We start from the raw sequence: 68,627 nt of genomic DNA on the forward strand, positions 1-68,627 counted from the left end.
CAAACAACTATTGCTTTCTCCGTGTCCAACTGCAAGACAATATGTTATGTCCAAATCGCATACGGAAATCGGTAGCGAGGAAATTAGGAAAATTCCTTCGGAGAAGAAAACATATCTTCCATAAATTCCTCTGCAAACGTTCCCTTTTACCCAAAAGCGATTTCGGGGTGGTTTTGGATTTCCCCTACCCTTCCTCACCGCATTTTCATTTAACCCAATTTTGAAAGAAGGTCTTCCAATGAGCGACATACAGCTTCATGCGGTACCTTCACATACCGGGAAGGGCGAAAGCGGGAGAACACGGCTTCTCTTTCGTACCTGTGTCCCATCGTACAGCACCAGCACACACACACACACACACACACACACAAACGCAAACAATGCTGCACAGGCGGCAGCCTTCCAGTCGTTTCCACTGCTGCGTGGGACTTTAACCCTGTCACTCGCAACCAAAAAAACATCATATTTCATTAAACCGGTCTACCCGGGTAGCCAGCGACTTGGACTTGGAAATTGAATAAATCCAATTTTTAAAACTATGCGAAGATTGGTTCAACTCGCTATCTTTTTTTATTTTATGGCATTTCATTTGAAAGAATTTTCTTGGAAAAATAAATACAAAACGTAAAAAAACGTTTTTTTACTACTTTACACAATTTTCACCACAAAATGGCAGTAATGGTTTTGAGAACTGAGTATTACACGTCTTGCATACACTTTTCAGATTTTTTCACACTTTTCCACGAGTAAATAATTATCTTTTTATTATTAGTAAGTTCCATTTGAATTAAAACCGTTACATTTTGACCCTTGCTGGGAGAAAGAGACCAGCATCAAATAAATTTCACTCACAATATTTTAATTCAGTCTCTTTACAATATATATTCAAAGTAACTTATCGATTGAGACCGTGTCTTGAAGTTTTTTTGCAATTGTAGCAAATGAGCATTTTATTAAATTATGATGACGGGTCCCAAATAGCCAGAATTGCTTAAGCAGCTCATTTTGGCACGCTAAAGATCGCTGCTCTAATTCGCCTTTTGCAGTAGATAAACAGCATCAAAGTTCTATGTGGGTCTTTCAAACAGCGCCTAAGCAGCTTCCTTATGCCACGACGCCAGGGATTATTTTTCTTTGTGTTTTATTTTCAAGCAAGCGTCATCGATGAAATAAACAACAAGATTTCTTTCGTTTAAACACATTTGTATATTTTTAAATCCTTTGTATTGATGAATTACACAAAATTTTACACAATCTACTGATAATTCACAATCACTTCACTCAATATTCAATCTTCAATTAACGAATCTAACTTGTGCAGCAGCAATGAAATTATTGCCGGCGTCCGTCTTTGACACTTTGACAAGAGCCACCTTGTACCGATGTCATGCATTAAAAAGCTATAAAGTTCCACCAAGTTCAGTACCCTTTCTTAACAAGCCTTCAAGTTCCATCATGAACCCTACACATAGTGCTAATCAGCCGCAAGGTTCCAAAGAGTACCATGTGCCTGTTAAAAAGCTCCATAGTTCCGCAAAGTACCGTGTATCTGTTAATCAGCCACAAAGTACGACATCGGAACGATTTTTCGTTAAACAGCCCTAAATCAGCTATAAAGTACGAGCTGGCTATTTCCCAACGGGACAAAAGTAGAAAGCTTGGAGCAAAATAATCGTTTGTCTCCCTCTATCCTCTATACCGCGCTTGCTTGCACTCATGCGCGAGCGCAAGAGTATATTCTTTCAGAACTGAGTATTCGCAGTTCAACCCGTGCAGTGAGAATGTATGTGTTAATGTGCAGCGAAATTTGTCTCTGTATCTCATTCCCCCACCCCCAAAAACCACATTCACTCTCCGCGCACTCTTAAAATTTTGGCGCGCACGCTACATACAACACAATACAAAAGGTTGTTTTAACCGCGCGCACTGATCAAAGTCGCGATGGTTCAATCGGAACGCCGACGCTCCAAGTCAGAGATATTTGGTTTGAAGAAAAAAGTTTTTCTGATCAAATCGACAACACACACGCGACGACACACATCGTCACATCGACCGCCGTCGATGGAAGTGAGTGATGATCTAAAAATAGATCTGTGGGGCGAGTGAGAAGGGGGAGGGGCGTAGAACAAGAACGTAAGCGTGAGTGAGTCCGTCGCGTGTGCGTGTGTGTACACTCAACAACTCATTTTTTGCTCTTTCCTGGAAACCACATGTTTCTACATTCTTCTGATTTTAAGCAACAAAAGTAGAAGGGGAAGTAGAAGGCTACTTCATTTCTACTTTCCTTGCTACTTTCGAGCGTGTTGACTCGCTTGGGTTGGGGTGTGTTGTAACGGTTTTTATTCAAATCGAAACTCCTTAATCTTTTTTCTGACTCAGAGCGTTTCTACATACACCGCGACTGCTGGTGAGTGTCGGCTGTGAGATAATTGAAATCCGGTTTCTCACGCCAGTCCCAAGTGCCACAAATCCACTAAATGACTACAAAAAGAGTTCTAAACGGCTCAAGCTCTCAACCTCAAGCTAAAGCTGTCGGAGTCGACCGGAACCGTTGTAACAATATTTACTGTAGTGATATTTTTTCAGCAATACAGGGTTTCATACTTTATCTATAGACCATGGAACACCTTCCCGATTCTTTGTTAAACAATACGAAGACTACGGCATGATGCTTGAAAACGACAATTGAATTTATTGCAGGCAATACTGAATCTTCGGCACATTTATCGAACACAGTGTTCCACGCCCAGAACATGCGGTCTACCAAATTGTTTAGATGTGTAACCCGTGAGTCTTCAGTAGGCTGAAAATGCATATTTTTTCATATTTGTATCAAATAGAACATCTTAAACATAGATTGAATGCATATTTTTACAAATTAAATTAAAAAAAGTATAAGAATTTTTTTTTTATCGCATCAACTTATAATTTCCACTCTCGATTTTATCACTTATACCAGCGATTTAAAGCGCTTCAGAATACTTTCGACTGTTACAACGATTCGGGATGGCTCCAACGGCTCCGACGACTCCAGACGGTTCCAATGGCTCCAGACGGCTCCGACGGCTCCGGACGGCTCCGGCTGTCGACTAGCGGCTCCGGACGGCTCCGGCTGCTGAATAGCGGCTCCAGGCGGCTCCGGGCAGCTCCGGATGGATATTTGATTTTACAGTCGTACAAGCTTAATCTGTGACGCTTCCGAAATCTATTTCATCTGCTTTAACTAAATAAAGGATGTATTTTCTCTTCCCCTTTACACACCTCACCCTCCTTATTCAACAATTCATTTTAACTGAGTTAATAATTTCAAAACCTACCAAAAACTACCGATAAAATTTAGATGTTCCTACGAAATCCGCTTAAAACTAATCTGGCCACACTGGACGGGAATCGTGTCGTGTAGCAAACAGTGCTGCATAGGCAACAGCCTTCCAGTCGTTTCCACTGCTGCATGGGACGGTTAAATGCGTGTGAGGGTTTTTATCAAGCAGAAAAAATTAATAAAAATGATTTGGATCGTGAAAGGAAAACTGAAACAAGCGCTTAGAAACTGTAGAATGATAGATTTCGTAGTTACTCATTGATGTTTTGACAAAAAAATAAACAAGCAAATCAGTGCAATCCTAAAATCGCCCTGCAGCATTTTTGCTGCATTGACGATGATTCAAGAAACAAAAAATGTCAAAATATACAAAGCAAAAAATACACAAGCTGCTAAAAAACTGGACCCATCATGAATGTGAGCTATTGTTTTCACCGCCGAATATAGTTTTTTCATTCAACTTTATTGGGTTTTTTTTTTATTGCTCCATAATATTCCACTGCAAACAGCGTACACCATCGTGCTGCTGCATGGGCAGGCGGCCGCGTGTCACGTAGGCAAAATGCGCTGCTGTCAGCGCTGTCAAAGCTGCTTGCTCATGCTGTCACGCGCGCGCACCACATACACACGCACACAAGCACACGCACTGACACCTTCGAGCTGTCAATGTACGGTGCTTTGTTCGCTGGTAGGCAAGAATCGCCCTTTCATTATCGCTTCACCGTAGAAGTCAGTCGTAATGGCGACCGTATCAGGTAAATAAAGTGAGCAAAAGCGTAACCCACGGCGTCCCGAAAGTGCGAATCGTGCGTGACACGGTTCCCCCGCTCCTGTACCGTTTTTGAGCAATTCTGGCCTGTGGCTGTGGCAGGAAGGCTTCCTCGCTCGAGAGAAAAACCCCATCGCGATGGTTGGTCATGCTGACGAAGGGGGGAAGGAAGGGAGAGGGTGATAATGTAGCAGCCACAAACCACTCCATCCGAGCGAGCGAGCATCGGACGGGCACTTTTAGGTGAACTGAACGTGGCGTACAGCGATGCGCGCGCGTGTGCATGTGTATATGTGTACGTGACTACGTGTGTGTGTGTGCGCAAGTGGGAGCAAAATGGTGGCGCGCGAAACGGGCGCTACCGCTGGGGTGAAAGCGGCTGCTCCCGGCCCTGGAGCTTTCATGCGTCCCTTGTGAGGTTAAGTGCATTTTACGGGTTGGTCGGTATGTAAGGGAAAACGGGGGTGAGAGTAGTTGGGTGCAGATGAGGAACATTCCCGTTCGCTTGACTGTGTGTGTGTTTGTCCGTGGGGAGTGTGGCTGGGGGGCGGGACAGTAGGAGGAGCGTAAAAACTCGTTCACCTTACCGCGTGGCTAAAATTGACAAATCTCCTGTCGAACTTTCTGTACTGTGCGTGTGTGTTAGTAAATGTGTTTGTTTGGGAGTGTGTGTGCGTGTGTGTATCATTATTTTTTTGTTGCGCGTGTACGGAGTTAAGGGAAAAAAAATGGTTGGCCTGCTGCTGCTGCTCCGTTGGTCCATTTCCGTGTTCGTGTCATCTGGCAGACCCCGAAATTGTCTGCGCGGAGAAACGTCGAACCACCTGTGCACGATAATGGGGGTTTCATCTTCAATTAACCAGCCAGCGGGAGAGCACAAAAAAAATCCTCCTCAACCCCCAAACACACACGCACGCACAAACACGCACAATATGATGGCAAGGACGGTTGGTGGAACAAGTTGTGTGCCATAAGGTGGGCCAACAAAACAAGAAAAAGGGAATGGGATGATGGTACAAGAGACGAAGAAATGGTGGTCCACTTTTCCACGTCAAGAGTGTGTGTGTGCGTGCGCGCTCGCTTTCTGGAACACAATTTATATAATTGCAAATGCTGTCCAGCGGACAAAATCCGTTCCGTTCGCCACCGATTGGCAGAGCGAAGGAGGCAGAGAAAGGGGAGGGGATAAAAGGAAAGAAGAAACGCAAACTGCGCCGCCGTTTCCGGGTCGCGGGACACCATTCCACGACACACAATTGTCACAACAATCAACGAAAGCCCCCCTCTCCGCCCCGCGCTCACACACACACACACACACACACACACACACACACAGACATGCGCGCGAATGTGTGCCAACTATCTTGCAATGATCCAACGCGCACACCAACTCGGAATGTGAGCGCCCACACACACATCCACACACACCCCCAAGCACGTGCGAGCACACACACCAACGCACAGTTCGCTGGAAATCCGTCCGGAATCATGGCATCTGTTTCACTCGGGGGAAATATTACAATCATTTGGAGTGGCAGTTGAAGAAGAAAGTTGCACACATTTCGAGATGATTACGAACCAACGGTTCATTTGAATTTCAAACAACCATGGTCAGAGGAAACATGATGAAATATGCACTTTTCCACGGCATTTAAATCATTGCTTTCCGTATTTCAAGTAGGAAAATTTGCGACAATTGGATAAAAATGAAAAAGGGACAAAGCTGGATCTTTGCATTTGATGAACTTAATGTAAGGCGGCGCTCTGGTACCAATCGAACAAGGCCAACAATCACGACTCGGTTCGAAAAGCATGATTTGTCATGATCAGTGCTGCAAAATGTCACTAGCAATGTCATAAAAAATCTGACTGAAACATAATCCTTGTCAGTGTCACGTACTCAATTGTGATACTCAAAACGATTGGTGGGACCAATCCATGCTTCGTGACATTTTTGCGACTAACGCTTGGTTAGTGATGTATCATATCATGACTTTTTTTTTACTGTCATCAATTGTGCAACAATTAGTCATGACAAATTCCGGCTGAAACAAAATAGTGTCAGCGTCTGTGATGATCAGTGTTGAGACTCACGCAGTTGATGAGGTCACTTTTTTTTTGCAGCCATGTTTTGGCCAGTCATTTGGTCGCGACATATTCGGTCGGTGATCATCGCGTTGGACTCAAGCATTCGCATGTCGTGTTCGGCATGTCATGACGCACTTGCATTGAGTATCAGCCAATGAGCAACAAGCTACCACGGATATGTTCATTGTTTTCTTTGGTGAACATCACGTGATGCTCATGTCATTTTGCATTTTGCAGAACCTGTGTCAAATGATGTTAAAAACTCGGTCATTAACACATGAAACAGCACAGTTTTTGAATGTTTAATAATGTTAAATCATTATTTTAATCGAGTTGAAAAATTGCACAACAATTGGTGCAAGAAAAGCGGGCATGTACCAATTGTTGTGCTATCCCCATGCCTACAAGTTTTTCTGTCCGATAGATGTGTCATTTCGCATGGAAAATCGTATAAAAGTTGACAGGCTGAACCTTATCTTTAAAATATTAAATTTTATTAATTTTCAACACCATGTTTTCAAATTTTGTAATTGTACATTCCTTTAAAACATTCACCTTGGTGTTGAAAATCAATTTTGTTAGGTTTAACACATCTAGCACAGTTTTTGGAGTAGCACACCAATTTGGCCCACAGCACAACCATTGGTACATGGAAGAGGTTTTAAAAAACAATAAAAAAAATGTACGAAAATTAGCAATAATTCGTCTGAAAACCTCGATATTCGATTTAAGCTAATATTAAAGATACGCTATAACCTCCTGGTCCGCATTAATAGCATATATCGAGGAATACCTCTCCTCTAAAATGTAGAAATAACATACAGGATTTTCCAAGAGTTCTCACAGCTGTGAGACACTTCATTGACGTAAAATGAACGTAATGTAATGGGAATTGAGCTCTATAGCATCCCAATTGGACAAATCCAATCGGAATTTCCAAGGAGCTTGTCCAAAAAGGTTGCCATAGAGTCCAATTGCCATCCTATGAAGTTCACTTCCAACAGAAAAGAGTCAAGGAAGTGTCCCACAACAATGAGTACCCCTGGAAAATCCTGTAATGCGCACAAAGTACAGATAAATTACACGAGCGCTTCTTTCCATATTAGTGCCAAAAATTAATTAAATTAAATAAAGATTACAAAAATAAAGACCGTTAAAAGAAGGTCACACACCAATCGCACTGAGGGGCAAACAACAGCAGGGGCGCTGACTTTCATCCACTTTCATACTTGTATTAATGATGCATTTGCATTTTCCCATCTCTGTCGCCCATGATAAGCAGGAAAAAAGGGTAAAAAGGTGAAAAAAAACAACAAGCTGTCCCTGGGTGAGTTTCTTACCGATGGGAACACGGCGGTGCCGAACCAGGTGCAGGTGGCGGTGCCAGTGAAGCTCGACTGGGGCGATGACGTGGACGACGACGATGACTTCCGGGCGGTGCGCACGCAGGTGATCGCGCTGCCGACGGCGCCGCGCGCCAGCCGCATCCTGAACGACGACTCGATACCCACCAGCCCGCCGTTCTCGGTCTACGTCTCCAACCTGCCGTACGACATCAACGAGAACGATCTGTACGACATCTTCGAGAACGTGGAGATCGTGTCGATGACGTTGCCGCGCGACGACAGCGAAACCTGGCGGCTGCGCGGCTTCGGCTACATCGAGTTCGCGACGCGCAACGACCTGATGGAGGTGCTGGCGATGCCGGAACCGATGGCGCGCAACCGGCGCATCCGCATCGGCCTGTACAACGAGAGTGACAACAAGCGGCGAAACAATCGGTACGACAACTTCACGTCCGGCGACAGCGACCGCCCCTCGTCCGGCGGGAACTGGCGTGACCGGCCCGACTCCGGGGCATCGCGCCCGATGGGCGACCGGGACGGTGGGGGCATGCGCCGCCCGTACAGCAGTGGCGGGGGCGGCGGTGGTTACGGGCGCGACCGGGACCGGGACGATCGGGAGCGGCCGGCCGGCGACGGCGGCGGCAACTGGCGGCTGGGCGAGCGGCCGGCGCCCCAGTCGCCGCGGGCCCCCCGCAGCTACGATCGTGACCGCGAGGGCGGTGGTCGGGACGGCGGCGACCGTGGCAACGTGTTTCGCCGGGGGCCGGACAGTGGTCGCGGCCCGATCGGTGGTGGCGGCGGCGGCGGCGGCGGTATCATGAGACGCGATCCGGAAGTGCCGATGGAGCGGCCGAAGCTGGTGCTGCAGCCGCGCACCCTACCCCTGCCGGAGCTGCCGAAGCCGGCGGTCGAGTCGGACGACGAGTCGGAGCGGGGCGGGCGCGGGGGCGACGAGCAGCCGGCGGAGGCGGCGGAACCGCCGAAGCCGCGCCCGACCCCCGTCCCGGCGGCGAAGGTGTTCGGCGACGCGAAACCGGTCGACACGGCGGCCCGCGAGCGCGAGATCGAGGAGCGGTTACGGCAGCAGGAGGAGGAGCTGCGCCGCAAGCGGGAGGCCGAGGCGGCCGAGGAGCGCAGCAAGCGGGAAGCCGAAAAGGAGAACCTCCCGGAAGGGGGCGGCGAGCAGCAGCAGCCGGCCGCAAAGGATGGCCAGGGTGCGGCGGCGGTGGAGGGCGAGAAGCCGGCGGCCCGGGGTACCAGCGCTACCCGCGACCAGCAGCTGCAGCCGATTGCCAACTGGCGGGTGCGCAGTGCCGCCAGCGAGGAGGAGAAAGGTAAACCGAAGGCGGGGGAGGAGGACCGCATCCAGTCGCCCGCCCGGAAGCTGGGCCCGAGCGGAAAGTTTAACAGTAACAGACGCACCGCGGGTACGTACGGCAGGAGAAGGTTGGGCCGGGTTTCTGGCGGGGGTGGGCGTGTGTGTGCGTGTGCCAAGTTTTTGTTGCCCCCGCCTCGCTTGAAAGCAAAACCCGCCCACGTGCCGCCTGCTCGTATTTTTTTTTCTTTCTCGTTTTTCGGTTTTGTTGTTTTTGGAGCTGATGCTTGTTTTTGTTTTTGGTTTTAATTCTTATTCTGTTGTTTGTGTTGCGTGACACTTCACGCACACAACGATTTGCATTGCAATTATTGCATTGTTTTAACATGTTTTTCTTACATTTCCTGTTCCATTCTCGCTAACCACGATTCAAGCACGATTTGTTTTGGTTTGTTTGCTTATTTTTGTTTTTGTTTTCATATTTCAAATCCCTTGTTTGCTCTTTTTTATCATTTACTAATTTAATTTCCTCATTTTGACAGTTTTTTTTGCATTACTGCCATCAGCTCTCTTCCTCCACTCTCTTGCAATCGTTGCATTTCCCTCGAGCTTGTTTTAATCTGCTGTTACTGCAAATGCCGCGTTGTTGTTATTTGCCGCAGTTTTGTGTTGGCTCGTTTTTTTTGCATTTCCTGCCTTTGAAACGCTTTTCCCTTATTAATGTTGTTTTTTTGTTCTCTCTCTCTCTTCTCTATGGCCTTCCATAACGGACCATTAGACGATCGCCGAACGGACAATCGAGATCATCGGGATAACCGTGGCATGAATCGCCCATCTTACAACGGAACTGGCTACAATCGGTAAGTACTTTGCCTAGCAGTAGTAGCAGTAGTGGTTGCCGCTTATGACTTGCTTGCTTGGATTATATTCATTACACCCTCTCCCTGTCGGCTCTGCGTGTGTGTTTGTCATTCGTTCTCGCATCACGTTTAATGATTTTATTCTTTCTTTTGTCTTTCGTTCCGTTTTACAGTAGGATTTTGTACTGCCTTTAACTTTAACCGTTGAAACCATTGTAACATCTGGGTATTGTCACTCACTTTTCAACCATTGTAACACTCATGTAATTTTCCCGTGTCATTTTGTAGGACATGTGATGTAAAAGTAATTTGTGCACGTCGTAATTAACAAAAAAAACAGAAAACACAAAAAAAATACAAAAACCTAAAAAGATAACCAAAAAAAAACAACAAAATACAAAAAAAAAACATAAAAACACAAAAAAAAACAAAAAAAAAACACAAAACAGCCAAAAAACACATTTAACATGCCGCTCAAAGTACGAGAATTTCTGGCGGTTACTTCAATGTAAATGCGTTTTTTTGTTGCTGTTTTTCTTGGCTCTAGACGATTTTACGCCAACATCATCATAAATCGCACGAAAAAAAAAAAACATTTAAAAATCATACCGCCTTATATATTAACACTTCGCAGTACTTCCCGTACTCAGATTGAGCGTTAGGTAGTGTTAGGCTTTTTGCGGCTCTTTCATACGAGGAAACGTAGACAATTCCAGCAAATGCGGTAACGAACTCTCTTTCATCTTTGGCTTTTCAACCTACAACCTTATAAAATATTCTTCATGTAAAGCACACGCAAACAAACTCCTCGTTAAGAACCTCAGGACACGAATTTGCTTAAAGCGCCGGCGGCGGGTACACCCATCATTCGTAGAGTCGTGTAATCCATCCAACGCGAGAACAAACGCGGGGTTGTGTTGCGGGAACCAACGCATCTTCAATCAACAACACCGTGTGCGAAAGAACTTGTGGCACCAGTAGATTGGACCTGCGCTGGCAGCAAACGCATCTATCCACCGAAACACACCGAAGTTTCCTCCTGCCGCAAGTGAAAACCGAACCCACATCCACCCAAAGCTCAATCTTCAATCAACCGACGGCGCGAGCAGTTACACACTCTTACGAATGCATGGCGTCGTTCCCGGTTTTTTTTTTCTCGGGAGAATGATTCCATTTTTTTTTCTTTTGTGAATTCAAATTGCGTGGAAATTAACTGAACTGAAAATTTGTCCCCCTAAAGAAGGGTTTTTGCGTCACAACAAAATAAACACAGAACTATGCTGAGTAGGTTTCATGCTGAAAGTTTGCTTTTACTAAGAAATATCCCTCGTCGGTGTCGTCCAACGCCAGTGCTGCAACATGTCATGAGCATCACGAGATGTGAACAGTGCTGCCAAATGCCACTGTTTAAGTCACCCACACACGCATGACTGAAACGAATATTTAAGTCAGCTCTCGTACACAACTGAGATGATCAGGGGTGAGATCAATCACATGTTTAGTGACATTTTTGTTAGCACCCATCTCTTGGTCACTCACTTGGTCATGAAGTTTTTGTTCGGTGTTTGGGACCCTGTTGCTTGGGACCATCTGCACGCCCCGCATATCTCTCATGACTGTCATGACGATCACCGGCAGAAAATGTAGCGACCAAGCATGTGATGGTCGCATCAACTGCGTGAGTCTCACCTCTGATCATGACAGTAAAGCTCGTGAGGCTGATATGACGTGATACCACGTCAGAATTTGACTTGACTTGACAGCAACAAAAAAGTCATGACAATAGTGACTGCCCAAGCGATGGTCTCCAAAATGTCACGAATCGTGTATTGGTCACACCGATCGTTTTGAATCATCACCACTGGCCATCACAATTGAGTACGTGACGCTGGCATGGTTTTTGTTACTGTCGTAGTTATGACGTTATGACATTGACACAGTGACATTTTGCAGCACTGGTCAAACGCTTTGTTTTGCAAACACTTGTCACTGCCCTTCGTAGGTTGGCTCCTCGTGTACATCTTGCTCTTTTGTGTTAGGTGTGCATTTAGTTATTTGAACACATTATTTTTTATTATTTTGCCAAGGTAAGCGCTCATAGAAAATAACCATTATCGAGAAGAAGAAGAAAAAAATGCACGCATACTGTGCTGCTTCCATGTATTGCTTTGCTAAACTAATCCTAACGAGATAGTAGTAGTAGCTTGATAGTAACAAACAAACAGTATCCCCTTTGGTGCATGTACATTTTTTTTAAATATATTTTTAAGAAAAGAACTTTTGTAACACTTTTTTCCATTCTCTCTCTCTCTCACTCTCGCGCGTGCTTTCCTTAACACCGTCCTGCAGCGACAACGAGCGTGGTGGACGTGACCGAGCCCAGCCGCCCCGCGACACGCACCGCAACGGCGACGGCAAGGAGCGGCGCGACGCACCGAAACCGGCCGAAAAGGAGAGGGAAGGCGTACCGAAACCACTGGAGGAGCGAATGCCCAAGTTCCAAGAGCCTACTGGACCGGTAATGATACCACTCTCCCCCTCACACACACACGTTCCTCACGTTTTTGTTCTTTCTTTTTTTTTGTTTGGCAGAATCTTCAGATGAAGAACACTTTCGAAGGATTGTCAGCGGATGAAATTGATGACTGAAAAAATACCAAAACCACCACAAGCTCCATCACCAGTTGACCTCCCGAAAGGTGGAAAAAAAGAGAAACAAGTTTACAGAAGAAGAAGAAGACGACGAAGAAGAGGAAGCAGCAGGTAGAAGAAAAAGACGAAGAAGAGAAAAGGGCTACTAGTGAAGGAAAGGGAAGACAGCCAGAGAACAGCATAAGACACACTCCCACACACACACATACATATACACACACACACGTATATATAGATATGAACATTCAGCCCGGTCGGCCAGGGGGAGATTTTTTTAGGGGCTGTGAATTGCCACGCGCGCACTCGCTGACCCCCCCCCCCCCCCCCTCTACGCGCCGCTCTACTTTGCTCTGGGCTGGGCTCTAGCATATTGCTCTAATTTTTTTGTTTTTTTATAGTTTGATATTTTCGGCAACGTTTGTTTAAAAGTAAATCGTGCAGCGAAGAGAAAGCAGAATATTGAGCAGAAGCAGCAGCAGCAGCAGCAGTAGCATTTTTTTGTTTGTTTGTTTATGTTTTGTTTTTCGCCTATATTCATTTATTACGACACGGAAAGCGAAACAAAGGAAAGGAAAGGAAACAAGGACAGACACACATACACACACACAGGCGTAAGGTGTGTGTGTGTGTAGTGTAAAGAGAGAAGAGAAAACAGGAATGAAAAAACACTTTAACTTAGAAAAAATACACACACCCTTAGACACTTTAACACACACACACACATATATATAAACACTCTCGTGTGTGCATAAGATTTAATGATCATTCTGCTTTATAAGAAAAAAAAGAAACAAACAAACAATTCTAATAAATGTCTAAGACAAGACTCTTTCTCGGCAAAACTCCTCCCACGGCTGCTCCACCACTAACCCACACACACATACACACACACACACACACACACACACACACACACACACACGAAGAGGGCAAAGACTGACTGTGCGTGCGAGTGGCTGACTGTGTTTGTGTGTGTGTGTGTGCGTGTGTGCGTGCGTGCGTTTGTATGTGCATTGGCCGAGGATCGCAAGTACCGCATCGCAGGAGGAAAAGCTCAGAGAACCGCAAATGAATTCAGGCCAATAATTGTGGAGCCAATATTAAGCAAAAATAAGGGATTGACGAGCGGAGAAAGAGACAGAGAAAGAGAGATAGAGGTGAGACAAGATTAGCTAAACAAAAACAAAACAAAAAAATAGAGATACACAAGCAGTGAATAACGCAAAATAAAGGGTGCGCCTTAAAACGCTTTAGAGTAGGACAATTTAAGTACCCAAAACCGCTCAAACCCCGCTGTCTCTCTCTCTCTCTCCCTCTCTCTTTCTCTCTCTCCCGCCCCCTCTCAAAGGTGGGAAAGATCGAGAGCGCGGTAAAATCATGTGAAAATCGGTGTGACGCAAACAAAACGACTATTTTACTTCAGTTGTTTTCTCTCTCTCTCTCTCTCTTTCCCTTTGGGCGCCACAACCCCATTGTCGGTTGTCAGTGACACTTTAATTAATTACCTATCCAGCAGAGGATAATTTCAGTTCGTTCTGCATATAAGCAGGATTCGGTCCACACACACACACACACACACGGGGCTTTAACCCATGACGGGCGTGTTGTAAAATGGCGTGTGCGAGTTGACGATTGTGCCGGATAGTTTTTTTTTTAAATTATTATTTACAATACGAATGCTCCTTTGCGCGTTAAAGGTATGCTGCACACCGACACACGCACGCACACAATCACAGAACTCTTTAGTAGGTCAGTTTTTTTTTTTTGCAAAAATTAATAACAAGTCTGTCTGATGGAGGGGGGGGGGGAATGATCGCGCAGGGAAAACCCACAACGCCCCCTCCCCATCCCATTTCTACAAAACAATAAGATATGAATGGTGTGTGTTTGTGTATGTGTGCGTGCGTGTGTGTGTGTACCACTTTAAAGTTATTTATTAAAGGGCTTTTTTCTCTCTTTTTGCTGGGCGTGTTTCGTTTCATCTCTCTCTTGCCCTCCCTCGTTCCCCATCTGCTCTGTTGACTAGGTAAAAGTTTCCACAGTTTCGTCCCCTTTCCTTCCCCTTCCCCCCACCCCACCCATCATTCCTTCCAGGCATCAATCGTCGAATATTATAGGGGTGCAGTAGGATAAATGCGTGTATGGAAATTATTTCAACATATGTAACCTTCGCTTCATGTAATCAACGCCATCCCCATCCCCCTTCCAGTCTCTTTTTCGAAATAAAAAAGTAAAATGCGCACGACGCACATACACCCACACACACACACGCGCTGTGCTAGCCACAGGAGAGGTGGTGGGTGGTGGTGTGCGGTGAATCGGAGCTTATTCGTTGTTGGTCCGTGAATAAAAGCATTCCATGATGACTGTATCTGAGTGTTCTTCTTCTTCTTTTTTTCTTAGTTATAAAAAGTTTATATAATCACCCTGACAGCCGAGCGGTGGTGAAGGTGCGCGTACGGTACACGGCACACGGCACGTGGCCGTTTGCGCATTCAAACTGACCGTTGGGGCCGCTAGAGTTTGTGCGTACAATTTAAACTCGCTTTGGTAGAAGTACGACGAGCTGGCCGAACGGAGCAGGACGGGAAAATGAGTTTTTTTTAAACAAAGAAAAGCGTACTAGCTTAATCGAAAATCCTTTTTTGCAAGGTAAACAACACATGTTGGTGCGCGAACGAAATGTGCCCTTTCGTGCTGTCAGATCAGGTGCAGTACCAGCATGACACATATGTCCTCATCCCATCTGCATTTGATATGTGTCACACACACACACAACCCTACTACTGAGGGGTGGGGTGCAGGAAGCTCAATAAAACATATGTTTTAACGCTTCTAGCGCATCAACAATCGATTGCGGCTCCAGGTGTGCGCTTCCAGTCGCATCGGGCTGCGTTTTGTTCCCGCGACAGGGGCGAGAAGTACATGGTAATTGAAGAAAAAGGGTGTTATTGGCAGGCAAAACGTCTCTACAAATCTCGCCACCCTCCCTCTTACTCCCGCTAGATGCAGTACTAGAGGAGAGGCTGTCGGCAAGGCGCGCCCCAATCAGCAAAACCGAAGCTATTGCAAAGCCGAGTGTGTGCCAAAGCGAGAGAGCATGTCTTCGCTCTCTCTCTCTCTCTTTCTTTAGATTTTGGACGGCACAACGCCACTCGTGTAGTCTGGCCAAAAATGATTGACGAAAAAGGGGTGAAGGGGAAATGCATGCATTTGCATGCGGATTCCGCTGGGCCGGGTCTAGCCATCTCTTTCCATCTGCCAATATTTTTCTGCTATCGCGCTCATCCGGATGTTTGTCTCCGGAGTGTCAGTTTGACCACAACTTTCGCCGTGGAAGAAGACATTTGCAGAATGTGCTGGAGTGATGTGTGATTTCTTGTGTTCCACTTGTGTACTTCCCTTGTTTGCGTCTTTTTTTTCAACTTCAATTTCAATTTTCACGTTTTTTTAATGTCAGTTTGGAAAGGTTAAACAATACCTACACCTATAATTACCTGATCTAATATTAATTGTAAACTAGTGAGTGAAGAATTCTAAAAGTAAAGAAATAATATTCTGAGGTAGTAACAAAGCATTTAATAATGACGAGAGCTGATACGAACGCTAAGATTGATGGAGGGGAGAATAAGAATATCACGGGATGGAAGGGTAAGAGGCTTGATTAAATGCACGAATACAAGTAAGGAAGGGGTCGTTGGATCCGACCACAGTACGACGATAAACCACATTCAAAGTATTACGCACTCTCAGTTGACGTGTAGATGCATAAAAATCCAGTGATCCTAGGAGTGTCGGTGCATCAATGCTGCCATCAAGAATTTGGGAGATGAAGCGAGCGTGTGGTGCATCACGTCGATTTTCCAGAGAATCAAACTCTTTGTTTTGTGCCGTGTTCCTTTTTCATCTTCAATTGTGGAATGATTTATCCGTGTAAGTTTTTAAGGTAAGTTGGTTGTGCTCGTGCTTCAATGGGTACATTCAACTAAAGTTTGTCGTCTTAAATGTTAAGGGTCACATATTAATCGACGGCTACCTGCTGGCCTCGCGAATAACGTGCAAAATGATCGACGGAGGCAAAACGATGACCAGTCGATGATATTCTGGGGCGGTGGATAGAAGGAAGAACGAGTGCCCAAGTGCCACAAATCCACTAAACGATCACTAAACGGCTTCTAAACGACTCAAGCACACTACCTAAACGGAATATAGAAAGACTTCGTTTAGCAGATGGCAAACGACTCATGCATTCTAAAAATAGCGAAAAAGCTGGTGGCGCTCTCTGTTGGTGGGATACCTCAACTAGTTGAGCTTCATCGCTTGCAGGAGAGCTTTCTCATTTCCTCTGTACTGTTGTATGGTTTCGCATTGAAGTTATGCATCGCTAGAACTAGAACGGCGATACAATTGTTTAAATACTAAACTCCAATGGAAACCACCAGCACTGAAGCAAGTGAGATTTGAGTAATGGTCGTTGGTGTTGATACCCACATATCTGACCACACGACCATTCATATAGATTTTTGCTCGGAAAGTTAGAAGGCTATATAGGTCATGATAAGATGAAACTTGTCGAAACAGATTGCAAGAAAAGGATAGCAATATAATGATGAGTTGTAATACGCCATCTATTGATCAAACCAATGAAGCTGTGGAGCTTTCATTTTTTTTCTATGGATATTCAATTTTCCAGTCGTTTAAGCTTAATCTGTGGCGCTTGGGGTGAAAATGGGTAACGAAACGTATGCCAAAACGCATGTGGAAAGAGTAAGAAAACAGTTCAGAAAACAGTGTGCATAATGCAACCAGAAATGGTGTCACTAACGGCAACCATTAATCCGAAAATATGGGTGCGGGACAAATACATTTGTATGCGTGAGCAGGACCTGCGCCCCAAGCATTTGAATGTGTGCGTGAAGGTCGGTTTGTGCCGTGCTGAAAGTTGTTTACCTTAGCTGCTGCTAGTGTAAACACTAGAGGAAATCTTATGGGCAATGTTTTTTTACGCGAGCCGCCCTCGGCAATTGTTGGTTGGGACGCGCGGACAAATCGGGCAGCCCCGAGCTCGCCCGAGCGCGTACGGCGAAGCCGAACGCCACCAATCCGACCGGGCGATGACGTGCGCACGGCGTGCGGCCACAGCCAATCGGAACGCTCGGATGTTGCACAACGAAAATAGCTCGGCTGGGGCAATCGCGCGCGCGAAAAGGTTTTTTACGTACCTTGGAAGGGGGCCCTGGGACCTACGCTCCATGGGCCGGGCCCGTCATTACCGCTGGTGAACAGTACGTGGACGGATCGACGCGCATCGAACACTCTCGCGCTGCCCGAGAGTGTGAACCAATTTGTGGTTTCTTCTTTTTGGTTTTTGTTTTAAATTGTGGTGTTTGCTGGCTCCATTGCCCTTTTACTGTGACCTCTGCATACTGCGGTGTACTCAAGCGTGTGCGTGTGTGAATAGTTGGAGTGAAGCAAGTCCCTCCCCCCCCGGACCCGGTGGTCACCGAGGGAGCACCCAATCTACAGCATCGATCAACCTCCAGATATTATCAATTTGTGCCAACGGGGCCACCTCACTTCCGGTTGAAATAGACGACACCTAGCAACTACATTACAGAGTAAGTGGATCCGCATATGTGTGTGTGTGTGTATGAGAGTGTTTGTGACCTAAAAAACGCAACTCATGGTCGACCGATTATATGCGCCGTTACTTTCGAATGGAGCGAAAAAAGGAAACGTTACCTCCTTCCCGCCTTTGCTAGACATTTCCACCCTCAACAAAGCACTCCAGGAACGCCACAAATTCCACAAACCATCCCCGTGGATCGCACTTTGCCATTTCCAGCTTCCCCGAATGACATACCCGAACATACATGGGTGTGTGTGTGTGTGTGTGTGCGTGTTTTTTTCGAGAAGATTCGGGAAGATTCAAGCGACACTAGAAACATTTGCTCGCAGCGGTCTCCTTCCCCAGGGAGCTCCGGGAACCATTTTTTTTCAAGGACGAATTTTCCTTTCCCATTGAGGGCGTGGGAAGGGGGTGGGGCAGGGGGATTGTTCGGGGGTTGACAAAATACGCATCCTTCACTGCATGCTGAGGGGGGGGGGGGGGGTGAGAGACTTCCAAAGGGAGCGCCGCACGGGTTTCGTGACTGATTGACGTCAGCGCGCAGTCCAAGATGGCGCAGCTTGTTTTTGTGTACACGCGCGCGGTGTGTGGCGGTGTTTCTAGAAATTTCGGCGACCGCCATCTTCCATCTCGCTTTTGCCGCCTTTCAATGCCTAAAATGGGGGAATTTTGCTATGGCGATGGGGGCGTGCGGGGCAGGGGGTTGCCACTGCTCGGTTTTTATGCTGTTTGTTAACACATTCTCCCTCCCCATCCCCCCCCTTCACACCCTCCCCGACAATCCAAGGGCTATCTGTCCAAGGTCCTGACGGCAATTTGACATCTCTTTGCTCTACGATTGCGTGTGTATGTGTGTGTGTGTATGCGTGCTGATTGCACACCTAAATTAATTACCCCGCCCGCCACCATTCCAACCGGTTTTTAGCACCATGTTAGCATCCCTCCCCCCTTTGGAGCTCTTTTTTTTAAGCGAGCGTCTCTTTCGGCACGTTTTCGCCATTTTCTCACCGTGGTAGACGCGCGCCGCAAAGATCTTTCTGGAACGTTCGCACACACGCGCGCATCTGGCTGAGACCTTCGGCAGAGAGAAGGGAGGAGGGGGGGGGTGGGAAGTTCACTGATATTTGTCTCCGTTTATGTTATTTTTTGTTTTCTCTCCCTCCAATGGCGGTGGTTAGCACATTTCTGATTATCTCTTTTTTTTCTTTTTTAACTCTTGTTGTTGTTGTCGCGCCTCAGCCGTAAATTCGTGTTCGTGATCCGAAGGTTCACAACCTGTTAGACCAGTTTGGGAGCAAGCAAAAAAAAAAAAAAAAGAGGCCAAATGTCGCTGACGCAACACAGCGCGTTCTAGAACGTTTTCGTGTTGCGGGCGGCGTGTCGCACGCGCGTGGCAGTAGTTTCGGTGGGAGCTTTTTATTTTTAATCCCCTTTTCTAATGGTGGATCTGATTTATGGGACCCGCCCCATTAGACCCATTAGCAGGGGAGGGAGGGTGAGTTTTTTTAACCTGAACAGAAGCAATCCAAAAACAGCAGAAAGAAAAAGAAGTAGAGTGGTCGCTTCCGGGCGGGATGCGGTCGCTTATCTTATCTTCGGGTTGACTGGTGCGACGCGACACAAGCGCTCCTCGTAATGGTGATGCGGCTTTGCGACAAAACCTACAGCCATCATCTCTCTCTCTCTCTCTCGCACACATACACCAGAGATATTGGAAATACCACTCAGCACAGGCAACAGGCACTGCACGTTTGCGATAAGCGGTGATTCCCTCGCAGTATCTACTGAAGTGTGCACCACGCCAGTTCGTCCATTTTGTCTCGGCGCACGGCACCTGCAGCGTATAAACCCGCTGACGCAAAACAGGTACAACTGGATGTATCTGATGCGCGTTTGTGTGTGTGTTTGTGTGTTTTATTTAACCTGAAAGAAACCCCCTGCTGTTGGGATTCGCCGCCGTGAAGGTGAACACTGCAAGGTACTAAACGCCACTTTCCGCCATCTTGTTTTTCGTTTCAGGTTGAGGGCTGGCAACTCTCAACTCATCTCGGGGCGTTATCTAAAGCGTTAAAATTTCAGTGGAATTAAACGGTGAATTTATCGTAAGTATCAACTCAACCCTTCCCTTCTCCCCCCCCCCCCCCACACACTCTTTCGCGAATGTTCGCTTACGCTTCGTCTTGTTCTTCGCCCCTTCCCCGCAACCAGTCACTATCCCGATGGCACAAGCAACTGAGTTCGTCAACGACTGCCGCTCATGGCGAGAAATCCTGTCGGCGAAGTCGTGCGTCGGCCGCGGTGCCGACGGCGCCCGACCAGCGCCTGGAAGAGACGATCTTCTTTTACGGAGGCCTAGTCAACCGGAGCGATCGGAATGCGTACTCGCCGCTGGACGAGCCACTGCTGCTGCTGCACGCCGCCGCACCGCCGGAGGACGAGGCGGCCGGCTGGCTGAACACCACGACCACGATGCTGTGCTCGCCGGGGGCGTCGGCTGGCGCGGCCGACGCCAGCACCGACGCGGCCTGGTGGTCGCCGGGAAAGGGCCGGATGGACGTGGGGCGCACCAGCGCTACAACAGGTGAACGGTCGCCGGGCGACGGGCCACGGACGGCAGCACCCGGCTGCCGGAATGAGTTTGACAAAGCAACCAGCGCGAGCTTCAGTGGTGCTGAGGCGAGCATAACTGTACACGACGTATGTAATAAGAGCGGCGGCAGCGGCAGCAGCAACGGCGGCAGCGGCCGCCACCACGACAGTAGCGGCGGCTGCGGCGGCCAGTTTTCTAGCGGAGCACGGAGCCATGTGGCCCCGGGCAGCTGCAGCGGTGGTGGGACCGCTGCAGCCGCCACTCCCGCCGGTGCGCCCGCAGCAGTGCGGCAGCACCAGCCCACCAGCATCATCTCCCCCAAGAAACCGTGCGACTACAGTAGCATCATTAGCGTTAGAAGCAGTAGCAGTAATAGCAATAGAGGAGGCGGCGGCGGCGGCGGCGGCGGCCGGCCGTACGGGCCACAGTCGTACGGTGGCGGTCCGGGGTCCACCACCCCCACCACCACCACCAACACCGCCGCCCTAGCCACAGCCCTGTCACCACCAACACCACCACCATCACTACTACTACCGGACATCGACTGGACGAACGAGACGTGCCTGGGCGGTGCCGGGACCGATCACGACTTTACCAACACGATCGTCGACGGTCCCGCCGGCCACCATCTCTGGTTGCGTTCGCCGACCGCCAGCAGCAGCAGCAGCAACATCACCGACACCGAGCTCGAGCGCAGCCTGGACGAGTACCAGCATGTCCGGGGCATGGGGCCGGCCCGCACCGCGCTCGAGACGAGCATCGACTGCGCGAACCTGCTCGACGAGCTGCAGGTCGAGCTGGCGCAGCCGGCCCTCGCCCTCAGCTCGCCCGTGTCGCTGCACGAGGAGATCGAGCAGCTGTCGAGCGCGTTCGACTGCGACGCCTCCAACCATCTGGTGTCGACGGTCACGGCCGAGCCGGTGGCCGCCGCCGCCGCCGGCGCCCTCCCATTTCTCGGGCTGGCCGCCGACGACACTGAACCGATCTCGCTCAACATACTCAAGTGGCTGCAGGAGGACATCTCGACCGGGCTGCTGCCGGAGCAGCAACCGCCGCACCAACCATCGCCCGCCCCGGACCTGTTCGAGCAGAGCCTCGACCAAATACACAACATCACCGGGCTTGCCCGGCTCGGCAACAAGGCGGCGGCGGCGGCGAGTCGACGTATCGGTGCTACCAACGCTACTACTGCTGCTGTAACGAACACAACGACGACCACAACGACGACGACGCACAGTGCGGATCCGCAGCGCGACCACAACTACTTCGCCATGAAGCGACGCCTCCAGCAGGAGGAAGAGGAGGAGGTGGAGGCGCAGGAGGAGGAGGAGGAGCAGGAGGAGATTCGCATCAGCAAGACCAGCAGCAGCAAGATGCCCCGGCTCGCCAGCGACGAAGGCCGGTGGGCGACGGCCGGCGAGAGCACGATCTTCTCAGCGCCACCCGCCACCAATACGATCTGCAAACAGCTGCATCAACAACAACAACAACAACAACAGACGACGAACGCAATGGGCAGGAAGCTGTCCTCCCTTGCCAGCCGCAAGGCGGCCACACTCGCCATCAACGTGAGCCACAAGACGAGCGAAGCGGCCCCGGCACACTCCACCATCAATGGGCAGGCGCTGGCAGCACTGCTGCAGACGACGACGACGACGACTACTACGACGACGCCCAGTACCTACGAGCCGTCGCTACGCGTGCCGCCGCTAGCAGCGGCCGCCACACTCAACACGCCCGACCTCACCAACGACATACTAGATTTGGAAGATGAAAAGTTTGATCTGCTGTCGTTCATCGACACCAATGACGTAAGTGTCGTGGTAGTAGTAATAATAGTAGAAGAAGTAGCAACGTGACAGTGTGCCTAACATTCGCTCTCTCTCTCTCTCTCTCTCTCTCTCTCTCTCTCTCTCTCTTTCTTTCTTTCTAAAAAAAACAGGAATCGTTAGAATTTAACCCCTACCACGCGACCGTCGAGGAGAAGCCGACGCTAGAGCTGCTGGCGTCGCCGGCCGCCATTACGCCGGCGGGACGGACGCGCACCATCCTCGCGCCGAAGCAGCCACCGCAGAAGAAGGAGGGAGGCAGCGATGCCGAGCGGCAGATCTGCCAGCTGCTGACGCTGGACAGCCTGCGGCAGCTGACGAGCGCCGCCGAGGATGTGGCGAACCGGGCGGCCGCCGGCAGTACCAGCGCGTCCCCTACCGGCGGCAGCAACCAACACCACGGCGGCAGCATCGGGCGGCGTACCAATGCGAGCAGCAGCGCGTGCAGCATCGGGTCCCGCTCGTCCGCGTCGTCCGTGTGCGGCGACTCGGGCTCGGACGTGTCGTCCAGCACCACCAACACCACCGCCAAGACGCCGAAGCGGCGGGGCCGCCCGCCCAAGCAGGCCGGCACCGTGCGGGACCGGTCGCAGTACCAGCATCTGAGCGAGGCCGACTGGCGCTACCGGGAGCAGCGGGACAAGAACAACGAGGCGTCCCGGAAGTCGCGCATCAACCGGAAGGACCGCGAGCTGAAGCTGGAGCTGGAGGCGGACCGGCTGAGCGCCCAGCACCAGAAGCTGTCGTACGAGGAGCGCCGCCTGCAGCAGGACTGCCAGCGGTGGCGCAAGGCGGTCATGAAGCTGGCCCTGCTGTAAACCCGCTGGCTGTTGTTTTTTTGTTGCTGTGAGGTTAGGTCGCGAGGGAGGGGTTTTTGTTTTGCTCCCTGCTTTTATATATACATATTGTTTAGTACTAATCTTAAGGCCACTAACATATATAGGCCACCTACCGTTATCAACGCGGCGCCATTTTGCTGCGAACACGTGGTTGTTTCGTGCGCCATTGTTTCTCTGCGGGGCGTGTGAGATAACCACCGACAACAAGTGGGCGATTATCGATTTTCTGTACGTCAGTACCTTGTTTTTTTCTTTCTCTCTTCTCAATTGCGCCCACGTGCAATCCTAACCCCCTAATGTTTCCCAAGCCCCGCAGTGAGCGTGGTTTTAACCTAAAATGGCGGCGACGCGCAGTGCCGTTTATCTCGTTGTTGCCCCGGTTTCTCTGTTTTCTGTCGAATAACGCACGAATACACGTTTCGGTACGGCAGTTTTGTTTGGTAGGAATAATCTCTTATTCTTTTCTTATTGTGGGGCTTGTATTTTGTTTTGTTTTCATTTCTTCTACTATGCCCCACGTCTGCTTGGTGGGTTAGTTGTACCCGGTGGTGGTTTTAACACTATGTACTCTGCACAGATTTTAAAGTAAAGAACGTTTTACGTCCTGTAATCAACTAACCGTAGTAATTAGCTGTTTAAAAGAAACAGAGAAAAAACACACATATAAGATGATAATTGCTTGTGACGGCCGCGGAAGCCTCCAACAGGCTTGTTTGCATCGTTGTGCATTGCTATTTTAAACATCTTCTTGTATCAATAAAGGCAGAATTGCCACAAAAAAAAAAACATCCCACATGTTTTGTTATTTTTTATTCCGCTGTTCGTATATTACCACTGCACACGTGTCAATCTTTCGAGGCAACTGTCTCGGAGGGATGAGGAAAAAAAACAGCACTTCAAGGTTTTCTATCTCTCCGAACCCGAAAAAAAATCCTCCGTGTGCGTGTCAGAAAATGTTAACCTCGAGCCCGGTAAAGCCCTTGGTAAAGGGCCGCCCAGGGGAGGATGGAGGCAAAGACAACCCTTCCCCCCCAAAAAACAAAAACCGCAGACAACAACCGCCCTTGAACCTGCGCGCTGCGGACGTGGTGCGTGACAAACAACATCTTCTCGTTCTCTATTGCGTATTGCGCGGCTCGAAAAGGGCAGCTGAAGGTCGTGACCAAAACAAACGCCCCGAAAAAAAACGTCTGCGCCATAACATACGACAGTGGCTCACAGTCAAAGTAGTGGGGATGTATGTTTTTTTTTATTCTTCCATATTCGTTTAAAGCAATAATAGGGAAGGTAAAGGTTTGATGTGTGAATTTTTAATTTGATACATGAATATTTAAACCCAACCTTTGTTTACCACGTGCGCTCTTGTGGAAGGGTTTCATCCAAACGTTTTTGGACTGATGATAAATTAGACGCAGATGAGGTGCTGCCGTCCCTACCGTCTCTGGAGGCGCTCACTGATTTTGATACTGATAGTGTTATTGGCTCTGCTATCTTGGAAGGGACAATCGTACCTACAGACAATGTCTGTGAAAACGCGGAAGTAAATTGTTGAGGTAATTAGTACCTTTTACAGTTGACACAGCCTCCTGAAGACCTGAAGACCAGAAGAGCACACCGGCTCGATGAGGCTCTAAATAATGCTGGCAATATCTACTCTTAGTTTTTTACTTTTATTCGACTTTGACTGTCTAATTTCGAATTCGATTGTTGTTTTTTTTTCGGAAAACTTCCTGTGTGCGTCTTTTAGAACTCTTCCGAGCTATGCTCATGCAAAAAATCAAATCGATATCAGATCGAAAACCCTCGGAAAGCCATGCACAAATGAGAAGAAAAGGTATTGAACTTGCCAATGATGACCAATATGGATCTCAAATCGTTTAATATCAGTTATTAGCAGTCAACTGTGTTGGGAGGTCATCTGCGTATTACATAACCTAGACCAGGCGCTATACGACCTAATTTTTGGTCTAATTCTGAAAAGAGTGTTACTGTTATTCATAATTTCAAATTTATTACATCTTTTAGGAGTATCACAAATGAAGCAGTAGAAAAAAAAATATTACCATTAAAGACCAATTTGTCCCAAGTGTTATTCATCATTAGTTGGATAGAACAAATAACTGCTTCGAATTGTTTCAAAAGTTTTCATCCAGGCTTGGTTACAAAGCATGTTTAGACATGTGATAACGTAAATCGTATCCTCAGACAGTTCTTAATGGATAAGCACTCTCCATAACATTGTAGACACCCTCGCAACAATCCTAATCATTAATGCTACTTCTGGATTTCATTGGGATTAAAAAAAAACATGAATCATATTTTTTTGGTACAGGACCCAAAACAAAAAGGAAGGAAGTGAGGACTTCTCCTCATTGTTATATAGAAATATCTCCCAACCATTCATTTATTTCCCGCCATTTATTTGTAGTAATTATGGAACTGCCTAGATAAACCACCAAAATCTGCCACATTACATAATCCCTCAGTACTTCTTATTAAAATTCTAATAACTTAAAGATTATGAATGACAATAATTCCCTCTTCAAAATTGTACTACGGTGAAATCTCTCTAAGATGTAGTCTCTACAAGATGAACTGTGAACATTTTGACGATTCCGTCACATTCCACACATTCTATATCTATTCAAGATGAATGTATCTCTAAGGCGAATATCCTACAAGCTGGGTATGCGATTTAGCAGCCAAAATTCAAAAATATAGGTCAAAGGATACCATGTTTTTTCCCGTGGTTTCTGGGATACTTCATACCAACACCTTCATTAGTTTTCCTTAACATGAATATCTCTCTAAGCTGACGGTTCCTTGAAGATTTACCTTAGAAACATTGCTCTCTAAGAGGAATACGCATTAGACCACTCAACAAAGTCGATTGCGAATTTCGGATGTTTTGCCATGGCAGATGAAGACGTGCGTGCAGGCATGTTTTGAAGATCTTCGAAGATGTTCGAAGACATTCGATTATTATCAATTCCTTCTCAGGTTTGGCGACAAAATTGTTGGAGTAGAGCTTCTGTATCATGTTTGTTCAGAAGTTCTGGATGGCACACCGCACAGTGAGAAATTCCGCCAAAAATCGCCTACAATCCTTAGTGTCATTGCTAGCCGCTGCGAAGCTAGTGGACGCGATTTCTGCTTTCTGATATGTGTGCCAATATTTCCACAGGTAATAGGTAGGTTTCACTGTTTGCCCAGTTGCACTGATCTCTCTGGCCAGGTGAACTCAGCGATGGAGCCCTCGGCTTTCATTTTGAGCTTTCTTTGGAACCTCAAGTCTCTCCGGGTCATGCACACGTTACAGACTGTCCGACTTTCATTTCAGTTTTCGAAGTTTTTTTAAAACATATCGCCCCAATTTTTTGCAGTATCATATAGCTAAAGTATATCCTCAAACCCGTGCAAAGAAAGTTTTCCGAAAAAATGGTCTCATAAACTGTCCAAGAAGCCTGAAAGTCAAAAAAAAGAAGGAAAAAGGAGATACCCGGCTTTAGGTGCCACTGCCACTATACAAAAACAACACAACCGCCATTGCTATCGATTCGTTATATTTTGCGGTGTATATTCGCTTCGATATTACACTGAACTGTACTGTACTCGCTAGCTCTAATTGTCTGCTGACAGCGTTGGTGAGTCTACTGCGAGCGAAAAGGGAATGGAGTAATAACATTTACACATGCTTGCTTGCTAAACCTTAACCTACTACCGGGAGCACTTTGGCTGCACAATGATGATTACAAAACATATAAAGATATAAACTTATAAAAAAAACACATACACACATATACTAATATATCCTTCGCGTCTATCTGATATCACGGTTCAACACGCCTCGCCCTTTTCTGACTCGCATTATTTCTTGCTGGACAGCTGCCCGATCATGTTTTCGACCTTTGCCATCAGCGCGGAATCGTTGCAGTGGTCGTGAATCTTCAGCAAGCTGTCGATGTCCTTCTGCATGAACGCGATGGTCGCCGCATCGGCATAGCAACTGCGCGGGGGGGAAATAAAACAATTTAAAACACCGTTACCAACGACTTATACACTAGTGATGTGCTCTTTGGAGCGCACCGACGACTCCGATCCGATTATTGGGTATTGAGTCGTACGGGTATTGTTCGTCCGACTCCGACTCCGGCAAAATCTGAACCACTAGGTCCACCCGGAGTCGGAGTCGCCCGGAGTCGTCCGGAGTCGTTCGGAGTTGTTCGGAGTCGTCAGAAGTCGCCCAGAGTCGTTTGGAGTTGGAGTCGTCCGGAATCGTCCAGAGTCGTTCTGAGTCGCCTGAAGTCGTCCGGAATCGTTTGGAGTCGTTTGGTATCGTTTGAAGTCGGAGTCGGTCGGAGTCAACAGGAGCCGTCCGGTGCAATGTGCTTGTGACCAGGAATTCCATTTCAATATGTTTTTTTATGTCTTTTACTTTGTGCGTAAATTTCGTATACAGGCCATTGTTTGGCTACACCGGCCCTGTCTCCGGACTCCGGAAATCTCCGACTCTAACCGATTCCGGACGACTCCGAATGACTCCAATCGTCTCCAGACGACTCCAAACTAGTGATGGGAAAAATGAAGTTTTCGTCGGAATCGATTCCGTCTAGCTCCAAAGTTTTCTGGAATCGATTCCGAATAGTAGGTCCGGAATCAGTTTCCAGAATCGGCAGCGGAATCGGAATTGGTTCCAGAATCGGCTCCAGATTTGACACCGGAAATTGGAATCGGCTCGGAAACTAGCACTGGATTCTGTTCCGGAATCGGATTTGGCAAAATTAGAATCGGCTTCGAAATCGGAGTCGGTTTCGGCATCTCCATAAGAATATGCGTTTGGGTCCAATGATGCTACGTATTGATAGCCGCAAAGAATAAAAAAAAATACTTGCAAACAATCGACTCTTATGTAGATTCCCGGACTAATTTCACTTCTGATACTTCTTTTTTTAATTCAAGAACTTATTCTCATTCTGGAGAATATTTCAATTATCGAGACAATCTTGATTCCGTTACCAGAGAAAATTGCGATTCCCAGATCGATCCCGCGGCTGACTCCGGAATCGAAATCGGCTCCGGAATTGATTCCGATAACGAAATCGGAATCGAGTAGGTCCGATTCCGAGCTCCCACCACTACTCCGGACGATTCCGGACGACTTCGGATGACTCAGACTCCCAACGACTCCGGACAACTCCGGTCACTTGACACGATTCCGATCAATTCCGAACGACTCCGGATAATGCTGGACGGACCAACCGTCCGGAGTCGGATCGGAGACGACTCCAAATGTTTGCCAACTTTACCCATCACTATTCTACGCACTAGTGACTTACCCCGCCCGCAGATACCACTTCAGCTTCGTTTCCTCGCCGCACCGGGGCAGATACTTTTTCGCCTCGGTCACGTTCTGCTTCGCCAGGCACACCTCGACGAACGGTTCGTACCCGATCGCGCTCTTCTTCGCCCGGCCGAGCTTCTCCAGCTCCTCCCACTGGTAGTTGTCCGCGTACGTCTGCACCCGCAGCCACCAGAAGCGCCGGTCGGACATGCGGAACTCGCTCTTGAGCTTCTCCGCGTACCGCTGGTCCCCGAGCTGCAGCAGCTTGCGCACCATCGCGTGCAGCGCCAGCCCGAAGAAGTCCTTCTGGTACTTGTCCTGCAGCAGCTTCTGGTGCCGGATCAGCTTCTTCGTCTCGTCCGCCAGGTCGGCCTCGACCGGCTTGCCCGCCTTGCGGTAGTTGCCGCTGATGTCCGGTATCGAGGCGTCCAGGTTGCCGAGCTGAAGCGCTTCGCGCAGCGCCAGCTCGGCCTGCGACAGGAAGTCGTCCTCCTGCGAGTGGATGTCCTTCAGCGTGGACAGGCTGTTCAGCTGGCAGTACTTCTTGTACAGGTTTTGGGCGAGCGGGTAGCGCCGGATCGTCATGTGGAACTTGGCGAGCGCGGTCGTGTTCTTCATCTCGAGGATCGCCATGTAGATGAGATCGATGTCGCCCGACTGGGTGGCGGCAATCAGCGCCTTCTCGCACGCGCCGAGCTTCAGCAGCAGCGGCACCTGCAGCTTCTTCTTCGTCTCCATCTCGAGCAGCTACGGGGTACGGGGGTAGAAACCGCAGAAAAGTTTAACAAATTCGTGTTTGATAAAAACACATCAGCACGGGCATGCATGCAGGTTTTACCGTAATGGCGAGCTTCGTTTTGCCGATCTGCTGCGCTTTGTCGGCCACGTTCGCGTACGACATCGGTTCGCGCAGGCCGGCGCTAGAGAATTTGGCCGCTATCTTGCGCGCCACCTCGTCATCGTCTGCAAAGGAGGGCGTTAAGGGGACAATGGTCGGTTAATAAAAGAAACAATCTCGCGAGCATCAAGCTCCTACTCTTGTCGTGCGTAATCTTCTGGAACGCCCAATGCTCCAGGATGCGCGTCTCCTGCAGCTTCAGATACTTGGCGATGTGGATCGCCAGCCCGTAGTACTTGCGGAACACCAGCCGATCCAGTATAACGACCGGCTGCAGATGGTTGAACCTGTTGGTAGAAGATATTTCCGTAAAAAAAAGGTGGGCTCGTCTCATATTCTCCCTCCCTCTCACCGGTACTTACTGCTGTATGGTGATCGGGATGCCCACGTTCCGGTCGCGCAGCACATTCAGCACCTTGAGCGTGCGGCACATCGTGATGTAGTCGGCACAGTCGTAGCCCGTGAGGAAGCTCTTGCCAAAGTACGCCGCCTGTATCAGGCACTTCTGCGTGCTCGGGTCGAACTCGTGGCCGGCCGCCTGGACGCAGTCGGCCACCGCGGCCGGCAGCCGGTGCTGTATCAGGCACAGGTACTCGTCCGACTGGTGGCTCCGGTCCCGGAACTTGCGGTGCGCCTCGAACAGGAAGCTCGCCGGCTCGGAGATGTTGATGCCGAAGATTTTGCTCGTGCTGGGCGGCACCCGCTGCACCAGCTCGTGGCAGTAGTTGGTCAGCACGCGCACACAGTCCATCTCGGGGATGAGCGCCACCGGCGTGTCGTACGTGTACACACTCGATTCGCCGCTCGCCCCCACCACCAGCAGCAGGTGCGCGTAGCACACGATGACGGCCTGCCCGTCCGGTCCGGTGCTGCCGTCGATGCACCACACCAGCTGGTTCGCCTGCTCCTGCCGGCCGGTCGCAAATTCGCAGTACTTGCGCTTCAGGTCCCACGAGCCCATCCAGAGGCAGCCGGTGTTGGTCAACAGCGCGACGTGCTCGTGATCGAACGAGACGGCCAGCAGGCTGATCGACTGGTAGTCGTGCCGCATCGCGGGCGTCGTATTGGTGAACGCGTTGTCGCCGTGCCGCACCAGGGTGATCTCGTTGCCGGACGCTAGCAGGCAGCTGGTGGTGCGGTCCTTGCACACCATCTCCCAGCAGGTGAGGCTGCTGGTAAGGTCTGCAATAGCGAAAGAAAGAACGGTGACTCACTGCGGAATGGGAATGACACGGAAGGGCCGGGCGTACTGAGCAGCTCCGAGAGCGGGCGCGACTTCGGATCCTTGATGTTGTTCAGGATGTAGATCTTAAAGCCGGACGTCATCACGGCCACGCCCGTGCCGGAGGCGGAGGTAAAGATGCGGGCGTCCGCCACGTCCGTCACGTCCTTGCCGACGCTGAACTTGTGCACAAAGTTGCCGAACATGTCGTGCAGGAAGATGGTACCGTCGTCCTGCACCCCGATCAGCTCTTCCGCGTCCGACCAGCCGAGCGTGACCAGATTGCCGCAATCCCACTGCAATTTTTCAAACGAAGGTGAGGGGCGTGTTTGTAGGTGGAACAGAGCGTAAAGGGATGAGGGGGGGCACTAGTTACATTGATGGAAGAGAGCAGCTTGCCCACGCAGTTGAAGATGCGTATGATCGGTCGCGTGCTGGCGCCCCCGTCCAGCTTGACGAACAGCTTCGGATCCTTGACGACGGCGATCGGGCCACCGTACGGGGCCGCATACACGCGCATATGCTCCAGGTTGATGTTGCCGGGCCATTCCATGGTGTAGAGTTCGATTTTGCTGTGCCGGGGGAAAGGATACGCGTTAGAGGGCGGAAATGAAGGGGGCGGTTAGCCAGGGAAATACTTTACCGGAAGGCATTGCCCTGTCCCAGCGTAAACCAGTCGCCCGTATTGCATAGCAGAGACATTGTAAAGCTGCTTAAAACTAGACACACAAACACACACAAACACAAGCACTATACTAAAAATTTACACTATTGTTATCAATTTCCCACCCCTTTGGGAATGCCCGAACTGGTTCGTGTTTTCCTTCCCCCCTTTTTATTTGCTATGAGTTTGGGAAAAGATGAATCAGAACAACAATAACAATAACAAATGAGCTGTCAGATACCATATGATTAGCGCTGACGTTTACAGTTTTGCTTACATTTTGTAGATGCATTTGTGGCGAGTATAAAGATTCGAGCTCGTTCGTGCTACCCACAAGGAAAATAATTCATTTTATTGAACAACATTCATTTTTGGGGCCGTTTTCGTTCTTAACTTTCGTTCTGTTTTAATAGCCGAATGATCGGTGCGTGGATTCATGCAGCCATTGTACAATGCCATGAATGACAGCCCTTTAACCTTGTTGCCAACAACCACAAAACTGGAAATGCGTTTTGTGAATGAAACTTTCAATAGCTTTTGCATCATCAAATTAGAACAATTCTCAATCCTCTTTTTCGTCAGAAGTAGTGATGGGCGAGTCAATCCTAACGTGTCGGGTCGAAGCCATCCGTAAGCGACCCGGTGTCGTTCGGGTCCACCCGAAAGGTACAAGTAGGTTCAATAGGTTCAACAACTCCGGTAGGTGCAAGAAAGCAGAAGCGACTCCAACCCATTGGTGCACAGAGTTCTGGTCGGGTCGGGCCAAGGTGGGTTCATTCCGACCCGTGGTTGCAGCAATTTCCGATCGACCCGAATGATGAGTAATGATGAGGTGCGAGAAAATATAAGCGATTCCAACTCCGAAAATGTTGCGGGAACTTTTGTTGCCAAATCGTATGGACGAACTGCCAATCACATGATGCGGAAACATTTGCAGATTTGATTCCGACTCCGACCTAGCGCACCCGCTGCACTCACGTGTCAGAATCGATACCAACTGGCTCGTACCCGGCTCCAGATTGGGTTGTAAAATGATTCGTATGACCCACCACTAGTCTGAAGTGATACATTGGAGATGGTTGTTTTTATTTGTTCATTGGAATTTATAGGAATCCTAAGCAACTCCCCAAAGCCAGTACTTGTTCTAGCAGTTCTCCCCAGATCTAGTTCTAGCGAAGCATAACTTCAATGCGAAACCATACAACAGTACTGAGGGAAGGTGAAAGCTTTCAAAGCGATGAAAGCTTCGCTATGTGGCTATCCCATCAAAGATGGTGCCACCAGCTTGTTTGCTATTTTTAGAAAGCACGAGTCGTTTGATTTGTTTGGTTTGGTTTGGTTGAGAGCTTGAGCCGTTTAGAATCCGTTTATAGGTCGTTTATTGAATTCGTGGAACTTGAGACAGTTCAGAAAAGATGCAGCTGACAGTTTGTACATACGATTAACAGCAGGTGGAATGACGTGCTTATACCGGTCCAAAATTTACAAAATATGAAATACCAATCCCAAAGCGTGTTTCCGCACGCCCGTATAAGTGATAACCGCTACCTCAACACCAATGACCTTTACCAAAATCTGTGCGGTCGACCATTCGTATAGATTTTTGCTCGGATAGTTTTTGGCTGAGTAATCTATGGCGCTCGGGCCATTAAACTAAGAAAGAAAACAAAGCCATACCGGTTCTGGAACTGGTCACAAACTCACCCCGGTGCAGGAACCGTTACTGCCCTACCAGCATTAAACGGCTTTGAAGGCATTCAGAAGGCATTTAAGGCCTTAGTCGCCTTAGAAGGCGAATAAAGATTTCAACCGAAACTTTCACGGCTGTAACGGGTTCTCTTCGAAATCTTTCAACTTTTTGATTCAAGGAGAACAGATAGCTTGCCGCCATCTTAGCTTGTTTATATACTGAATTTGCACCTGTACTAATGTAGCTGCCAAATAGAGCAGTGACAACGCTTTTGGTTCCGAACCGAGAAAGCATGTGTTCAAATCCTGATTTTTATGATCTTTTTTCTGAGTTTATTTATTTTTAAATTAATTTTTTCTTACTATAATTACTTTAAACAAAATTTATGTGAAGCGAAATTAAAATAATACCTTTTTAAAAAACATAATAATTACACTATGTTCACCGTTCATTATCAGGATGGGAGAAATATGTATCTCATTTTTCCTTTTATTAAAGTTATCGAAATGAGTTTGATATATTAACACCTTTCAATGAGTTGGTCTTTAACAACCGAATAATGTAGACCATCTTTAATAAAGTGAAATAGCTCAGAGCTTAACGCAAGAGAACATAACACGTAAATCGTGCTATCGAATCTCACGTTCATATCTGGGAACACTACAACAGTGCAGTGCTGAAGACGCTTGTAAGGTTTTCTTTTGACAGTTGCAATTTCAAATTTCAAATTAAAAGCGAAATTTTTCATTGACATATTTCAAAGGCATTTAATTACTGCTAAATGCACTGCTGATCGCCTTCAATTCGCCGGCGAATACAAGGCGATTAGAAGGCATTTAACGGAAATTTGCGGGTAGGGTGAACCTATACCGATCCAGGATCCGTTACCAAACCCTTACCGGTCCTGCAACAGCTTCCAAATCGAATTCGAATCCTTCTCGGAACTGTTCCGGATTCGAAATGAATCGGGTACCTAGTCCAGCCCTGGAACGGAACTGAACTCAACTAGAAAATTTCCCAAATGTACAACGTTCCCCTGGACGAAAACGTTGGTGGTCGCTGACAGAAAGGTTTACTGTCAAATTGGCGTTCGAGTTGTTTCACAAGGGCGCACCCGTTCAATACAAACCGCTAACCTAACGAACTTTAGGCGCCGTTGGCAAAGGGACGCGAAAACGAACAAGCCATTGACCGGTAAGCACGGTACAACTAAGATTTATTTTCTAAGTGGAAACCGATGTTTTTGCAATATTTTGTAAGAAAACAGACCCCATTTTGTGGCGTGAAACGGGGCGACGCTGGAATGTAAACAGTGACGCGGGCTTTTTTTTTTAACGAACGACATCATGTCCAAACGAACACTGCCGCTGTGGCTGCGGGCCGGCAAGAGCGATGCAGATCTGAAGAAGAATGTAGAGTGCGCCGTCGTGGTAGAGCCGTTAAATGAAAACAACAAACCAGCGGTACCAGCGCCGGCTGCGCCGGAAGAGGAACCACCGAAGCGACGCTTGCGAAGCAACTACCAGGTGGAGGAAAGCAAGCAGCCCGACCTGCGGGTAGAATATCTCCCGTTCGTCAGCTATACCGGGGCGATCGAGTACTACACCACCTTCCAGGATGTCGCGTTCAGCTGCGACCAGATGATGCAGTGGGTGGAGCAGCAGCAGGAGGACCGGCCGATCCCGATCGCGTTCGATCTCGAGTGGCCGTTCAGCTTCCAGACCGGCCCGGGCCGGACGGCACTGATGCAACTGTGCGCCGCCCCCAACCGGTGCCTGCTGCTGCAGCTCTCCTGCCTGCAGAAGCTGCCCGCCGCCCTGTTGCAGCTGCTCTACCATCCGCGCGTCCTGCTGCACGGCGTCAACGTGAAGAACGACTTCCGCAAGCTGGCCCGCGACTTCCCGGCGGTGAGCGCGGACCTGCTGATCGAGCGGTGCGTCGAGCTCGGCCAGTGGTACAACCGGCTGCACGGCACGACCGGCATCTGGAGCCTGGCGCGGCTGGTCGAGCAGGTGCTGCGGCAGCGCGTCAGCAAGGACAAGCGGGTCCGGATGAGCAAATGGAACGTGCTGCCGCTGTCCGACGACCAGAAGCTGTACGCGGCGATCGATGTTTATGTAGGTTTTTTTCTTGTAATGCTTTGTTTCGTGTTTTTGTAACGTCCATTTCCCGCCCGTTTTTTTTTTTGTTTGTCTGAGACCGTTGCGGAATCAGAAACGTCAGAAATGACGCAACCCCACTGGTGTGTCGTCAGATGTTATCAGCTTGTTTTCCGTTTGTTTTCGTTTCGTGCCCGGTGATTGCAGGTTGGCCAGTTGCTGTACATGAAGCTGGCGGAGAGGCAGCGCCAGCAGGAGGATGCTGAAAACAGTGCGCCGGAAGTGAGCCCGGAGATCGAGCGGAAGGAGAATTAACGTCCACGGTAGCAGCCCCGCAACACGCACAAGACGCTACACCGACTGCCCAGGACTGCCGTGAGAGAGAGAGGACACAGAAATCTCAACCCAAAAAACACACTCATCCTTGCCGCACCATGTCCCGCCTGGTGCACGTGCTGCGGGCCGGACGACTGCCCTACCAGCGGGCCCTGAAGCTACAGCAAACGATCGCCAGCCAGCTGCAGCAGCAGCAGCAGAACGCCTCACCATCACCACCCTATCGCCACGTGCTGATACTGACCGAGCACGAGCCCGTCTACACGATAGGCATCCGGACGCGCGGCTACGACGAGACGGAGGAGAACAGGCTGCGCGCGCTCGGGGCCGACTTCGTGCGCACCAACCGGGGCGGGTTGATCACGTTCCACGGGCCGGGGCAGCTGGTCGCGTACCCGATACTGGACCTGAAGCACTTCCAGCCGAGCGTTCGCTGGTACGTGTGCCATCTCGAGCGCACCGTGATCGAGCTGTGCCGGCGGTACGGGCTGCGGGCCGGCACGACGGCTGACACGGGCGTCTGGATCGGCGACCGGAAGATCTGCGCACTGGGCATACACGCGAGCCGGTATGTGACGACGCACGGGCTCGCCCTCAACTGTGACGTCGATCTGGGCTGGTTCGGGCACATCGTACCGTGCGGGCTGGTCGGCAAATCGGTGACCTCGCTCGCGCACGAACTCGGGAACCGGCCGGACCTGGGGGTGGACAGTGTGGCGGACGGGTTGCTGGAGTGCTTTCGCGCAACGTTCGAGTGCGAGCTGGACGAGCTGGATGCGGGCAGCCGGACGAAGCTGCTCGAAGGGATTTAACCAGGACGAACCAGGGATTGTTGGGGAGTTGACTCAGGAAGCAATGTGTTGCCGTAAGGGAGGAGTGTTTTAATGCTTTGAAAAATGTTTAGAATACAGTCCGAGTTGTTTTGATATGTTAAGCACGTGTTTCTTAATTTACGCTTCTAAAGGAATTCGGTTGAAGAATGGGAAGTTCTTCGCAGGTGGAAGAGCACATCGACGACAAACGGTTCTTTCAATTTTTCAATGTTTTTGAAGTATTTTATGCTGTTGAAATGAATCCGATTAGAAATGAATCCACCGCGTGTTCTTTTTACTCCACTCTGAGGTCTGGCCATGGAACTCACAGTTTTGCCTGCCACTCTGATTACTTCCAGCGATAAAAGCGATTACTCTCCAGCGATATTTTCCCATTAGCGATGGTCTGGTCTTAGTCTTCAACATTTTCAAGGGCTGTCAGCAAGAGGATCGTAACTATTCAGCAATTGAGCTCTTCCATTCATACATCTGCAATTTGCCACTAGTTGCAGCAGGTCGCACAAAATGACTTCACATCAAAGATCCATCTTTCCTGCGCAACCGTAGCCAGCCGTTTGCGCGAGATCTTCTGGTTGACTTCTTCGCAAGGATGTCCTCACGAAACTTCCACATTAGTGATGTTGCTCTCTGGAGCACGGCACACGACTCCGATCCAACTCCGACTTCGGCAAAATTGTAATCACTACTTCCGTATGGAGTTGTCTTTGTTCTTAGGCATTTCATTTATTTGTGTTTTTTTACTTTCATTTTGCGCGTGCACTTCGTATACAGGCATTTATTTCAAAGGCCGGCGCAGACTCCGGCCGATACCGGACAACTACGGACGACTCTGACTCCGGGTGACTCCGGACGACTCTGAACGACTCCGGACGATTCCGAACAACTCCGGACGACTCTGATTCCGGGTGACTCCGGACAACTCCGGACGACTCTGAACGATTCAAGACAACTCTGACTCCAGGTGACTCCGGACAACTCCGGATGATTCTGAACGATTCCAAACAACTCCGGACGACTCTGAACGACTCAAGACAACTCTGACTCCGGGTGACTTTGGACAACTCCAGACGACTCCGAACGACTCCGGACGACTCTAACTCTGGGTGACGCCGAATGACTCCGCATAATGCTGGGCGGACCTACCTTCCAGAGTCGCTTCCGAAATTATCGGCATCGTATCGGAGTCGACTACGGATGTTTTGGTAACTTTATCCATCACCATTCCTTGGCTAGTCAGGCCAGTCATCTCCAACAAATCCAACCAGCCAGGAGTTTGCTTACCGGTCCATTCGCAAGAACTTGTCGAGTTGGTCCAAGCCCAGACGAACTCTACGAAACGCCATTCTCCGTAGTTCGTTCCATTCAGCTGGAGCATGCCAGTGCCTTCTTTTTACAGAGGAACCTTTGCAGAGGGACCTAAAGGAACTCTGTACTTGCTCTTGAAATACTAAGGTAGCTTAGATCGAAATGAGATTAAATTCGATTCCAGCTCCAAACGCCGTTACATTCTGGAAATTAAAGTGAGGCTAGAAGTTGAACTATTTGTCCTTTTCGACGTACAACAGACATCTATTTAAAAAAAATCGTAACCTCACACGAGGATATATCCTACGATGCCTAACCTTGCCCTGTCAACACCTTGGATAAACAGTCCCAGTGTGTGTGTGTGCCATCTGTATCGTGTTTCGAGCAGTGCCCGACTGCTCGATTCCACTCGAGTATGGTTGTTTATAGTTTTCTTGGGTGTTTTCCCCCTCTCTTTCTTCTGGTTGTTGTACGGCCCGTCGCACGCCAGTGTGTTTTGCAGCAGCTCACAGAACGGCGCCGTGCGTGTAGGTCGCATTGACCAAAACCCTGCAGAAGTTTACCCGAAATCGGTTCCATTGCTCTCAGTGGCGGTGTGTTTTTTTTTCTGGTGGTGCCTGGTGCTGTTGCTGCGATTCCGCACGCGGGACGCTGCTGTTTTTGGGCCGTAGCTTCCGTGGATGATGTCAGAAGAATTGGCCAGCAGCTGCTGCTCGTTTGGCGCTTCGTCGTCGTCGCACGCATAAACGAAGGCTTGGGAGTGCGCGCGCGTGTGTGTGTGTTTTTGCGTGGGCATTTTGTGTGTTGCCGCCGGGGGTAAGCCATATGAAGCGTTGTGCGTTCGGGGCAGCCAAGCTTCGCCTACCGCACTTACATAAAAGGAAACGATGAAGTAATCGGCCACCCTCCCACCCGCTCTGATTTTGTTTCCCTCGTCTTCTTCCTCTTCTTCTTCCGTGGGTCGCCCGCGCGCGCCATTGGCCTCGGCTCGCTCGCTTCCTTTGTTCTAGCCCAGTGCAGTGTGTGGCCAGGGAACGCTTCGAACGTGGATTCGCTCCGATCCCGGCGAGTCGCCAATTTGCAGTAGACACATCCCGAAACATCCCCTACACGCACACACACGCACACCGAAAGGACCAACAACAAAGTGCAAGTGTGTTTGTGCGTGTGTGAGACAGAACAATCAACCCCCGTCAACAGGAAGCACCCCGAGTGTGACAAAACCCGTAGCGAAACATCTGCCAGGAAGAGCAGGTCAGGGAACGCGCACCACCAGCCCTGTCGCGCGCTCAGTCAACCATCAACCACCGGGAAAAGCAAAATGGTAAGTAAAGAAAGTCAATATCATTCGCCCCCCTTTCCAACTGCAAGGAAAAACAACAAACAACAAACGAAAAAACAGATCTTTAAAATGCGACACACTCTCTAACGGTCACCGGGCGACGACATGGGTTTTCGCATCACAATCAATACGCACGCACCAAACCATTAAGCGCTAATGGATTGGAATACATGAATAAATCTGGCTAGCAGGGAAAAATCACACGAAAAAAAAAGAAAGAAGTATAACAAACGGGCAGGGTAATTGGCCTTCGGTTGTGCGCGGCAGTGCCTATACTTCAGGTGTGCTGTGTGTGACACTTAAGGAACCGCTGGGATGGTGCCTACATTCCGTCGCTCCCCTGCCACACGCACGGGAGGGTTGCAATAAAACAACAAACCTTTCCCCGCCTTCGGTCCACCCCCTCATTGAGAAGAAAACAAAATACTGTGTCGAGGTTACGGGCTTTTTGGATCCACTTCTCGAGCAGTTCAGCCCAGTGGCACTAAACTGCACCGGGATTTGGAGGGGTGACCTCAACACAATTAAAGCAGTAACTCATTTAGCAAACAACCTTTTTTTTGGTATGCTCAAAGTAGATTAAATGAGTGACAGTGGAGTAAAAACTGAAAGCAAAAATGATATTAATGTATTAGAGTAAGTAGAGAAAAAGTTAAAAATATCTGCAATAGTAATATTTGTTTATGTTGCATCTAAAGAGTCCTTCGATTCAATTTCAACATATAGTTGGCGAATTTTAAAGAATTTCGTTTTCGAAATTGTTGAAATTATAAACGTATTTAATGTTTGGACTGAGAGTCTGTTACGTTCTGGGAGAAGTGCATCATATACAACGTTTTGGCATATTAGTTTTAGTACATGTGGAACCCCTCACAACGAGTTTAATCCGTTCCAGTGACTCACTCGTTATACGAAAAACTCGTTATGCGAAACACTCTTTTTCCTTCGAATTTGTATGAAAAGTAATGGAATTGGCTCTAGGACCGAAAATGTGCTAGTAAAAATGGCATATACGCATCTGAAAGAATGTATCCTGTCTCCCTAATACTTTTACAATATAGTCGTTGCCGCTCAAATTTGACACAAACTCACCTATTTTTGTCTCGTAAGCACCGATTTTTGACAGCGTGTCACAATTTTTGTCTCTCAGGGCCGTGTTCGTGCTTCATCAGATGCGATTTTATCGGACGATCTACCAACATTTTATATGGGATTTGACAGATACCGTCGAACGTGCGACTTCGTCGTACGAGGGAATCATTTTTTTTTTTTAATTTCGTCGGACGCCGCATCCGATGTTATCTGTCAAACTAATTGTGTGGTGTTTTGTAGGAACAATCTCAAACTATCTTTTCATAATTTCATTTTCGTTAAACTATTAAAATCATCCAAATCAACGCAATATGAATCGATGAAGCGTTTGACAGCACGTGCGATAAAATCACATGCGACGAAGCACAGACACGGCCCTAAGGCATCAATGTTTGACTGTGAGTCAATTGCTTTATTTACAAAATTTAACGAAATTTCTGACACTGTGTATTCCGAAATTATTGAAATTAAGTTAAGTAGTGAATAATTTCATAAATATAATTTAATGTATAACAATCGTTATGCCTATTTTGGTAGGTTTAATGGAGTGAAAAAATTGGCATGTATTTTGAGGTGTAAACACCGGCGCTAGAATTTATAAAATTTCATTATTTTTTCTCATAAAGCAATAAATATACACGGTTTTAGTATTGTTTATGTGATTTAAAATTATAATTGTCAATTAGGTGGCAACGACTGTAATTGTGGTATATTTTTAGTTCATGTTTGTTATTTATCATTATTATTGATCAAATTTCTTGAAAAAGTGGGTGATTGTTTTAGTCTGTTCGTTCAAAAAACACTTTTCAGGACGATTATGTATTGGTTTGTGGCGATACCTGCTAGACTTGGAGTGGCACCTAGTGGAAACGCTCTCCTTTATGAGCAAGTAGATCCAAAAAAGGGGTTGAAACACTCATCTACATATACGCCACACACTTGTTCCTCACACTCAATTATACGACACAGTTCCACCTTGAAAATCAACATTTTGCCTGAGTGAAAATAAAAATTAAAGTAAATACTCAATCCTTACCGATTGTGATCTTGATTTCACATCGGGGCCGAAACATGTACCAGCAACGCAAACGGTATTGCTCGTTATGCGAGATTTTAATCGTTATAAGAGATGTATTTGTTGGGCATTTAGATTTGTTCGTTATGCGAAAAACTCGTTATACTCGGTACTCGTTATGAGGGGTTCCACTGTATGAAGAGTTGGAATTGTTACGTTAGAATCGATTCGAGAAAGCATTTTTGACATTAGAATTATACTCAACAGTGTAATAACGCTTGGGGAACAAAAAAATGATTATTTTGTGTGTGTAATTATCGGTGAAAGGCCCAATCACATAGAAGAATTCGGAATAGAATTGTTACGTTAAAAGCACGGATTTTTCCCCAGACAAAGCGTTCGATTTTTTCGATCGAAAAATGGTGCTAAGGCCGAATGCTTTCTATTTTTTAATACCGTAAGCAAGTAATGCCGACCATATATTCTCTTCTATTTAAGTAATTGATTGAAGTTTTTTTTTCATTTTATGATAAAACTAACTGTCTATTTGAAATTTCAAATGGCTTGAATTTGACTCGAAAGTAAGCACAATACGAAAAGTAGAAGAAGAGAAGTGTCATTCTCCATACAAAATGTATGGAATACCCGGGTATGCTGGGTGCCAACTTAAAGGTTAATTGTACTTCGTTTCAAACACATTTTTTTTTTCTCTAAAAAAAACGTCCAATAACGGTCCAATAATAAATACTGAGTTGAGCAATATTCAGCTAATGTAACGCCTAATTGTTTGCATCGAATACAAAAAAAAAGCGGCCCAGAGTTGCCGAGCACTGGATTAAATCGATTAGCACCAAAGCAAGGGGGGATCATTGAGGGCGCCCAGCACAGCACACAAACACACACACACTGTCAGGCGCACGAGCAAAACAGAAACGCTACGGGACGAATGGGAAGAACGGGACAAAACAAAAAAAAAAAGAGCGGGACAGAGCAAATCGTGGCGTCTCTTATCGTGGGGCACACTTTTTCGGGGCACACGAATAAAAACCATCCCGCACGGGGTCGCACAAAATCAATAGGAGGTCGCGTTTAGTGGGGCACGCAAGAAGTAAACCATCCTTCATCGGGCACACACGGTGCTGCAAGCAACGCAAGTGGCAACCTAAATCTACAGTGCGGTGACACCGTGCTCTAGCGTTTGTCGTGAGCATTTTCCCGTCCACCAACACCGTCCCGCCGCGAGTAATTAAGTTTTCCTTTTCCCTTTTTTTCCCCTTTACCCGTTGCCGTGTGTATAATAATGTGTATCGTGTGACACTTTTTGTTTGCGTTGCAGAACCCGAACGTGGTGACGCGCAGCAGCGCCAAGCAGTCGAAGGTTCGGACCCGTGCCCAGCAGGCAGCAACGGAGGCGGAGCAGGAGGAGCGGCGGGTGAAGCTGTACGGTGGCTATCGGTCGACCGGCAAGGGCAGCATAGCGGAGGCTAAGAAGCAGGGCAAGCTGAGAATGTCCGCCACCAGTCAGAACGGCACGGGGGCCGGCGGCGACCAGCGCCGCAGCTCCGACTTTACCGAGGTGCAGCTGAAGGACATCTTCCAGAACGCGCAGAGCGGGGCGCGGACGGTGCGCGGCCCCACCGGCATCCTGTACGACGAGCGGTTCGCGCTGCACCGCTGCCTGTGGGACACCAACTATCCGGAGTGCCCGGAGCGGTACCTGCGCGTGATGGAGCGCTTCACGATCGGGCAGCTGGTCGACCGGTGCCAGTTCATAGCGCCCCGGCCGGCCACCCGGGCCGAGCTGCTGACCAAGCACACGGCCGAGCAGATCGAGCTGCTGGCGCAAACGCACGGCTCGCAGGACGAGCCCGAGCTGGAGCGGCTGAGCTCGCACTACGACGCCATCTTCATCCATCCGGTAAGCCAGCCCTCAGGCCAGCACTCGCCCAAAGCCGACCCCCACTAACACTTTCTTCTTTTTTTTTTTTTTGGTTTGTCCAGACGTCGTACGAAACGAGCGTGCTGGCGGTCGGCAGCACGATCCAGCTGGTCGAGAGCGTGTGGAGCGGGACGGTGCAGAACGGGATGGCGATACTGCGGCCGCCCGGCCACCACGCGATGACCGCCGAGTACAATGGGTACTGCTTCTTCAACAACGTGGCGATCGCGGCCCAGCACGCGCTCGACCATCTCGGCACGCAGAAGATACTGATCGTCGACTGGGACGTGCACCACGGGCAGGGCACGCAGCGGATGTTCTACTCCGATCCGAGGTGAGGTTTCGGGTAGCGACGCCCCATTTTGTGCTCTGTTTTTTTTTTCTAATCCATCTCATCTCGTCCCCGCAGGGTGCTGTACTTCTCCATCCATCGGTACGAGCACGGCACGTTCTGGCCGAACCTGCGCGAGTCCGACTTTGACTACGTCGGCACCGGCAAGGGCGAGGGGTACAACTTCAACGTGCCGCTCAACAAGACGGGCATGACCAACGGCGACTACCTCGCGATCTGGCAGCAGCTGCTACTGCCGGTCGCCACGGAGGTAAGCAAGCAAGCAAGCGGGTTTTTTTTTCAGCCCGATAGGCCAACGGAAACAGGAGAGCCGACGAAATGCGTTCTAGAACGAAGATTCGCCTGCCCTATCTCTCCTGGGCCAGCGCGATGACGGGGCAGAAAACTAATCAGCAATCAGACTGTCGCCGAAACGAACGCAAGACACACCGCCGCCGCCGCCGCCGCCGACATCACAATCATCCCGCAGTTTTATGATAGCGCGATTGTTTTGCGCGAATTTATTAGCCTGCTTGTGTGCCATGTTTGCATCGTTTCTTTCTTTCTTTTCTTTTGGTAACATGATTTGCTTCTATTACTTCCAGTTCCAACCGGAGCTGATAATCGTATCGGCCGGCTACGACGCTGCGTACGGATGTCCAGAGGTGTGTGTTTGTTGATTTGACGTTGTTAACTAATCGTCGTTTTCTTTCTCTCTCTCTCTCTTCTTTCTCTCTCTTCTTTCTTTTCTTTCCCGCTATTCCATTTCCCCGTTTTTGCGTTGTGTGTGTGTGTATGTTTTTGTGGATCTTCCTTTTTTTTCTGTGTCTCCCATCTACTGCCCACCTCACGGCATACAGTTCGCTCCCGAGCTGATTATCGTGTCGGCTGGTTATGATTCTGCCCTGGGCGACGAAAAGGTAGCCACCGGGAAACAGTGCTTGCCAGCGTTTGCTGGCGATGATTTATACTTATTTTTCGCTGCTCGTTTTTGGGTGTATCTAACTCTTATGTCTTTTGTACTTTGGCGTACAGTAACACATCATTACAGCTGGCACGATAACACACACACACGCATACACACTAAACTTCATCATTATGTCATGCTCATGTTTGTTAGTTACATGTGGGTTCCTTCCTTTGGCATTTTTTCGTTGTTCTTTTAACTAATTAATGCACATTTGTTAGGACTATAAATACAGTCGCTGCCGCTAAATTTGGGATCTTAGGTATCAAGTTTTGCCTGTGAGGCTTCATTTTTTGACTCTAACGCATTTTTGACTGTAAGTCATCAATTCTAGACTCTTGTAGGTATCATGATATATTTAAAAGGTTTTTGAGGAGATTTATGACAACTATAACCTTACATTACAAGCACACTACTAAAATCGTGGGATTTAATAATTATGTTTGTAAAAATAATAATGAAATTAACATACAGTGGAATCTCCCTAAGGTGAATCTTCAAGGGACCGTCAGCGTCAAAGAAAACTAATGAAGGTGTTGCTCTGAAGTATCCAAGAAACCACGAGAAAAACCTGGCATCATTGGACCAATATTTTTTTGTGAATTGTTTTTCAACGTTCATCTTAGATAATTGAGGCTATCAAATTGCACATGCAACTTAGAAAATGTTCGCCTTAGGGAGATATGCATCTTGCAGAGACATACGATTTATGGAATATGACATCTTGGAGAGGGCTTGCAACGCTACCGTTAAGCGTCTCTTGTTGGTGCCTGTCAGGCCTGCTTACTAATCTTCACTGTTTCCCCCTCCCCACCCTCAGGGCTGTATGGAAATAACACCCGCGTTCTACTCGCACCTGCTCAGCCCGCTGCTGCTGATGGCGCAGGGACGCGTCGCCGTCGTCCTGGAGGGTGGCTACTGTCTCGAGTCGCTTGCCGAGGGCTGCGCGCTCACGCTCAAGACGCTGCTCGGCGATCCGGCCCCACGGCTGGCGGAAGCGCTGCAGCCCCCGTCCGAGAGCATGCAGGCGTCCATCCTGAACTGCATCTACAGCCACCGGAAGTACTGGAAGTGTTTGCAGCTGTACGAGCTATACGAGTAGGTTGAAAGGCGTTGAAATCCCAATATTCCAAGTATAATAATTTATTGCTCTGTGTTTGTTTCTGTCCGCAGCCTGGAGGACTACAACAACACCAACCCGCAGGACAACTTCCACAAGGTGATCAAATGCTACGTACCGCCGGAACCGCCGGCCCAGCCCGGCCGGTACGAGACGCGCAACTGCTACCCGGTGCAGTCGGCGGACGAGCGCGCCCGCATCCAGGACCGGCTGGCCCGGCTGCACCTCGCCACCGATCTCAGCTTCCCGCCCGACCGCGTCTGCTACGTGTACGACGAGCTGATGCTCGAGCACCGCAACAGTGCGGAAAAGTGGCACCCGGAGCAGCCGGAGCGCATCGCGAAGATCATGCAGCGGCTGACCGGGGACTACCAGCTGGCGCAGCGCATGAAGCGGCTGCCGGGCCGGCTCGCCACCACCGAGGAGCTGTGTCTGGTGCACGGGCCGGAGCACGTGCGCCTGATCGGCGAGGTGTGCCAGTCGAGCACGATGAAGCAGACGGCCGACCAGTACAACTCGATCTACTTCCACCCGAGCACGGACGCGAGCGCCCGCATGGCGACCGGCTCGGTGCTGACCGTGGTGGAGGACGTGCTGGAGGGCCGCACCCGGTCGGGCGTGTGCGTGGTGCGCCCGCCCGGCCACCACGCGGAGGCGGACACGCCGCACGGCTTCTGCATCTACAACAGCATCGCGGTGGCGGCCCGGCATGCGGTCAAGCGGTACGGGCTGCGGCGCGTCCTGATCGTCGACTGGGACGTGCACCACGGCAACGGCACGCAGCACATCTTCGAGCAGGACCCGCACGTGCTGTACGTCTCGGTGCACCGGTACGACAATGGGGCGTTCTTCCCGCGCAGCACCGACGCGGACTACACCGTCGTCGGCAGCGGGCCGGGCCGGGGCTTCAACGTGAACATCCCCTGGAACCGGAAGGGCATGGGCGACCCGGAGTACGTGGCCGCGTTCCACTCGGTCATACTGCCGATCGCGTACGAGTACGAGCCGGAGCTGGTGCTGGTGTCGGCCGGGTTCGATGCGGCGATCGGCGACCCGCTCGGCGGGTGCCGCGTGACGCCCGAAGCGTACGGCCACTTCACGCAGTGGCTGTCGGTGCTGGCGGGCGGCCGGCTCGTCCTGTGCCTCGAGGGCGGCTACAACGTCAACTCGATCTCGCACGCGATGGCCATGTGCGCGAAGGCGCTGCTGGGCGATCCGCTGCCGATGCTGCTGCCGGTTAGCGGCACCGCCCGCACGCCCCCGGCGACGCACGCGTCCTGCTGCGAGACGCTCTCGAACGTGCTGTCCGTGCAGCGGCTCTACTGGCGGTCGCTCTGCTTCAACAAGAAGCTGCCGAGCAGCGAACCGCTGCTGGAGGAGACCGGCAGCGAGCTGATCGAGGCGCTCGACAATATGACGCTGAGCGAGCGGGGCGGCACCGACCAGCAGCAGCCGCAGCAAACCACGTCCACCCCGTCGTCGTCGTCGTCCGCTGCGACGGCTGGCAGCAGTGGGGGTGAGCAGGCGGCGGGCAGCTCCAAACAACCGTCCCAAACGCTGACCGAATTTTTGGAGGCTAACTTAGAGGTTCGCAGGCAAATCGGTGGGTGGATTGTTCAACCAACAATACTTAACAAAGCTTCCATCGTTACAGGCACTGCAGAACGAGGAAATGTTTGCCGTAATACCGCGCCGCGACTGTCCCCATCTGAGGCTGCTGCGACCGGAAACGGCCCCCGAGGGTAAGGCTACCGTGTGTGTGTGTGTGTCTCCTTTCATTTTCCATGTGTTAATCTTGTTCTTCCCCGCAGCAATCGACACGCGCACACCGTGCAGTGACTGTGGTGCGGAGGTGGAAAACTGGATCTGTCTGCTCTGCTTCGGCGTGTACTGCGGCCGGTACGTGAACGAGCACATGCTGCGGCACGGTACCGGGGCGGCCGACCATCCGCTCGCCCTCAGCTTCGCCGATCTGTCCGTCTGGTGCTACGGGTGCGACGCGTACATCGACCATCCCGCCCTGCACCACTACAAGAACCTGGTGCACCAGGACAAGTTCCACGAGCCGCTCGTCTGGTCGTACGGCAGCGACCTCGTGCTGGACGTCGTGCCGGGCAGCGCCGGCCGCAAGGCGGGACAGGACTGATATTGGCCGGACGTCTCGAAGGTGATCTTTCGAGTGTTGGTGCTGTTTCTGCTGAAAAACATTCTCGTCGGTTACCTGAAGTAGGCAAAAAAGCGGGAGAGAGCGAACAAAAAAACAACAAACAAACACGCCTCCCAGAGATTGCGCTAGCCCTTGCTTTAAAAAAAAAAAACAACTTGCATTACAGCGTTTTCCAGGTGTTCTCATGGTTGTGGGAACTCCTTCCTTGATTCTTTCTTATTGCAAGTGAACTTCATGTGTTGGAAATTAGACTCTATTGGCACGCTTGCTGGACAGGCTTCCTGCATATTCGTGTTGGATTTGTCCATCAAGGGTGCTATAGAGTCCAATTCCCATTACATTAAGTTCATTTCACGTAAGAAGGGGTCAATAACTGTACTGGGGAAAATGGGGATGTACCACGGGTTGCTGTACGGCCTGAACGCTCTCCGCCAACCGGTTCCGTTGTAACATATCTTTCCGTACCAAAATGTGCCGGCAGCGGTAACTATTTATCATATATACCATACGTAACGTCAAACTAACGCGCGTCGCGTCGTCCTGCTGTCGTCCCCACTGTACACAATGTTCGTTCTAATCCGCTGTATGCACAATTTAACGATTCCTCTTGAATGTGTGCGTGTGTGTGTGTTTTTTTTTCGTTCTTAACGGGAGCATAACGATACCGATAAGGGCTACTTACGATAAGTGTTACAGAGACTATATAGAGCGTAGAGCGGGATAGGATATAGAAGCTGAGGGACAACGTTAATGACTCTTGTACAAATCAAGCATGCAACAGTGCGTGAATGTTGAAAGCAACGGGTGGCGAAAGTAGAGTGGAACAGCCACTGGCCACTGTTCAGATTTGTTTTTTTTTGCCGGGGTGGGGAAATGGAAAAGTTTGTTGAAGAATTGTGTAACTTGTGTTTAGGATATACTAGCTCAAACCAATTATACTGCAACTAACCAATTTGTAGAGCGCGTAGTAGTAGACAAGCGAGCAAAAAGTAAAAGTAAAAGGCATATGTTAACTAGATATTAACTAAGCAAATTCTATTAGCCCGACTAAAACTGTGCAACAGCAGGCGCACACACACACGTGTGGTAACAAAACAATACTAAAACATTTAACGCTAGCGCTGTTTTGCACATGTTAGGACAGGACATCCTGGTTGGCCATTCCATTTTCATCGTGTGTGTGTGTGTGTGTTTGTTAGAAATTTTAGAAAACCTTTTTTTCTGTTTGCTGTAGACCAAGATTACGTATTGGCGGTTGCATTTTTTATCGTTTTTTGCTGTTTTTTTTTAATTCCTTTTTGCGAATGTACGAAAAAGATGCGGTCAGGATGGAAGTGTTAGAATTTGAAGACGATAGTGTTTCTGTGTTTTTTTTTTCATATTGAAGATTCATTATATACAAAATCAACTTGTTTCAAATGAGAGGAGATAGCGTGTGCGTTAGCAATTGAGAGCAAAGGGAGAGCACGGGAGCGCGCCGGGAAAGTGTTACAATTGTGTATGTTTGTTCAATAGATTATTAACAAATAGTAACTAAAATTTTGCGATTGCGATTACTCTCTAGCATTGAATCCGAACCGGACCCTTGATGGGAACTCTGGATGAGGGATTGTCGGATGCGGCTTCCTCGCCAACTTCCATCGCAAATGGTTTTACATCGACCGCACCCTTTCAAGAACTAGGCGCTGTTTACACATACACCCACAGCCACACAAAACATCTTGAGGAACTTCTTAACTGAATGTGTACGGGTGGTGCGATCGCTGCTTCGCCAAGTTTGAAGAGACTTGAAGCTCACGTGATGCATCTAATTACTCTCACCAGACGTTTGAAGAAAGAACAAAACAAACAAACAAAAAACGGTAATTCGGTTCCTCCCAAGAACATTCTGGAACATTCATTCCAGGAGATGTTGCCAGGGTTTCCAAACCCCCAAGAAATTCCCAACAGTCTCCCGGCACTGCACTCGTATTTACCGTTAACCCGGAAGTACATGTGTGTGTGTGTGTGTGTGTGTGTGTGTGTGTGTGAGGTGGGGGTGGTTGGGTGCATGCATCCAGGATAGCGCGTGCAGCGCATACGTAACGCAGAGCAGCGGCCATTTTCCCACAACAAACAACAACAACCCCGCCCCAGTGGAAAGCTCGTCCCCGTAGCCGGAGATGCTAGCCGGGCTTTTTACACACATACTCTTTGTTTATTTGAACGTTGATTGTAGAAAATGTGCGTGCGTGTGTGTGTGTGGGGTGGAGGTGTCGGAAAATGGGCAATAGGGCTCGCTTTCACGCACACTCACTCGCGGCAATTTTTCCCTGTCTTCCACCCCCCCCCCCCCCCCAACCATTCACACACAGACACACACACACACACACACACGAAATCCACGACAGACCTGGTCCGTCTGGTCGGGAAGTGTATGTGGGAATCAGCACGTAGACACACCGAACACCGGCGTACCGGTCGCTTTTCTGGGTTCGGCCCTGGACTTGGAGCATCTCGCCATGGGGCTCTCCCAAGGTTTATGTGTATGTGTGTGTTGGCATTTTGCGTACAATCGCTACTACTACTACCACCACTACTACTACAACTACTTGCGAAGCTGGGGTTCATTGAACATATAGAACGAAGCGTAGTACAACACGACGCGGCTGCACTGTTGTGTTCCCCCTGGTTCGGCGATGGCGCCCTGGTTTTTGCCATCCTAAGCCATCCTTGCCTCCCTTTGTGCAGCTTTCCAGTTGAAGAGATGCACTGGAGGGTGGAGATATGCAGAGCCTAGTGATGGGTTATGATGGTTAAAATCCGGAATTGATTTCGATCCCGCTCAGGAAATTTCGGGGCTGACTCCGGAAAGTAGGTTCGCCCAGCATTAACCGGAGCCGTTTGGAATCGTCTGGAGTCACCCGGATTCGACAGGAGTCGTCCGGAGTTGGATTCGACAGGAGTCATCTGGAGTCGTCCGGAGTCAGCTGGAGTTATCCGGTGCTGTCCGGAGTTATCCGGAGACATCCGGAGTCTTCCGTAGTCGGAGTCTTCCGGAGTCAGTCGGAGTCTTCCGAAGTCATCCGGAGTCGTCCGAAGTCATCCGGAGTCATCCGGAGTCGTCGTGAATCTTCTGGAGTCGTCCGGAGTTGGAGTCGTCCTGAGTCATTCGGAGGCATCCGGAATCGTCCGGAGTCATCCGGAGTCGTCTCGAGTCATCGGAAGTCGTCATGAGTCATCCGGAGTCATCTGGAGTCGTCCGGAGTCATCCGTAGTTGTCCGGAGTAATCAGGAGTCGTGCGTAGTCGGAGTCTTCCGGAGTCATCCGGAGTCATCTGGAGGCATACGGAGTTGTCCGAAGTCATCAGGAGTCGTCCTGAGTCGTGAGGCTAGGAGTCAGAGCCGTCCGCAGTAGGAGTTACCTGGAGTCGCGGAGTCCACAGTCGGCCGGTGACGGTCGGTGCAATGTTTTTTTTATGGTCAGGCATTTCATCTCCCACTCCGACTCCTGTTGGCTCCGGTCGACTCAAAACGCTATTCTTAGAAAGAAAGATCTGTTTGAGAGTTGCACGCGCAAAGCGGAAGAGGAAAACAACATCCGCAGCTGTCTCCGACTCGGGGCTGACACCGAACAAGTTCGACTCCGGGCGATTCCAACTCCGCACAACTTCCGGTAATTCCGGCCGACTTCGGGCGGAACTAGTGATTCCAATTTTGCCGGAGTCGGAGTCGGTCTTTCGATAGCCGGAATCGGAATCGTGGGTACGCTCCAGAGCGCCAACCACTAGCGCAGACATTTCGCAGCATTCAATTTGTTGTCTTTTTGATTTCAAACAAGGTGTTAACATGGCCCTCCAAAAGTTGATGCAGCGCTGGGAAGTACTCATGCCGGAGGCGCCACACTCAATCGCTCACCCTATTCCGCACCATTGGAATTAACGCGCTGGTCACAAAGGCTGGTCCACCCGGGCTGTTCAGCCATTACCAGCGCTGTTGGTGCACTCTGGCGCGCACGCCCCGATCACAGTACCGCCGACCTACCGCGCCCATACCAATTAGGACTCGTTCGCCATCGAATCGGTCTCGAGCAGCCCGGCAACGACCGCATGCCGTAGTATTGGTCGCTGTGGAGGCTGGCGTTCCTTGTTTGGTGCGGGACTTGGTGGACTTGTGAGGATTTTGATACACATCCAAGCAGCCATGAAATGAGCGAAGATGTATTGGAATTATTGTCTCAGAATGCCTAACGATCCTAGAGAGGACGTCTAAAGGCCTCAGGGTGTAAAGATTCTTGGAATATCAGGATCTTCTAAGCATATTGAAGATGTTGTAGGCTCGCTTTCCGGCAGAAAACAACGTGACCGGCTATGCCTGCCTTTCTCAAGTGCAATCTCCCCACCCTTACATCCTCCCACCTTACACTCCCTCCCACTAATGCCGGCAAAAGCGTTGTTGGGAGTGTCCCGGCAAAAGGACTCGGCTGTCAGTCGAATATCCCGACCGGGCCGAAACGCTTTACCCCTCGCTAGCTGCATCCGTGCTGGGTGGCTTTGTCTGACCGCGTTTTCGGAGTTTGTCTGCGCAGCTGTGCGATAGCAGCAGGAGTGGGTAGGGGTGCTTGAGGCGTTCTTTTTTTCCCGGCCCGGTTGCAATTTTCCCCTGTCTGTGTGTGTGTGTGCGTGTGTTTGTGTGCGGATTGCGGCATGTGGCGGTATTTCGTACGCCGCACACACACACACACACTCGCACTAAAAGGAGTACTACGGGGTTGAGCAGGAGGGAGTACAATTGGGTGTGCGGTGAAAATTTGTCGATGATGAATTTGTGTCGTTGCATCATGCACGGCGGGCGGGTTGGTTAGTTTTTTTTTACAAATACATTTTAGAAAAGAAAGAAAGTATATTTTTAAAAAAATTGTTTTTTATGTTTTTTTCTAAGGACCAAGCCGGTCCACATTACATAGAATCCCCCGAGGGGAACAGCGAGACACGCGAAAACACGCGAAAAAAAGAATCCTTCCAGCTACGTCCACCCCTAAGCCACCCAAAAAAAACAACCAGGATACTCGATAACCTCACTTTATGCGCCGCTGTACACCGTCTGGTGGTAGCGCAACTTCACACTGGTTCAACAACTTCCGGGTCTGGCGAGGAACGAACACTTTCCCCCTTGCCTCCCTTCTTGTCATATACACACACACACACACACGCATACTCGCTCAAAAAACCGGAACGAGACGGTAAGGCTCCCGAATTAAAAAAAAAGGAGCAAATAAAAGGAAACAACGACCTACCGACTCACACACACACACACACACACGAAGCGCAGGTAGTTCGCAGGAATCTGACATCCGCACATACCGGAACGCAGAAAAAAAACATCACACACACACACACACACGCGGATACCGTCTTCATAGCGATGCCGGGGCGCGCGCGCGCGCTCCTGCTCCTGTCCAATTGCGTCTGTGTGTGCGTGCCGCCATTCTGTATAGAATCCTCTTGTAAACGGGATGCAAGAGAGTGAGAGAGAATGGTTGCGAGAGAGAGAGAGAGAGAGAGAGAGAGAGAGAGAGAGAGAGAGAGAGAAAGCGATGAATGATAGAAGAAGAAGGATATGGATTGGGGGGGGGGGGGGGTTTCGTGTGAAGTAGCAATAAAACAAAAAACACACACACACACACACACAGAAGGAAACCGCCGGCAGGAGCGTTCCTCGTTCGCGCCTGTATAGCGAACGCGCGCAGCGTACACACACACACACCCGCGAAAAGGGGAGCACACAAGCGAGGCGGGCGAGGCAGGCGAGCGAAACGGGACCGCCGAACCGCCCGGACTGGGAAGCGCGCGCTCGCACACACGGCAGAGTGACGACGACGCTTCGAGAGCCCGGACCACGCGCGCGCTAGAAGCAGAGACGCCCCCAGTGAGCAGGCTACAGCAGGCAGGCAGCAGTGCACAGCAGAGTGTCTAGAGACGGCCATCCGATTTCTTTCCGTGTTTTGGTTTTGACGTGTGCGGTCCCGGCTTACTACTACGCGCTACCTTACCTACTGCCCGTGCGTGCGTGCGTGCGTTTTGTGTGTGTGTCTGTGCGTGCGTGCATTTTGCTGCTTGTCGTGTGTAGTGTTTGGGGGGGGGGGCCATCGTTTTTTGTTGGCTGTTGTGTGCGGGGCCAGTTCGTCGGACACAGTCGGTGCACCCCAGAAGGTGCGTAGAAGAGGATTCATCCGGCCCCCGGGGGGGACGAACACACAGAGTGAGAGACACACACAAACGCCGCAGCAGAGCGGCCGGCGCCCAGCCAGTGTGTGTGTGTGTGTGCGTAGTGTGGGTCTGGCTGTGCTCGCCAATTCCTTAGTGTTGTGTTCCCCCCCCTTCCGTTGTTGGGTGTGCGTTGCGTCGTCGTCCGTTCCGTTGGGAGGTGGGGGTGGAGTGGAGCCAACACGCCGGTCCGTGTGTGTCACACCACGAGCACGAAATTGTGATTCTTTGGCTACACCTCCCGGCGAGGAAGGAAGGAAAAAGCGTGTCTGTGTGTGCGCGTTTCGGTGAACAAGGACACACACCGGTGCGTCTTTGTGTGTGTGTGCATCGGGTGACAGCAATCAGTAAGCGGCCGAACGGACATCCTCCTGCTATCAACCCCTGTCCTTCCGGAGCCCGTCATCACGCAACCCCCAGGGACCCAGTGACACGAGAATTGCTCAGGTACGGTGTGCACAAATTCCTCCAAAAATTCGGTAAGTGATCCTTCACACACATACAAACACACAAACGGGCACAGCGAGCCCAATGTATGGATGTGTGTGTGTGGGGCTGGGTGTCCTTTTCCTGGAAAATGCGCTCCATTTTTGCCGGCTGCCTTTGGGCAGGGTTTTTGTTTTACCGGTCTTCCCATAGGCAGCAACCCGTCTGCGAGAGAAAGAGAGAGAGAGTATGCTACTCTCTCTCTTTCTCTCTCTCGCTCTACGAACCGTACCGGCGCACTAGGGGCCAGCCACACCAGACACACCCGTGTTGTGGAAGCTTTTTCTTTTCCTTCTTTCACTTGCTTTGCTTTTGTTCGGTGTGGAGCAGGCTGGCGGGGAATGTGGTGGTGGTGGTGTGTGCGTACACCCTACAAGAGCGCCCCTCCGCACAACACTACGTCGCCGCCTACCAACACGCACACATACACTTTGAAGTTGATCCTTTTTGTGCCCCCCCCCACTCCCCCCCCAACCTTTGCTTCTTCACGCAAAGACATCCCTTTTTGCTCGGTGAAAAGCTGTGCAAAACGTGACGGGAAGCGTCTGCGCGCACACACACACACACACGTCAGCTCAGTAGTCACCCTAGTAGTAAATACAAACGTTTGGAGTATGTGTTTGTGTGAGTTTTTTTGCCGTCTTTTATGTATAGAGAGAGAGAGAGAGAGAGAGAGAGAGAGAGAAGAGAGAAGAGGGGGAAGGGGGTGGGGTGATATACATAACAACGAACCCCCCCCCCCTCCCACCCTCCCCCTCCCTCTCCCGGGTTGCCCCTTGTTGCATGGGCTGGTGGGTCCCCACATCACTCCTGGAGGGCAGCCAGCCCGGCGGTCCAGACTTGGTGTACAACTCCCTTCAGGGCTTGCCTCCTTGTCCAAACCCCACCCGAACCGTCAATACAGAAAAGGAGGAGGGGGGGGGGGGCGATTCCGAGACACAACAGAACGCCCATCTCTCCGTGTGTGTGTTTGTGTCCTCTTTTCCGCGGAATTTTACCCTCCCGATGAACCGATGTCGTCTTCCTTGCGCTGTTTATTTTGCGCGACTTGAGTTCTCACGGCGCGTTGATCCTTGCTCGCGTTAAGGGCGGCTGGGGAGGAGGTAAGCAGCAGGATTCTTGGAAACAATGGCCTCAGGGTGTGTGTGTGTGTGTGTGTGTGTGTGTGTTTGTTTTGGTGTTTGTCTCCAACGAGAAATACAAAATGGTGGTGTACATGGGCAGTGTACATCTGGGGGGGGTGGGAGGAAGGGCAGGTGTTTTCTGGAAGACTCTCTTTTCCTTGTTTACCGTTTCAGGTAACCGCATTTCGGTGGCCGTGGGATGCTTTGTTCCGTGGCTTTTAGTTGTGCATTTTCGGTGTTTCGCTGCTCGAAGAGAAGAAACAAAGCGGGACGGTTTGTGTTCCTCCTTCCACCCCAAGAAGACGCTAGGATGATCGTAGAGATTCGCAGGATCTTGCGTTGATGAGAGTTGCTAGTGACTCTGCCAGTCGTGCTGCTAATAGTCGTAACATGTCCCGGAAGGTATTCCTTAGGATTTGAGCACTTCCAGGAGTGCATCCGGTTGATCCGGCTTGCTCATAGATCCTTCTGGAAATAGGATATTGCTGCTGCCTAAAAGTGCATGGGGGAACGTATAGGCACCGGGCGAACAAAAGCCATCCCGAATGTCTGCCTGAGTCCATCTCGCGAAGAAGCTGGGGAACTCCCGTGCGAAATAACTCGAGATTAGCAGCAATAGCAATAGCATTCGGAACTAATGATGCTCCCGGAACTAATGATGCCTTTATCCGAGGAATTCTCAGCTTTATCCGAAGCCGTTTGGGATTGTCTGGAGCCGTTCGGAATTGCTCGGAGTGGTTCGAAGTCCGAAGTTGGCTGGAGACTTCCAGAGTCGGAGTCATCCAGAGTCATCCGGAGTCGTCCGGAATTGGAGTCGTATGGAGTCGGCCGGAGACTTTCGGAGTCGGAGTCGACCCGCGTCCGGAGTCAGCCAATACTTTTGTGGCCAGGAATTTCTTCTCCGACTTCGACTCCTGTTGACTCCGGACGACTCCGCCCGACTCTAGACGACTTCGAGTCCGGACAACTCCGGCTGTCGCCAGACGACTCCGTGTGAGTCCGGACAACTCCGGACAGCTCCGGCTGACTCCCGACGACTTCGGATGACTCCAACTCCGGTCGGAGTGTGTGGTGGTTCCAATTTTGCCGGAGTCGGCACTCCAGAGAGCACACCACTAATTGGGTCGTCAAAACCCGTGGACCACGGCGTTATGGTGATAGATAGTTACGGTGTTGAAGATGTATTGGAATGTTGAAGTTAGAACTGAAATTCTCTTGCAATAACGAACAAATTGCATGAGTCACCCGGAGTGTGTCTCGTCAACCACTCAGCAGAAGCTGAAGTTGTTGTTTCTGGTTGGTGATTTTGTTAGCCTTTTTGGAGCAGATCTCCAATGTCTTCCCTGCCCAAATAGCCCACTAGAGCTAGGAACTTCCACCCCAACCCGACAGTCATGTATGCCTGGATGCGCAAATCACACTGTTGTCGGGTAGAGCCGTCACCCTCGGCCCTCTAATTGATTCCCCCATCCCGTCTTCCTACTGGGATGCAGTGGTGTGCTGTGCGCGCACGTCCCATCACCTTGAAATGAGCCAAAATAGTTGTGCCAATGCTGCTGCTGCTGCTGCTGGCACAAGCGAGCAAGCGCGCGCGCGACCAAAGGTACTCCATCATGGTGTCCCGCACTGCCCTGCTCGCCTGCCTCGTCCGAGCCCGAGATAAAGGGCTCCGTTGCGTGTGCACCCGGTGGCGTGCCGGTGCGTGCACTCTCTCTCACACACACACACACACACTTAGCGGCCAAAACTATGCAAAACCTGTAACGCAAATTGACATTTGCAACTTATTTTTAGCCTGGCACCAAAAAGGAAATGCTAAACCATTTTTCACCATCGCCGGTGTGCGTGTGTGTGTGCGCCGCTGCCGCGTGCCGAGTTTTCTGCTCGAATGGGGGGGGGAGGGCTGCTTTCCCGTACATTTCTCCCTTCTCGGGATGAGATGTGCTGGCGGGGGGCGAGCTAGATAGATGCGTGCTGTGCTTCGTTGGATTTTTGCAGCGTTGGTGTTGCTGCCGTTCCGCGTGTACTGCCCCACGGGGACACAGCTGAAACAATAAGGCAAAAAGAGAGGGCGGGAGGGTGGGTGGAGGGAAGGTTCGATGCATTCCCAAGAATCCCCCCTTCTGCTGCCCACAGAGCGCGCGAGTGGTTCACATTCGTTTTGCTGTCTCTCATGTGTTTGCTTGTCTATCGCACTTCCTGCGAAGTGTTTGGAAATCGCCTGAACCAAACCGCAAACTTCAAAGTCCTGCAGCCCGGAAGTTCACCGAGCAAAATGGAGCAGTCCGCTAAGACAACAGAGGGTGTGTAGACTGGCCACAGAAGCACACTCCACGCAACTCCACCCTCCTCCCTGGTGCTTGTGCTTACTTCGCCAGACAACAAAGACGCTGGTTGCTGCGCGAAACCTCCCAGGGACAAAGAAAAACTAGCTTGAGAAGGGGAGGAGAGAGACCAGACCCCACAAGACCCAGTAGAGCACTTTTTGTCTGGGCCACACCTGTGTCTCGGTGTCCTATGCTAGGATTTGTTGCTCCATGTATCATCCCCACTAAATGGGACGACCCAATCATTGGAAGTTAGTGTGGCGTGTACTGCGGATCCAGAACTTCACGGAAGGCGAGAATTGAAAGAACTTTGACATGAACATATGATGCAGAAACTGCTCGTGTGCTCGGATTCGGACTCTTCTTTGTTTGTTGAAGGATTTCTGCGCAACCGAGCTGAAGAAGACGAGCGAGAGACATCAAAACGGGGACAAAATGCTGCTGTGCAGCAGCCAGCTGCGTTTTCGGGGCTCGGGGTTCTTCCTGCTTCCTGTTGTGCACCATGTGCGCGCGCTCGACAACCGTGGTTCGGGAGAGCTGATGCAGGAGAAGAAAAGGGACCACAGGAGATCTAGTGTACTACCTTTAACCTACCTGTGCACCACCGCCACTGTGTGGCACTGGATGGAAGTGTGTGCTGCGCGGGGCCGGCTGTGGTGTACGCACTTCTCCTTTCTTTTTTAAGTTTAATGAAGGGTACGCTCGGTAAATGAAGGTTTCCCAAAATGAGGCCTCGCTGGTCGGCGACGTAACCGGTGGCCGCAGCAGCAGCTCAAGGAAATACAGAAGGAGAGGGAGCAGCCGGCTGCATATGCAGCGGTTGTTGTTGGCACATTGAACGATCGCTCGAGGCCCGAACCGAACGGCGTGTAACTGCCACACATCTGTTCGCGGCAAACAATCGGCATCTTTAGGCTCCCGGTGTGTTCGCACTCTCTCCCTTTCTCGCTCTTTCTCTCTATCGATCTCTTCCTGTTTCTCTTTGTCCCTAGGTAACCGGTACACAAAACGCCTCAAGAACGCCGGTCCAGAGGTGAGGGAAATTGGGATTGCTGGTAAGCTCTTGCGAAAGGTGTTGTGTGACAAACAGCTGAGAAGGAGAGAGAGAGAGATAGAGAAAAAGAGATATTATGAATGAGAGAAAGAGAAAGAACGAGAGAGACAGAGCAGGGACATTTCTTGCAGTGTTTTGTGTAAGGACAAACATCCCTCGGGGTTGATTTTTTCTGATAAAAAGGTAAAGGTAGAGGCAGTTAACCCCTGCGCGCTGCAGTGGTGGGCACGTCTTGAGATGATTGTTTTGTTGTTGTTTCGATTTTTGAAGTTTGGGAAACGGAACCGAGACGCAGGTAGAGGGTTTGGGCATTCTTTTGCAACGACAGTATCCCATCGCTGCACGTCTTTCGGGCTTTGCATCTGCCCGTCGGACCTCCGTCTTGTGTCTACCGCGTGTGCTAATGCCGGCCCGGTGTTTTCGAACTTCTCCCCCGGGGGAGGGGAGAACCATCAACGGGGAAGGGTGTGGTGCAACCTCGACATGTGTTGGGGTGCGTCGGTCTAATTATGATATCGACCAGAGGTTATCCCTCAGCAATTTTAACCGCCCGCCCGTGTTGCGTTCGTTGACTTTCCCGCGCAAAAGTGTGCAACATTGCGCCATGGGTGCAATAGGCTGTTGCCAGCAAGGGCTTGGGACATTGACATGGGTGCGCGGGGTGTATCGTAGCCCGAATGTTGGCGCGGTTTCGGCAATTCGCTCCAGCAATGTTGCCAGAGGAAACATACGCTTATACCTTGTAATTTCCATGTTTCAGATAAGCCTTGCGCGTTCATTGACACTGTACGGCAATATCTCGGCAGTCCCAAGCCATAACAATCCAGAACTCAAGTCTAGAAGTTCAGTTTGTGACACGGTAGGCTCTAGCCATCATGGCTGGGGGCTTGTAAGAAAACTGTGCTTGTACCTTGTAATTCCATGTTCCAGATAAGCCTTGCGCGTTCATTGGCACTCCTCTTCTGGTTTGTTATGTCTATGGAGTGTGCTCTGAAGTCCAGAAGCTCAATTTTTAAAATCGTAATAGTTTGGAAAACAGTGACCTGTGAGAAATAGGCATTAGTCAACATAGCTGGGACATTGATATCGGTGTGTGTATCGTTGTCGGATATTACTCGCGATTGCGGGAATTTATTCCAGCAACGTTTCCAGAAGGAAAGTACTCTTGCACCTTGTAATACCATGTTGACACTCCGCTTCTGGATTGTTAATGTCTATAGAGTGTGCTCTGAAGTCCAGAAACCCAGCAGTTCAAATTATAAAAGAGTAAAAGTATGGAAAATGGTGACCGGTCTGAAATAGGCTCTTGCCAACTTGGCTTGGGCCATTGATATCGGCGTTGGATATTACTCGCGGTTTCGGGAATTCGCTCCAGTAATGTTTCCAGCCCTTATACCTTGTAATACCAATTTTCAGATAAGCCTTGCGCGTTCAGTTTACACTTTGCCTCAGCATTGTTATGTCTATGGAGTATTGAGATATTGCGAATAGGAGTTCAGATCGATTCTCTTGTGGGTAACGATACCAAGGGCAAGACGATTGGAATCCAAGAGAGATCGAAACAAAAACAAGCGCGCGAGGTCTACATGATTTTATAGCCTTTCCATTACCTTTTCCTCATTACCTATAGGTAATCTTCTCTTTCACCCTAGAAGACCTTAGGTTTAGGTATGCATCGACAACTTGTAAGCCGCCAACAACACCTTGTCTTGGTGAGAACGGAAGAAATTTTAAGTTATCGCTCTTGATTTTGCGATCTCATTCCTCATCTATGTTTTTTTGCATAATCCCCCCGATTGCCGATCGTGGAAGAACTCTCCAACACACTCATATTCCGAGCATAGAGAGAGACCCCCAAGGGCTCTCAGGGTTGTTATTGCTGCTCGCGTTACCTCACAGCCTAATGTGCAATGGGCTGTGTACCATAATGTACGATCCTTTCATTCTCTTCTATCCGGTATAGGTGTATCCACCTAGGTTCGTTGCTTGTCGCTCCCTGCTGTCGTCGTCGTTCACGGTACGCCCCAAATGAGTGCAGTATTTTAAGCAACGCGAGGCGGCTACAGTTCTTCTCGCGAATTTCTTGCTTTGGTGCCGGCGTTTGTTTTTTTGCTATCATTTGCCAAAAAGATGTTTGACGTGCGTGTGAGTGTGTACGTTACACATTCTGCTTGTCGCGTTCGTCGTCATCTTCGCCCGTAAACGGTCTTAAAAGTGAGAGTAACCGCGGAGGAGCAAAACATGTTAAAAACGAAAGGAAAGCAAACGCCGCGCGCACGAAGGGCAACACTAAAGGAGAGACGGAGAGAACTGGAAAGACGTTGTCTTCGTTTTCTTTGGCGGTAAGGTGTCTGTCTGTTTGCCTGTTGAAGAGGAAACAGGAGCAGCGCTGCCTCTCTGCGAAGGACATCTTGCTTGGGCGGCTCGAATGCGGTACGTGTGTGGGGCCTTGCCTGAGGATCGGTTTTTTCGTTGCAGGGTGGACCTGAAGCTTTAGCCTGATCCTAATCCTTATCTGCCAGCATCGAAGCAGTGCTGTTTGATGCCATGTCCAAGGTTAAACAAAAGAGAGGTCGGGGTTGCTTACCTTTCGGCCGAAAGAGTTTCGCACACGAGCGCCGGTCAGTGTTTCTCAAACTAATTTGAAATGTTTTTTTTTAATTATTATTATTTTAGCATTAATGGCGTAATGTGCTGAAGGAGGGCTGAACAACAATTTATATGCTCAAAATTGAACTAATTACTCAGATAACTCATAGATAACAATCTGTAGCATTTGATGACTTTTAAAAAAAATACTATAATGGATCATTTTGTAACTTTCCTACTTTGGGGGCTTTTACGATACTAGTCAGCTGTTTTATATGAAGTTTGACAGTTGGCGACTGAAATCATTTTGTCACTTCATACAAAATCACTCGCAAAATTAGCCTCAGATTTTCAGCCTAGTCTGGAAAAATGTTAACAAACGTCGAGGGTCGATCACATAGCAGATTAGCTCATGAACGATTGATTTGTTTTGGCTCAAGCACACATATTTTGTCAGGAAAGGTTAAAACATGTTTAGACACATTTCGAACAGAAAAAAGAGAACAAAACAATATTAAAATGCATCTTTGTTTGTACACAATTGCTGTAATCCAATATGGCGAAAGTCCATTGTCAAATGGATACAACCCGGATAATGGAAGCTGTTTTCTCTGTTGTCTACGAGGCCTTAATACACGGTTTTCCACAACCACTTTCGAATGTGCACATCATCATTCACCACCTGCAAGATGTTTTTCAACAGCTGCCGCATATTGTACTGACATCACAATAAAATTTCCGTTCTTACACATGATGTTCGACACAACCCAAAGAACAGTCTAACTCAATCCAGTCTCAGTAGTGTTGAAAATCATGTCGAAGAACTGAACAATTATTGTGATGAAAATACAACATTGATGGCAGTTGCTGGAAAACATCTCTCAAGCTGTAGTAATTTGAGTAATTTGATTACTAAACTCAATGTTGTAGTAATTTTTCAGGTTTTCTATATGATTTTTAACACGCTTCATGTTGGATTCAGTTTGACAGTTCTTCGTGATTTGTTGAAAATCATTTGTAGGAACTGAAACTTTATTTTCATGTGAATACAATGTATGACAGCTGTTGAAAATCATAATTTAGGCGGTGAATAATGAGGTGCACATTCGAATATTTATTTATTTTTTTTACCATAAACCAATCTCTTCCGATGCCAATAAAAAAATGGTTTAGAAACTCTGTCCCGCGCCTCGTATACCTGTTCGCGGGGCGCTCTCTTCCTTCTCGGTGTCTGTGTGTTGCGCGGCTCCTAGCGTCGTTTCCTTTTTATCCTAAGCTCTTCCTCTCCTTCTCCAGCCCGGGTCTGTAGGAGGTGAAGGGGGGGGGGGGGGTTTGTTCTGTTTCGCTCGGCTGCTTCCCGATGGGAAACGGGTCCCATGTGGAAGAAAGAGAGAAAAAAGCAGTGGTGGGGCGGCGAGGAGGCAGCGCAAGCGAGACGCAATGGTGCAAAAAAAACAACGATGGAACCCTCGGAAGGTGAAAAAGAAACGAAGGAACGAAAGACGCACCACGAAAAACCCAATCGGAAAGACAGAAACGGAAGAAAACCACGTGCTTTTCACAGACTGCCGGGGCGCTGTTGCTGCTGCTGCTGGCAATTTCGGCCCTAGCAGCAGCAGCAGCGTTACCAGAACAACATCACCGGCATCACCTTCCCGGCAGGGGTGTGTGTGTGATGCGTTCTCAAGGCGAAATTATGGGAGAGTTGCATTAGCATTTGCGACAGAAGAAGAGGGGCAGTGCGATTTTTGTTCTTTTTTTTGTTTTGCTGCTGTGCGATGTGAAGGTATTTCTGCTTGGGTCTGCAGAGAGAAAGAGCGAGAGAGAGAGAGAGAGAGAGTCCTATTGGTAGTGGATGGTATTTTGAAGTAAGATTTCGTTTCATTTCACTGGCACAATCGAATGCACCTTTTGTTGTGTTTTTTTTGTTGGTTGTTGCATTTTTTGATCACATCTCCTTCCTCTCGGAACCCAAACCCCTCCGAGTCCCATCAGGAAGGCCTTAAGAACCTCTGCACGTTCCCTCGCCCCGCGTGCAAGAGATGATCCACATCATGTGTGTGTGTGTGTGTATGTGTGCATGTGCGTAAGAGCGAGTTAAACATCTAATTATCAACGTCTCGTCGTCGACTGCTGCCTTCCCTTTTTTTTGCCCCCCCCCTCCCCCCTCCTCTTCGCAATTCGTTTCCCAGCGCGCGCACACCAGCTGCTTTTTTGTCGTCGTCGTCGTCGTGGTGTGGTGCCGGTAGAGAAGAGAGGAGGGACCACGACTACCACTACCACCGCAACCAGCTGCTGCTACGCTGCTCTGCCGCCGCAGCAGTTCTTTGCGAGTCCGCATTGCCCCGAGTTCCCTTACCCTTACCGGATCTGACGGTCGTGTCGCGTATGGTCTGATTTTGCCGGAGCCAAAACACGGACAGCACCAGCACGGCTGGTTTGGTGTGTGAGGCTTCCGACGAGCGTGTTTCGCGCGCGCACCGGCAACGTGCTGCTGCTTCTCCTCGCACGCAACAGAAACCGGCAGCAGCAGCAGCAGCGCGTCGACTCAACCGGTATGTCGCTCACTCGTACAATGGCTGTCAAGGCGTACGGATCTGCGCCATAGTTCGGTTGCGTGCGGCGGGTTAGTGTTTCGGTGCGTTTTTCGGTACGTTAACTACACACACACATAAACACACACACACATACAGAGCGCGGTGGTGCGTATTCGGTTAATATGCGCGGCCCCTGCCGTGTCTTCTAGGAGTGCGCACGCCGAAGGAACCGGGGTAGCAAGCGCCGAAATTAACTGAGCGTGGTGTGTTGCCCCTACGCGGCGGGCCGGTGGTGGAGCAGGAGGAGAATGAGGCAGAGAGTGTGGCTTGCCGTCTGTGATTAATCAGGAGAGCTAAGAAGAAGAAGAAGAAAAACAAAAAGGTAAAACAAAGAAGCAAACTTGGAATGAAACACTCGAAGGCGAAGGTTCCGAAGCGAGATTGAGATGCGCGCATTCTCCCCTCGAGTTGCCGCTCACAGGGCTGCGGAGCTAAATCGGTTGCGAACGCCGCAGCTCCCTTTGTCCTTAAATGTGAAGTGAAGCACAAGCAACCGTTGTCGCTGTGTGCATGTTCCCCGTGTCCATCGGGTTGTGCGTAATCGGTAGAGGATATATTGGGCCTTTGTTTCGCGGATTCGCGGCTGTCGGTTAATATCCGCGCGCAAAACAGGCATCATCCACAAAGGTGTGTGAGTGTTTCAGAGTGAGAGAGGTTAAGAGAGGGGTAGAGAGGGTATAGTGTGAAACATCCCGACGACTACCAGCGTTTGGAGCATTGAAGAGGACATCCCGACATTTGAAGAACCAATGTTTTTGAAAAGCTTTAAAACATCCGATGCTTAAAACCCTCAACCATCAACCAATGTCTCTCCAAAGTCCCTCCATCAAACGTGCTCAGCCGAACCCTACCAGCAGCCCCTTCCATATGGGTAGCACGTGAACGTGAAGCAATCCAGCGATCGAGAACCCATTCGCAAACACATTGCTGTTCCAGAAGGGTAGATAGAGAGGGGTTTGGGGTGGAGGAGGGTTTTATGGCCATCAACTGCAGCAAAAAAAAAAAACCCATTCCGAAGTCGGCGGTATGTGTTTGTGAGTCCTCTCCGAATAACACCCGCTGCAGCACAAACCACACACATATTGGGAGCAGCTCGCCTGGAGCCTATGCATCTTCACATTCTTTTCCTCGGAGATCGTGCAGCTGCGCAGATATGGCCGGACGTGGACTTCTCCTCCAGAAACGGTTGGGTTTGATACTTCTTGCAATTTGCAATAACGTCGATGGGTGAGGTGTGGTTCCTGTGTTTAAAAGTCCCGTATTCAGAATTGATGAATCTCCATCATCATGTACCTGGGATATTTTAACTTCTCAATGTGTTGTGCCAAGATCGTGAAGTTCGATTGTGAAGTTACTAGCCATATTTTGATGAGTTTTGATTTTTTTTCTTTTTCGCGAAACTCAATGTTTACATGCTCCAAAAGTGATGTTATCTGGATTAAGTGTCATCAGTATGGAGTTATGAGAGGAATCCAACTACTTCTTCTTTTTTCTTTCAATGTAAAATTCTACGCGGTCATGCCGGACATTCGAGACGTATTAGCAACACGCTACCGGAAGTCCTTGTTCCTTGAGCCGACGCATCGATCGAAGCGTTCTGAAGCGCATCTCGATAGGTTCGTTCCGTTCCTCAACCAAAACGATCGGAACTAGGTTCAAAATGATGAACCTAGTAGGTTTCGGTTGGAACTGGTCGTAATGATTGGATTTATCGGGCTGCTCGGAAGAAGTTCGGAGTGGTCAAAAACACCGGAGACGACTCCTATCCAAACTTGTGGAGCGCACCCACGACTCCGATCCGATTCCAGCTATTGTTACTCCGGTTCCGGCTCAGACAAAATCGGAACCAATAGTTCCGCCCAAAGCCGGCAGGAATCGAAGTCGGATGGAGGCATTTAATTTTGTGGTATTTTTTGCTTAACGACTTCACTTCTTAAACAGGCCTTTCTTTATACGAATTGCGGTTGGAGTCGGATGAAGTCAACAGGAGTCAGAGTCGGAGATTAAAGGCCTCAGCAGATTAACATTGGTCTGCACGCGACTCTGGACGACTCCAGACAACTCCGACTCCTTACGACTTCAGCCGACTCCGGACGACTCCAGATGACTCCAGATCACACCAGACTATTCCAAACGACTCTGGATAATGCTGGACAGACCTACCTTCCGGAGTCCAGATCCAATCCAAACTGCGAAGATTTAGAAATCGACTCCAGAAAGTAGGTTCGACCAGCATTCTTCGGAGCTGGCCGGAATCGTCCGGTGCCGTCCAGAATAGTGATGTGCTCTCTGGAGCACACCCACGATTCCGATCCGACTCCGACTATTATTAGTCCGATTCCGACTCCGGAAAAATCGGAACCACTAGAACCATGAGTCGGAGTCGTCCGGAGTCGCCCGAAGTCGCACGGAGTAATTCGGAGTTAGCCGGAGTCAGCCGGAGTCGATCAGAATCGGAATCCGTCGGAGTCAACAGGAGCCGTGTGGTTTAATGAGCCTGTGATCAGACATTTCATTTCGTTACGTTTTTTGTCTTTCACTTTACGCGTGTACTTCGTATACAGGCCTTTGTTTCGAAGGCCGACTACAGGCCTTTGTTTTGAAGGCCGACACCGGCCGACTCCGGATGACTCCAATAGCTCCTGACGACTCCGATCGACTCCGGACCACTCCGGGCGATTCTGGGCGATTCCGGACGATTCCGAACGCCTCCGGAGAATGCAGGGTGAACCTACCTTCCGGAGTCGACTCCGGATTTTTGCGAACTTTACCCATCACTAGTTCAGACACAGAAGAAGTCGTTGGAGTCAACCAGATGCCAACATTTGAATTTTTTGCTATATGATGTATTGCCACGGCAGTTTTCAATGATATAGCGTAAAATCAATTGTACTATTCGTGCCTGTTTCCATTGAGCCTATTTCCGTGTGCAATTGTTCAATATTTGCCTAACACGTGGCTCACATAGCGACGGAAAGCTTTATTGGGCTTACGCTACACTTTGATTGCTTTACCCAAACTACCCATTTTGCAGTCACAATCCCTTCTTGATTGTTGGTTCTGTTATTTTAATCGGTTATTTTAAACGCCTCTGCTTTTTACCTCGGCACCGTAGGACATACTCGTCTTATGAATCATAAAAGTGTACCCCAAAACAAGAATCATGTTTAAAAAATCATAATTTTCTAATAAACCCCCGTTCTCTTATTCCATTTTAGGTGTATTATCAACCAAATCGGAAACAATAAACCTAGTGTAAAGAGAACGCGTGAAGGAGGAGGAGCAGGAGCGCCTGTTTGTAGCGTACACAACCCCAAAGGCGACACCTCCAAGGAACCAAGAGCAATAGCATTTCGTAGCACTCTAAAGCAACCAGAGCAGAGAGAGAGAAGTAAAAAAGCAACAAAACTGCCTAGCACAAGCATGGACGATTTTTCGCTCGCGTTCGACGACAGCCGGCAGTCGCTGTCGGTGGCGACGGCGGCCACCACGCTCGCCCAGCTGACGTCCCAGTTCGACGATCTGCACCTCGGCACCGGTGGTGCGGACGCGACGAGCCTGCTGAGCGGGCTGGTGGGGGCCGGCGGGCTCGGCAGCATCGGTGGGCTGCACCATCACCATCACACGCTCGCGTCCCTGGCCGCCGCCGCCGGTCCGGACAGTGGGCTGCTCGATCGGCACCACCATCACCATCTGGGCGGCTGTGCCAACGGTGGCACCGGTGGTGGGGCCCCGGGCCACCAGACGCCCAACTCTACCAGTGCGGCCGCCGCCGCCGCCGCCGCCACCAACGTGCTGGATACGTTTGTCGCGATGGTCAGCGGGCTGACGGGCGTGTGTGCGGCGAACGGCGGCAGCACCAACGGTACCGTTGGCCCGACCGGGGGCCTCGGTGGAGTAGTGAATGGCGGTGGCGGTGGTGGCGGCGGTGGCGGCGGCAGCGGCGGCAACCTCATAACCAGCAACGGCACGACCAACGGCGGCAGCGGCAAGCTCGAGGAGCGGCCGGTCAAGTACAAGTCGCACACGGAGTGCGTGCCAGTGCCGTCGTCCGAGCACGTGGCCGAGATCGTCGGCCGCCAGGGGTGCAAGATAAAGGCGCTGCGGGCGAAGACGAACACGTTCATCAAGACGCCGATCCGGGGCGAGGAGCCGATCTTCGTCATCACCGGCACGAAGGAGGACGTGACGCGGGCGAAGCAGGAGATACTGTCCGCGGCGGACCATTTCAGCACGCTGCGCTCGTCGAAGAAGCAGGCGATCGCGCTGCTCGCGGAAAGCCGCAACATGCTCGGGTACAGCATGCCGGACGAGATCACGATCCAGATCCGGGTGCCGCAGAAGGTGGTCGGGCTGGTCGTCGGGCCGAAGGGGGCCACGATCAAGAACATCCAGCTCAAGACGAACACGTACATCATCACGCCGAAGCGCAACCAGGAGTCGGTGTTCGAGATTACCGGCCTGCCGACGAACGTGCACACCGCCCGGCAGCTGATCGAGGAGCACATTGCGACGCGGGCCGGCACCACCGCCTCCGGCGCGGCTGGCGGCAATGGGGGCGGCGGTGGTGGAGGTGGCGGAGGCGGCGGGGGTAGCAGTGGGGGC

At 49.8% G+C, this 68,627-nt stretch overlaps 7 protein-coding genes across 19 annotated transcripts in view; 6 read left to right on the top strand and 1 right to left on the bottom strand.

Moving 5' to 3' along the window:
• Positions 1-3,933: 3,933 nt before the first annotated feature.
• On the top strand, positions 3,934-13,178 carry LOC120948776 (eukaryotic translation initiation factor 4B). 5 transcript variants are annotated; one of them, XM_049610604.1, is made up of 5 exons: positions 3,941-4,077; positions 7,459-8,952; positions 9,619-9,700; positions 12,050-12,218; positions 12,293-13,178. In XM_049610604.1, the coding sequence occupies exons 1-5, from the start codon at positions 4,062-4,064 to the stop codon at positions 12,347-12,349; spliced, it is 1,818 nt and encodes a 605-aa protein (XP_049466561.1). In that variant the 5' UTR covers positions 3,941-4,061; the 3' UTR covers positions 12,350-13,178. The 5 variants fall into 5 exon arrangements, with proteins under 5 accessions (XP_049466565.1, XP_049466567.1, XP_049466561.1 ...); XM_040365488.2 differs by having other exon boundaries at positions 7,462-8,952; XM_049610606.1 differs by having other exon boundaries at positions 3,943-4,077; positions 7,459-8,859.
• A 4,295-nt stretch (positions 13,179-17,473) lies between these two features.
• LOC120948447 (mucin-19-like) lies at positions 17,474-23,857 on the top strand. Of its 2 annotated transcripts, XM_049608846.1 has the most exons (5): positions 17,474-17,970; positions 19,688-19,847; positions 20,001-20,083; positions 20,190-22,382; positions 22,514-23,857. In XM_049608846.1, exons 4-5 carry the CDS (start codon positions 20,451-20,453, stop codon positions 23,216-23,218), a joined length of 2,637 nt encoding a protein of 878 aa, XP_049464803.1. In that variant the 5' UTR covers positions 17,474-17,970; positions 19,688-19,847; positions 20,001-20,083; positions 20,190-20,450; the 3' UTR covers positions 23,219-23,857. The 2 variants fall into 2 exon arrangements, with proteins under 2 accessions (XP_049464803.1, XP_040220709.2); XM_040364775.2 differs by lacking the exon at positions 19,688-19,847.
• A 2,928-nt stretch (positions 23,858-26,785) lies between these two features.
• LOC120954211 (vacuolar protein sorting-associated protein 16 homolog) lies at positions 26,786-31,823 on the bottom strand. Its single transcript, XM_040374628.2, has 9 exons — positions 31,642-31,823; positions 31,344-31,542; positions 31,077-31,272; positions 30,729-30,996; positions 29,841-30,660; positions 29,617-29,765; positions 29,419-29,543; positions 28,576-29,327; positions 26,786-27,245 (listed from the first exon to the last, which is right to left on the bottom strand). Exons 2-9 carry the CDS (start codon positions 31,400-31,402, stop codon positions 27,107-27,109), a joined length of 2,508 nt encoding a protein of 835 aa, XP_040230562.2. The 5' UTR covers positions 31,403-31,542; positions 31,642-31,823; the 3' UTR covers positions 26,786-27,106.
• Positions 31,824-34,147: 2,324 nt separating this feature from the next.
• On the top strand, positions 34,148-35,553 carry LOC120955972 (Werner Syndrome-like exonuclease). 3 transcript variants are annotated; one of them, XM_040377263.2, is made up of 3 exons: positions 34,148-34,248; positions 34,322-35,171; positions 35,361-35,553. In XM_040377263.2, the coding sequence occupies exons 2-3, from the start codon at positions 34,401-34,403 to the stop codon at positions 35,466-35,468; spliced, it is 879 nt and encodes a 292-aa protein (XP_040233197.2). In that variant the 5' UTR covers positions 34,148-34,248; positions 34,322-34,400; the 3' UTR covers positions 35,469-35,553. The 3 variants fall into 3 exon arrangements, with proteins under 3 accessions (XP_040233197.2, XP_040233207.2, XP_049461808.1); XM_040377273.2 differs by having other exon boundaries at positions 34,149-34,248; positions 34,315-35,171; XM_049605851.1 differs by lacking the exon at positions 34,148-34,248 and having other exon boundaries at positions 34,255-35,171.
• LOC120955981 (putative lipoyltransferase 2, mitochondrial) lies at positions 35,474-36,423 on the top strand. The gene has a single exon (XM_040377285.2). The coding sequence runs from the start codon at positions 35,588-35,590 to the stop codon at positions 36,299-36,301; it is 714 nt and encodes a 237-aa protein (XP_040233219.2). The 5' UTR covers positions 35,474-35,587; the 3' UTR covers positions 36,302-36,423.
• An 803-nt stretch (positions 36,424-37,226) lies between these two features.
• Positions 37,227-49,139, top strand: LOC120949221 (histone deacetylase 6). Of its 6 annotated transcripts, none has more exons than XM_040366377.2 (10): positions 37,229-38,443; positions 38,638-38,951; positions 42,413-42,994; positions 43,078-43,349; positions 43,425-43,617; positions 43,952-44,011; positions 45,134-45,411; positions 45,487-47,020; positions 47,088-47,175; positions 47,245-49,139. In XM_040366377.2, exons 2-10 carry the CDS (start codon positions 38,949-38,951, stop codon positions 47,577-47,579), a joined length of 3,345 nt encoding a protein of 1,114 aa, XP_040222311.2. In that variant the 5' UTR covers positions 37,229-38,443; positions 38,638-38,948; the 3' UTR covers positions 47,580-49,139. The 6 variants fall into 6 exon arrangements, with proteins under 6 accessions (XP_040222340.2, XP_040222311.2, XP_040222321.2 ...); XM_040366387.2 differs by having other exon boundaries at positions 38,643-38,951; XM_040366398.2 differs by having other exon boundaries at positions 38,648-38,951.
• A 9,332-nt stretch (positions 49,140-58,471) lies between these two features.
• LOC120955936 (uncharacterized) overlaps positions 58,472-68,627 on the top strand; it is an 18,262-nt gene continuing 8,106 nt past the window's right edge. The window contains exons 1-4 of the mRNA XM_040377195.2: positions 58,472-58,487; positions 58,775-58,837; positions 63,877-64,075; positions 67,241-68,627. The exon at positions 67,241-68,627 is cut by the window's right edge and continues 8,106 nt beyond it. Coding sequence (XP_040233129.2) covers positions 58,472-58,487; positions 58,775-58,837; positions 63,877-64,075; positions 67,241-68,627 — 1,665 coding nt within the window. The remainder of the gene's footprint in view (positions 58,488-58,774; positions 58,838-63,876; positions 64,076-67,240) is intronic.

This window comes from Anopheles coluzzii, chromosome X (assembly GCF_943734685.1).
Source record: "Anopheles coluzzii chromosome X, AcolN3, whole genome shotgun sequence".
Lineage (NCBI taxonomy): Eukaryota > Metazoa > Arthropoda > Insecta > Diptera > Culicidae > Anopheles > Anopheles coluzzii.

What these genes read in the sequence shown, in the direction of transcription:
- LOC120948776 (XM_049610604.1), top strand. An exon ending in CAGTAACAGACGCACCGCGG is followed by an intron (nt 8,953 to 9,618) that starts GTACGTACGGCA and finishes ACGGACCATTAG; the next exon opens with ACGATCGCCGAACGGACAAT. An exon ending in AACGGAACTGGCTACAATCG is followed by an intron (nt 9,701 to 12,049) that starts GTAAGTACTTTG and finishes ACCGTCCTGCAG; the next exon opens with CGACAACGAGCGTGGTGGAC.
- LOC120948447 (XM_049608846.1), top strand. Translation starts at nt 20,451, where the DNA reads ATGCTGTGCTCGCCGGGGGCGTCGGCTGGCGCGGCCGACGCCAGCACC. An exon ending in CGTTCATCGACACCAATGAC is followed by an intron (nt 22,383 to 22,513) that starts GTAAGTGTCGTG and finishes TAAAAAAAACAG; the next exon opens with GAATCGTTAGAATTTAACCC.
- LOC120954211 (XM_040374628.2), bottom strand. Translation starts at nt 31,402, where the DNA reads ATGTCTCTGCTATGCAATACGGGCGACTGGTTTACGCTGGGACAGGGC. An exon ending in CCCGCTCTCGGAGCTGCTCA is followed by an intron (nt 30,661 to 30,728) that starts GTACGCCCGGCC and finishes TCGCTATTGCAG; the next exon opens with ACCTTACCAGCAGCCTCACC. An exon ending in ATCCCGATCACCATACAGCA is followed by an intron (nt 29,766 to 29,840) that starts GTAAGTACCGGT and finishes TTCTACCAACAG; the next exon opens with GTTCAACCATCTGCAGCCGG.
- LOC120955972 (XM_040377263.2), top strand. Translation starts at nt 34,401, where the DNA reads ATGTCCAAACGAACACTGCCGCTGTGGCTGCGGGCCGGCAAGAGCGAT. An exon ending in ACGCGGCGATCGATGTTTAT is followed by an intron (nt 35,172 to 35,360) that starts GTAGGTTTTTTT and finishes CGGTGATTGCAG; the next exon opens with GTTGGCCAGTTGCTGTACAT.
- LOC120955981 (XM_040377285.2), top strand. Translation starts at nt 35,588, where the DNA reads ATGTCCCGCCTGGTGCACGTGCTGCGGGCCGGACGACTGCCCTACCAG.
- LOC120949221 (XM_040366406.2), top strand. An exon ending in ACGCCATCTTCATCCATCCG is followed by an intron (nt 42,995 to 43,077) that starts GTAAGCCAGCCC and finishes TGGTTTGTCCAG; the next exon opens with ACGTCGTACGAAACGAGCGT. An exon ending in CTGCCCTGGGCGACGAAAAG is followed by an intron (nt 44,267 to 45,133) that starts GTAGCCACCGGG and finishes CCCCACCCTCAG; the next exon opens with GGCTGTATGGAAATAACACC.